Here is a 72,089-nt window from a genome sequence, read left to right on the forward strand (position 1 = left end):
TCATCCAAATGATGGTTAGTCCATCTCTTCAAGATGCATTTCATTCGTGAGACATAAACTTCTACTCTTTCTCCAGAGGACTGACATAGGTTCATGAACTCCTCTCGCATCCACTCTTCAAAACCTTCACGCCTGAATTTAGTGAGGAAAGCCAACTTCAGGTCGTCCCATGTGCCAAAAGTTCCTGCTGCTTGTCTCTCATACCATTGAAACACCGCGCCCTTGAAAGTGGCGGGGAATATCGCTAAACCAATGCTCACGGGTTCTGGCATTGTTAGCCACACATGCTAGCATAAACTCTGCCACATGAAGATTAGGGTCTTCATTATACTCTCCCTTAAAAATTGGCAATGGGACTATATTTGCTGGCCTATCATCAATATTTCCATGACGAATCTAACTAGGAGAGGGACCTTGAGTCGCCATGGGGACTTCTATAAAGAGTGCTTTTAGGGCGTCAAAGGAGACTTCTGGTGCGAGCTTGTTCTCAGCCTTGATTCTTGCCTTCTCTCTTCTCACATACCTCTAGACTCATTCTAATGCTTGCCTCTTGATTGTGTCATTCATCAAGGGCTTGGCTCCAACCAATTGTTCAATACTCAACAGAATAGAATCGGAGAGGGCTTCAATCTCTGAGGGATTCTCTGGCCAACATCTATTCTACTTCCTTCTTTTCAACATCTCTGAATTCGGCTTTCAAACCACTACAGAGGGGGAGATATTCCGTTTTGAAAGTATCAAAACTCATTCTTCTTAGGATCCTTTTTGTACCATCATTATAATAATGCCAACTTCTGAGGGTTTCAACAGTGTATGTTGTGAAAAACACTCTATCTACCAACTTCCAGTGGGTTGCTAATTGGACAAACAGAAGATTGTCAGTGCACCAAGCATCCCATGTATCTTCTGTTGAGCATCCATGAACAAATTCCAACACTTTTGCTTCTTGTTTTCGTGAACCTCCACAGACCACGACTCCTGAAGCTTCTTCATGATCTCCCACTTAATGATGTCTGGAAACTTCTCAATGAATGCCAAATCTTCCATGGATATTCATTCTCTCTGCTTCTGCCCTTCAGTTTGTTCCCAAACAATTTGCCACCAAGATGTTCTTTTGATGACCAAAACAAAGAAAACAACAAATCTTCACACAGCATCATAGTAGATATCTCCACAGATTTGATAGAATCAATCATAATCTTCAACATCTTCATAGAATCCATCAATAGAACAAGAAACATAAAATAATACAGCCTTTTTTAATGGAAATCATTCACATAGTATTCATCTTCAATGTCTTCATAGTTTTTTCTCTTAATCTCTCATAAAAAGATACATTGTTTTGATAGAATTGGCTCTCTCTCTCTCTCTCTCTCTCTCTCTCTCTCTCTCTCTCTCTCTCTCTCTCTCTCTCTCTCTCTCTCTCTCTCTCTCTCTCTCTCTCTCTCTCTCTCTCTCTCTCTCTCTCTCTCTCTCTCTCTCTCTCACACACACACAATAACACATCATCTCCTCACTACAATACTCAATAATGACTCTCAATAATCCTTCTTAGGTTGTGGATACACCTCCCAAGATGTATGACTGTGTCGAAGAGGCACCAGAGCCACTACAGTGTCTCTTCATAGCTCACTTCTATCTCTGTCACTTCAGTCTGCTATTTAGTCTCTTCATCAGCTGCTTCTTCCATTTGTTTTAGCTCTTTTGAACTTAGATTCATCCTTTCCAAAAGTTAGAAAACTTTTCCAAAGTCACACATACATTCTACAGAACACTTACAGAAGATCTACAAAATAGAACAGAAACAGAGCAGAGACAAAGGCTTTATAGAAGGTTTACAGAGGGTTACAGAAGGTCATCAGAGAACAGCAGAACCTCATAACTCATAATAAAACCATTCCAAACTATCAAAAACTATTCAATAAGCTTTCAAAATATTTCAACCTTCATCAACCATCAATCCATGCTTCATACAGAAGAAAATCAGAACAAAACAGAAGCTATACAGAAGGTATCAGAACCAATCATAACCTCAAAAGAACCTATCAGAACATCACAGAGCTTCATATTTCTACTAAGAATCATCATGAAATTCCAAAACATAATCAATATCATCCAAAGCACTCTCAAAAACTTCAATTAACAACCATACATCACTCAAAATCCATCAAAAATCAACCATTCAGACCTAAAAAATAACAAAAATCAACCAAAATTTCAGTCTTTTTCCACTCTCAACCTGAGTACCCCAACCTGAAGCACCAACTTGAGGCCATCGAAAAGGTCAAGGTGTGGGTAAAAGAAGCCCAGGAGCACTTGAAGCATGCTGAGCCCATATTGGAATATGAGATCGATGATCTCTTAAGCATAAGCACATAGTCTCACCTCCATGAACAAAGTTGAGGGACACGGCCATACCACAAGCAGTGGCACTTAAACAGAGCCTACATGCTACAAGCGAACAAACCAGTTAGGGCCATTGGCCAAGAAATGCAGAGTTAGGAGAGGCAAGTAGCTAATGACCTCCTCACCACGCTAGCGACCACCCTAGTGACTCTAAGCCTAGGAGATCTGCTTAGGCAGCATCCAACACTATGGCAAGAACTGAAGCAGTGGGTTGAAGGAGCAATGAAGCAAGGGGCAACTGATCTACACAATCATGATGCGGTAACTTAGATACCCAATCTGATGCTGCACTTGATGCCCAAGTCCTTGCATATCTTTTTTTTTTTGGAAGGCACTGAAATGCATGCAGTCTTACCAGTCCTAGCTCTAGGAGACACCACGAGGAAGGAAACTGTGGATACATGAGTAGGAGTTAGTGTGCTGAGCCATGCAGTACTCCAAGCCTAGGGTAACCTACCTATTGAGAATGCTCGGTTCAATGTCACCCTAGCCAATGGAATGAAAGTGCTGCCATTTGGAGTATTAAAGAACTGGCCATTGAAGATCGCAAGGATCCAATTCTCTGTTGACTTTATAGTCATGAAGGGAGTGGACTATGACATCCTATTAGACTGGCATTGGATGGGCAATGCACAGGTCATAAAAGGCTAGGGTAATGATCTAATCTTCTTAGGCAATCGAATGAACAGAGTAAAAGTAGAGATGGACACATGGAAGACCACTCCAGTCAACCTGGATGCCATCTCCACCATGCTGAAGGGTGATACCAAATTAGAAAATCATACTATGGGCCACTCACCAAGTACATCCCCTTGTCTAGAGGATGAGCGAGATTGGATGCATGTGCTAGCCACAATCAATATGCCATTCTTGGATAGTGAGAAGTATGAACAAGCTGCTAAGGAAATTGGTGAGCCTAGTGACATGCCCCTAGTACCAATCTACATGAAGGCAAGGAGCTCTCATAAACAATCCAACCCTGTCAAGGTACAAATGGCCACCATCACGAAAATTGAAGATGAAGATGAGAAAGTGGTGGCACTTGCCTACCTACACTTGTCAGTAACTACCCAAAAGACACACATCTTTGATGCACTCCTTGACAAGGAAGTTGACTATAACATCCTTACACACAATCATTGGACCCTCATTGGTCAACCAAAACTGCAGCCCACCAATACCAAACTCAATCCATTTGGAGGATAGTCCTACTCACTCGTTAGGAAGTGCAGAATAACAGTCTCTATCAAGATTGAAAGCCTACCTATGATCTTCTATGTGATGCCTAACACTAAGACCGCTAGTAACAAATCATTGCTAGGACATACTTTCAAGAAACAAGCACACTTGAATGTCGACTATTACTTGCAGTGCATTCACCTTGCCATTGGCAATGTTTGGATAGTTACGGCTTTCAGCAAAGGGCTACGCGGCTCCATCACAGTCCGCAAAGCCACCGGTAGAGAAACCCACCATCGAGCCTAAGGAGGGGGGTTGTGATTCATCACCACCTGACCAAACCCCAGCACCCGCAAAAAGCTAACCACAAAGCTAAAACCCTTGAATACCAGTTCAAATGGGTGCCAAAACATCCACGACCATCGCCTAGGAGAACCCAAACACGAACCCGCAAGGCTAGGAAACCCCCCTCGAGACCTAGGAGGCCTAGAAGAAATTACATGCATCGATGAATGGCCAAACCACGATGGATTCCCAAGATCTTATTGCAAGCACAATGCTACTACGAGAGTAACACCTTGATTTGGGTACCTAAGGCCAAGATGGCTAAGGACACTACTCCAATGCCGCCCCCAACCTTAACCCCACCAAGCCATGGGATAGAAAGGGCACCAATGCCACAAATGACTCAAACTGTGAAACACATAGAGCCTCAAATGCATAAGTTGGTAGAGACTAAACAAGTCTATCGACCAAAGCCGCACCCTGCTACTCACACACTCCCTCAACCCTGGGCCCACTAGTGCCCCTAAGACCTCACTAGCGTCTAGTAGCACAACACCCCCAACTCTAATCTAGCCCATCATGCAAGAAGCCTAACCACACTCTCAAGAGCAACCAAAGCCGCAACCATCAGTTGCCAAATTATCTAGTTCAGTGAAACCTTATTAGTCAAACCTTACCGGCCAGCAGGTCTTAAGCCGTCCCCCTACAAATGACAATTGATCCTCACATTGGCTAAAGACCTAGCTAATAACACATGAGATGACTTGATCACCTGCATCAAGCGCTTGGATGCCACGTTCAACCTACTAGCTAAGAGCTATGAGTGCTTGGATGACCTAAGTCTACTTGATCCATCCTTAGTGTCGAATGTCTGCTCCATAACGGTAAAAACCCCCACATTCGAGGAGGAATTGATCACCAATTCCAAGATATCTCGAGACCAAGTCCTTAAATAATGACTAATCACCTCCTATAGCAAGAGTAGAGTCACTACCACAAGCCAAAAGTTGAACGAGCTCCATAGGCTAGCCGATAATGACTCATCTTTCTTGAGAAAGTGGTATGCTCTCTGACTCTAGTGGGAACAAGAAGACTTCCAAATCATGACCAATGCTGAGCAGTGACATGCCATTAAGACCTCCAAATATGATCCCACTTATGTAGCTCCAACTTCCTATAGAGTGTTGACCACCATTCGTAACCAACCCCTAGAAGAGCACATTGTGACCCACTCATATTTAGACCGAATTTTGACCGAGGAAAAGTTGCACATTGCTAGCAGGATCGACTCCAGTGACTTCCTCACTAATGTTCTCACCTACATCACTCAAGTCAGCATCAATCCCTTTGACATGGACCGCTATGCCAATCTAGAATACAATCCGAACTTCTATGATTAGCTCATGCAAAAGTGAAATACTACAAGCCAGTGCTAAATGCCCTTGACCTCTTAACCCTTAATCCTAAGAAGGATTCTGGGGAAAGATGAAATTAGACATGTAAACAATAGTGAATGAAATGCACAGATAAACCATCCATCAATGTCCAAGAGCAGAAGAGCATGCATAAAAATCAACTCGTTGACTAAGGAACAAGTTGTAAAATTTTTGAAATGAATGGACTGCTTGAACGAACAAAAAAAAGCTCTTTTGGTATTTAAGCATGTTATTCATCCCAAGAAAGCATAATCAATTTCTGCTTACCCTTCAGGAAGAAATTACCTTAAGGACACTAATGGTGAACTATGGCATTATGACAAGTACCCACAATGGCAGGTCAAGATAAAAGCAGCAAACTTCCATTCTCGGAGGAGGAGCAGGCGAAGTACGGCCTCTCCTTGGAAACAAGGGCTTACAATCAATTCAATTTTAGGCATATCATGAATTTAGAAGACTTAGTCATGGAGGAGCCAGCCGTCGAGCAATTGGTGAAGCAGGCAAGCTGCAAAAATACATGGAGAAGGTGAGCCAAGCCATCGACTATGAGAAGTGCGCCGAATTCCTTCGGACCTTCAACAGAAACCAAGGCACTGTCACGCTACACCTAGAGAATGAAGCCCGCCCCAAGTAGAAATTGAGTCGAGCCTGAGACTGGTATGGAAAGCACTAGGCCTACCAAACAAAGTGGAAAGATGGCCAAAAAGGGATATGTACAACATGTTGGGAATGGACCAAGCAATAGTCCTCACCAACGACAACATCAACCTAGCTAACATCCCCGACCCTGAGGTCCAAATCCAGGCCAAAATGGTGCATGCCCTATTCTCCAGTCAACGATCTAACGCATTGATGAACAAAATCAACATACCAATGTTGGAGAGTATCACTGCCCGGTCCTTCAACAAGGTAAACCTAAATGGCTTCAAGAGGAAGACAATAGAGATGTCGGTAAAAGCATTAGTCATCGGTAAAAGACTCGTGGGGGGAGACTCCCCGGCCTCCAAAGCCAAGAAATCATCATCCTCAAAGGTCTCCACCATTGGCTTCAGAGGAATCTTGATAGCCATCATAAGAGAGGCACTAGGAAAAGCACAAGACGACGAGGTAGTTTGTGAGATGCCATACATGTCCCCTTTGCACCAAGAACAAGAGTTGTCCAACGAAAGGACTGTGAGTGAGGGTGAAGGAGAGCGAGAAGCACAATCTGGCCAAGGAAGGGCCAAGAAATCAAAGAAAGACACTCCGTAGAAGAAGGCCAAAGAAGAGATGAGGAAGAAAGAGAAAACTGGTATACACGGAGCACGGAGTGAGTCCAAAACCACGAAAGAACAAAGAAAAAAAGAAGAAAGGCACAAGGCAAAGAGAATAAAAGAGGAATTCAGAAAAGCTAAGGAGGAGAGGAAGAGAAGAGTTGAGGAGGAAGATGCAAAGCTCAGGAAGAAAGAGGAAGAAGACATAGCCCTCGCTATTCGCCTCTTAGTGGAGCAACCCTCAAGACAAGAAGAGTTGGCAACCATGAGCCCACCTCAACATAAAGGTCCAAGCACTAGCTCCAGGACACCCAAAAGCCTACCACCCCCTGTGCTTGAGGAAAAGGGCAAGGGTTTAATCAACCCCATTCCACCCATCATACTACTTGCCACCCCAGTCATTGCACCCACCCAAGACTCCTCTACCATGATGGATGCTAGTAATCTTGTGGCTTGGGTGCAGATCCTGGTCAACAAAGAGGCAATTCAAGGTGCAAGCATAGGAACCCCTGTGACAGGAGTAAAAAGATAGGCAGCTGAGATGCAAAATCCAGACGGGACCTCAAAAGGTGAAAGATAGAGGCATCTACAACCACTAGTCCCACTGCATTACTGTTGTCCACATTACGATGCTTACGTGTAGGAACTTCTATCACAGTTGAAACAGGCAAAGGAAGATAAGAAAATAGCCGTAAGCTAAGCTTGAGGCCGAAAGGGAGACTATGGTGACCTCTCAATTAGAGAGAACCCGTCAAGTGGCCCTGTATCAAAGAGAGATCAAGGAACTAAAGGAGAAGCTCGAGGTAAAGGGAGGAGAAGATGAGAGGTGTTAAGCAAAACTTACGGCGAAAACACACAGCCTCATGAGCCTACAACACAATTTTAATGAGCTGGTGGCATTGTACAAAGATCTGCAAAAAGAAAATGAAAAGATTCGAGATGCCGCAGAGCAGCTAGCAGTAGTGGAAGAAGAGAGAAACCACAGCACCAAAAGCATATAGAAGTTTTGGAACAAAGCCTAGCCTCGGAGCTTGGAGAGCAACAATGCTTGGAAAGAGAAATCAAGGAACGAGAGAGGAGGCTAAGGGCATTAGCCTGTAGGCACAACAAAAGCCTGGAAGAAATGAAGAAAAAAGCAGATGAATGGGTGAACAGGAGTGAAGAAAAAGTGAGCGCCTTAGCACGCTAACTAGCCCTTGCAGAAGGCAATAGGGTGTTAGCAGAAAGTAGGGTAGAGGCCGCACAAGTGATTTTGGAAGCCCAACAATGTGCCTTCCTCCGCACTCTCTTGGATGCCACGCAATCTAAGGAAGAGGAGGCCATTGAGTCCTTAAGGAAAAAGTTGGAGATCACCCATAGAGCTCTAAGGCATGGGCTACACGCCCAAACGCAAATTGCACTATCCACATACGTAGAGCAAGAGAGGCGAATGCCAACTAAAGATGTAGGGCCAAGTTTTGAAAAGGGGCAACAAGCCACGGCTTCTTAGTGGGAGATTTTGACAACAGCATAAGAAAAATGTTAATATCAGCACAAGAAAAAGTGGAAAAAATGTGAAAAAAGTGAAAAGAGGCAAGCTAGGAGCCAAAAGAGGCAGCTCAAAAGGAAATCGGACACAACAGAAGAAGCACGAAGGAAAGCAACCGAAAGCGCAAGGGTTGCCTCAAAAGCTAAGACAAAGCCAAAAGCGCATTTTTAAATGTGAGGCGCCCCCAAGACATTTGTAAAAGAGTGCCAAGCTCCCTCCTGTGCAAATTGTAAAAGTAGATGGGCAATAGGAATGAAGCTAGAAAAATAGGAGAACAATGAAAAGAGGGCCTAGGCCACGATCGGCCATGTAAAAAAAGGGATAAGGGGATGACCACCTAAAAAAGATTTAGGGTTTTATATATAAAGTCAAAAAGTGAATGAGAAGCTCATTCTTTGATGTGTTGCAAAGTGGACTCATCTTCTTCTCTTCCCTTCTTGCTTGCTTGTGTGTACTTGAGAGAGGGAGTGTGAGGGAGTGAGTGTGTGAGGGTGAGGGATCTTGGAGGTGAAGCTCTCCATCATCTCCTCTCTTCTTCTCTTATCTTCTCTTCTCTTGTCTCACATGCAGCTATGGAAGATGGAGCTTAAGGGTGGAGGTTTGAGGATGCTTGAGCTCGCATCTCGAATCGTGGAGCTACCGGTGTGCTTGAGGGAGGAGGCAACTCATTTGGGCATCAAGGTAAGCTCACCACACCGCGGCAGTAGGATCGAAGGTGCATCGGTTAGGTGAGAGATAGCCATAGGTGTTCGCTTGAAATGCTTGAACAATAAGTGGTTTGTGGGTCTTGGGGGCGGTTGAGCGTGAGCCCCCGCCTCTATAGAGGAGAAGAAGAGAGAATATAAATATAAAGTAAGAGAATTATATATAGGGAAAAGATAAAATTTACATACTTTAAGAGAGACTATGGGGGGAAAAGAAAGTGAAAGAAGAAGAAGAAGAGAGGGACGGAGCATGTAGAGAGAATTATAGAGAGATGAAAGATAAAATTTAAAAAGAGAAAGAGAGAATAAAAATAGAGGAGAGAGAGAGAAAAGAAAATTTTTAAAAAGAGAATGAAGGAGAGAGAAGAAGAAGAATAAAAGGGAAAAAAAGGGGAGGGAGAGAGAAGGAAAAGAGAGGAGAGAGGGGTAAGAATATAAGGAGAGAGAAAGAACTGGGCAAGGAGAAAAAATAAACTAAAATAGAAGGCAGAGAAAGAGAGAGAGAGAGAGAGAGAGAATAAAGAAAAAAAATTAGAAACAGAGAGGGAAAAGAGGAGAGAGAAAGATGAGAAATGGATTGTTGAGTGAAGTTGCTATACAATAGCACGACAACTTCACTTGTCGCTTCGAGGCAGTGAAAATGCCACAAAGCGGCCTAGCGTTTTGTGTGCATGAAGAACGTGTGGAACGCTAGTAATAATATAAAGAGAGGAGAATTGCATGTGAAAAGTGTGTGCTTGTGACATTTGTGTGTGTGTGTGTGTGTGTGTGTGTGTGTGTGTGTGTGTGTGTGTGTTAAAAGAAGGCTTTTTACTAACTTAAAACATATAAGTTCCTTTTTTAAGCCACACCATGTCCATATTGTGTGTGTGTGTGTGTGTGTTACGAGAAGGCTTTTTATTAATTTAAAACATATAAGTTCCTTGTTCAAGCCACACCATCTCAATATTAGCAACACTTGCTCATATAATTCAACACACCAAATATCAAAGTAAAGTATAAAGAAGGAATCTGATCGTATTTGGCTTACTTGATGCCAAGAAGGAGTCCCCCTTACTCGTGCGTGTATGTGCATTGTGTGTATATATGTGTGTATCTTAGTTTGATCAAAGTTTATATAGTTCATGCAAGTGAATAAATGTATAATATGTATTGGTTAGGAAAGGGTAAGTTTGCAACATGTGAGTGAGTGTGTGTGCTTTTTTAGCGCAGTGGGGGATGGGGGATGTACAAATAGAACTAGGCTATATATAAGGGGAGAGAGAGAGAGAGAGAGAGAGAGAGAGAGAGAGAGAGAGAGAGAGAGAGAGAGAGAGAGAGAGAGAGAGAGAGAGAGAGAGAGAGTGTGTGTGTGTGTGTGTGTGTGTGTGTGTGAGCTAACTAAGTTCTTGAAGTAGGTGTGTGTGCATGGGTGTTAAAATTAAATGTACAAGCTTAGTTCCCAATATGGAGATTAGTAATAGAAATAAAGCTTCAAAGTGATCACTCTCACCTCAAGTGAGCATGCCCACATGCACACACATAATTGTCATCACTATCACCATCATCATCATTGAATAGTTACTTTTGCAATACTACACTTGCATGAGGTCTTACCTATTGTAAGATTCCTCCCTATATAATATCAAATTATGGTAAATCCTAGCTAATGTTCTTATGACTGTTATGAGGTAAATTTACCATTATATATGCACTATTATTACATCAAGATAGATTTATTATCTACACACTATTATTACAATGTGATTGCAATAAGGTAATGAAGTTTTGAGTACCAAAGCATGTGCACACATGCGCAGGTGCACACACACACACACACACACTCTCTCTCTCTCTCTCTCTCTCTCTCTCTCTCTCTCTCTCTCTCTCTCTCTCTCTCTCTCTCTCTCTCTCTCTCTCTCTCTCTCTCTCTCTCTCTCTCTCTCTCTCTCTCTCTCTCTCAAGCAATGCCTAAGTTTTTTTCCTTGTATAGACTCCCTTGTTTTTAAGATACATTAGACCTGATTGAATGGTTGCACATGTACTTGTAGTGATTCAATATTAAATGCTAGTAAGTAGAAAGACCATAGCCCACTTCTCAAAGGTGGACAATAGACTCCACCTCTTTATGATGCTCTTGGTGGTTTGTGCATTAGGTAGGGCCACCTTTGATTTGCCCATAATTGATCATATTTTTCCTCTCTAATCACCTATTTGAGATGCATTCCTACCATACTTCATAACTTTCCCATCTTTCAAGGAAAGGAGACATAAAAATGGGTTGTTCAATTACTCTTTAGAACTTGCTAGAATGCTTGCAATCCTTTATGGTACATTTGACATTCCACGCCTTAAACTCGAGTGGATTCAAGCTTAGTGCACTAACCATTCTACCATGATATGATTATTGACATGTAATGCTTCGTACACTTATGTTTGGCTTTTTGGTATGAAAAGATGTTTAAGTTCACATATGCACTCATTGTGGAAGAGGTTTTTTACATGGTAAGAACAATCTAAAGGTGCTATCATTGACTACTTTAATAAATATTTTCTATTCTTCTAAAGCTACAGATAGAAGCTGCAATGCCTAGCCACAAGCTTTATGCGTAAAAAGTGAAAAGTACCTCATAGTCAACTTGAACACAAGTCTATATGGAAAATTAGGGTGAGATCATAAGAGAATGTGGCTATGAGGTGATTGGGATGTGCCTTGGAATTTATAAAAGTGACATCACAAAAGCCTCTCCATTATTTCTTTTCATGGAGTGCAAAAATATGGGACCATAATTCATGTAATAAGTTTTTTTATGTCATTTCAACACCTACATTGCTTTAATGGGAAGAAAGTGCCACTTGTGTAGCAAGCTTACAATTGAACAAGCAATTCAACATGATTGGAAAAGCACTTCAAAGGTCCATTCTTAAATCCAACCCAAAGTTTCATAAGTGTGTTCTATGCATAGAAACTTGATTATGACTTTGATTCATAGTTAGGTGACTCACAATTGACCTAGAGGCAGTATAGGGTGCATGATCTGACCCTTAGTGTACTTGGGAAAATATATCACAATATATGTGTAATGTAGATAATCCTTAAATAGAATTTATAAAACTGGTGTCACAATAGCCCCCTCCATGTGTTCCTTTTCATGGAAAGTAGGCCTTAATCACACAAGGATGTGGAAACATGAGACTATAGTTCATAAGTTGGAATTTTCTAAGAGAGAGCCACAACTTTATTGCCTAATAAGTTTAGTGATGTCATTTTAGTATGTATTTTGCTCAATTCCATTTCATGGAATGTAGGCCTTACACACATGGGAATGTGGAAACATGGGACTGTCGTTCATACCTTGGAATTTTCAAGTTAGAGAGAGCCACGACTTTATTGGGTAATAAGATTTATGATGTCATTTTAGTGTGTGCATTGCTTAATGGTAAGAGATTAATACCTTTTTGAGCGAGCTATTCAACATGATTGAGGAAGAACTTTAGAGGTCCATTATTCAATGCAACCCTTTCAAAGAAAGGTTCATCAACGTGTCCTAGTAGGTTGAAATTGAGTGCATTGACTATAAACATAAAGTGTTGTTCAAAGCTATAAAGGGGTTTTCTCTATATAGGTTCTTAAAAAATACTAAGGAAACCTCTTTGCTTAGATACATGGCTTAAGGCTTTATGATTGTGAGATGGAAGAACTAATTCATAAAAGAACCTCGGAGGTTCCATCATATTGAAATACAAGTAATGGGTCTTATTAAGTTCTTTTGATAATATTCATTGCTTACACTTTGTATTTGAGTGGAACTAATTCATCTCTCTCATGTTTTTTAGTTAATTTGTTCCAAGAACACACATTTTGTAGATGATCCATAAGCTAGAGACTCTTATGACTTAGTGCTCAAATTGATCAACCTTGTACTTTTTCACTAGACTAAGAAAGTTATGTAGGAGTGATTTACAAAGTAAAACAACTAGAAACTTGGATGATGGGTGTTAAAGAGTGTCCACCTTGGTAACTAATTTCCTCTTGCTATTATTATCCTAACATTTGGCACACGTATGGGTTTGCTTGCCTATCATGATTTTATTGGATGGTGATGTTCAACATACCTTTGGTATTGGGCTTTTGGGTGTGAAGGTGACCTTAGGTTGGGGCAATACTAGTTCGTGAAAATATTTTAGAGGATCGAATAAAACTGTGGACCTAAAAAATTTGCAAGAAGGGTCCAAACGATATTTCATGGAAATAAAATGAAAAGGGATTCCTATCTCAAGCGTGAAAAGTTTGCTTGACACTAGAGTAAAAGGGCCAATAAAGTGACGCCACCAAAAAGCAAAACACGCACTATCCCAATTTAGTGACTTTTTGCACAAAAGATGCACCATTTTTAGCTACTTAAAGCTGTGATATAAATTCATATGTATTACATAAAGCTTAGTGAGAGTCAAAACATTGAGTTGTGTAAAATTCTTCTTTTTCTTTGTTTTAAAAAAAACCTTTAAAAATGGAAAAAATGCATCTGAGAGCTTTTAATTTAGAGGTCATACGGTCATATGATGTATATAGTTTAACTATTGACAAATTTTTATGTACCTCACTTGAAGGAAAATATATAAGGGGAGACCTTTAGCATTCTATGGGCCCTTTACTTTGGTGTCTCATAAAATTGTTATTTACCATTCTATTGTCCCCTTTATCTTAAAGCTTAATGTTTCATAAAATTGGTTGTGGGGGCCCAATTGGATCTCCTATTGAGATAGAGAAGAGAGAGAAAGGGAGGAATTTGAAGTGGACTATCCATTCAGTTTTTAACTTTTCACCCTTCCAAAGCATAATTATTCGTCTCCTTCTAGAAGAGCAATTTTTAGCAACAATTAGAGGATGCATGAACACACACACACACACACACACACACACACACACACACATTAAAAAAGGTGCTCTTGTGTGGTCCATTCAAGGCCCTCTCAACTCTCTCTCTCTCTCTCTCTCTCTCTCTCTCTCTCTCTCTCTCTCTCTCTCTCTCTCTCTCTCTCTCTCTCTCTCTCTCTCTCTCTCTCTCTCTCTCTCTCTCTCTCTCTCTCTCTCTCTCTCTCTCTCGCCATGTGATGGACCTCTCCTAGGACCATAATAGATGCTTCACTTGGCACAATATGCATCAGGGCACTACCTAGCTGGCATTTAGGCTTGATAGGTGTTATTTCAATGGCTCCAGGTGGTGGGCTGCTCTTGGTGTTGAAACTGAAACCTTGTTTGATGTAGTTGGCTCGGACCACTCCCCTTTCAAGTAGTCTTCTTTATAACCAAATGACCCAAGAATAGGGGCTCTCCACCACACTTCAAACTCAATCTATCCTTCCTACAAGATAATTGTCATTGCTCAGCAATTCAATGCATATGGAAGCAGTCCTCCAACTTTAACTTGTCTCCCCAAGATAATTGGGAGCATTGCATGAAAAAAGTTATTTCTTGCTCCAAAGGGTTTGGAAAGAATAGAGCTATGAGAAGGAGAAGGAGCACTGGTATAGCAGTGGAGTTCAAGAAGAGCTTGATTCTATGCCTCGCATCTCATGCAAATGATCCTGTGGTGCAAAGCCTATTACCCAGCATTGAGATTTTTTTGGAAGCCCAAGAGAGATTTAGAGTTGAGACTGCCTTGAGGTTGAAGTGGGATGCATTTGGGGAGGCTCAAAACAAGTTCTATTTTGATGCTCTAAGAAGCAAGTAGAAGAGGGACACCCTAGGCTGCATTAAGGATGAGCAAGGCAACGTAGTCACTGCTGATGATGATATTGCACAGGCCTTTGACAAGTATCTATCCAAGATCGTGGGGCACCCTCCTGAGGATGATGAATTAGTCTGCTGTGGGACTAGTAGTCTACTTGTGTCAATGCACAACAAAAAGATACAAGACCCAATCCTCAATCCAATCACACTCATTAACTGGCCTTTAAACAATGAGCAAGGCAAGTACGTGCTCATCAACATGGACTTTGAAAAAGCTTACGACCGAATGTCATGAACATTCATGATGCAGGTGTTGGAGAGGATGGGATTCGGAGCTGGCTTTCACACAATGGTCAATGCCCTCTTCCAGAATGCCATAGCCAAGGTCTCAGTGAATGGTTACCTTTCTAATGGCTTTCATTTGTAATGCTTAGTCTGACATGGGTGCCCACTCGCTCCTTTGCTCTTCGCCATGGCTATGTAGTCGCTCATTTGTGCTTTACATGATATGATGGAAAAAGGATTGATTCAGGGTATGCAACTCCTAGAGCTGGTGATCAATTCGTCATGCAAATGTTTGCCAATGACAACTCCAATTTGGTGCTTTTGCAGAAAAGGAGACAATTAAGGAACTCCAAGAGGTCTATCACTTTTGGGTCCAAAACTAACCCTGGTAAAACTGAGTTATTATACCTAGGTTGGGAGGACCCACCTTCCTAGATCAGCTCCTTGGGCTTCAAGGTTATTAGCCACCAAGGCTCAGTCCTCCATTACGTAGGGTGCCCAATTGGTGTGGGTGTTTCCATTATGTAGAATTTTGAGTGGTTTTTTGCCAAAGTGCAAGCCAAGTTAAGCCATTGGGCCAATTAGTCCTAGGGGTTAGCTAGAAGGTTGGTGGTCCTTCAAAGTATACTAATGTCGTATACCTTTTATGTAGGTGCAATGTATACCTTCCCTCAGTACTCTTGTTGGTTGAGAAACTTCTACATGAATACCTATGGAGCTACAAGGATGGAAAGAGACACCCCTCCATTAGTTGGGAGCAAGTCAACTTTCCCAAAAAAGATGGTAGGTTGGGTCTGGAGCCTTTGGTTTACCACATCTAATCGGTTGTTGTTTAGGCTACTCAAGAGGGTGGAAGAGAATCAACCATGGTTCTTAATCACTCATCACCTAATAGCATTGAGCTCCATTGTCCCTAAGTTCTCTACCCCATTGTCATGGGAGGATAAATTGTTCTCTACAAAGGTCAAAATAGTGATTAAAGGCTTAGATTTTCTCAAGTCACTAGTGGGTAGCTAGAGGAGGAATCTCGAACCTAGCTAAGTGGTGTGGTGACAATCAATGTGACATTTCTTTATTACAATCCATTTGGCTCAACCATTGTGTCTTTGAGGGATGACTTCATCCCTTTGTGAGATCACTCGAAGCTGAATAATTAATTGGTTGCTAAGGGCATTGTACACAGGCTTGACGTCTAGGACCTTGGTGATTTGCAGTGGAAAGATACTGATTTATGTGCTGAAGACTACATGCTAAGCCAAGAAGAGGCAAGATGGCTAAGGGATGTCTTGGTAAGAAGAAAAGAGCTTTGGCCAACCTCGGCCACTATCAAACTCTCTCCACTACTCCATTTTTGGGTGTCAACAAGAGGGGTAAAGCTCAACAAGCTTAGAAGAGGAATGATAAATTTTAATGAAGCTACAGGTCAAATGGGAGGATAGGTTCCCAAACGATTCCTCTCTAGCATGGGCACATAGGACCCACAAGGTTTGGATTGCCTTATCGTCAAATAGGCTCAATGTCTTACCGTGGCGGGTGTTCCATCAAACGCTTCCAACCAAGAAGCAACTAGGTAAATTTATGCAGATTAATCCTTATTGCCTATTCTATGGGAAGAAAGAATAATATATTTTTCATCTCTTCTGGGAGTGCCCCCATGTTAGGCAAGTTTGGCACACATTCGAAAAGAAGATGGAGCACGGTGATCTACATTCAACAATTTGTTGTAAACAAGCATTTCTTGGTGACTTGGCAATTTGAATCACGAGAGTTGGAGAATATGGGTAGTGATGGGGGGGTTGTGATCAAGAATGTATGGACTACCATGAACTCCAGGTGGAAAGGTGGGTCCAAGTTCTATAGAAATGGCATAGATGACATGCCTGTTAAGTGCTTAAATGAGGCCAAAGGTATATTTAAAGCCTTCTAGGGTAAGTGCAAATGCTTTAAGATAGCAACCAAAGTCTTTGCTTACTAGGCTTCAATCTATAGTTTCCCTTTGTAACAAAAGTCCCTTTCGGTCTTCAAGATTGATCCATTTAGATGCTGGAACTATCATTTTTTACTTCAATTAATGCATATTTATTTGTCAGCATTTTTATAAAAAACTCTCTCTCTCTCTCTCTCTCTCTCTCTCTCTCTCTCTCTCTCTCTCTCTCTCTCTCTCTCTCTCTCTCTCTCTCTCTCTCTCTCTCTCTCTCTCTCTCTCACACACACACACACACAATTGTAGTGCAGTTGTGCCATTCTTGTTTTCCTAGGCTATGGATGAAGGTGGCTTCCTCCACAACTAGCACGCAGGCTGCTCGAAGAAAGCGCCGGAGAAGAGAGTGAAATAGCAGCGTCATCTTTCCTTCTTGTGCTCCTTCTCCTGAATGATTGCCGTTCCTAGGTTTCCCGTCCCCATCGGCTACCTTCTCATACAAGGTATGTAACAGGAAACAAATTCTGACTCTTCTGCTCCGCCAACAGAAGTTGCACCTCCTCTTTAATAAGCTCGACAATTTTCTTGCCAAGCACCTCTCCGATTGCTGCCTCGAGTCACCAGCTCCCTCCTCGCCGGCCCCATCCGCAAATTCTGTCACTCATGGTGCATCACCAAGCCCCCTTGATCTTCTCCGCCGCGCCCAGCTTCTCTCTGCATGTCCCCATCAATCACCTTCTCGTTGTGCAACTCCGTAGGGGCAGCCTGGTGATTGCCATCACCATTTGCGTCACCGACTTTGCACTCATGACGTTCTTCTACTGTACGTCCGATCCAGGGGGATGTTGCACAAGGTGATAGCAATGGTACTGTCGCATCAGCTGTAGCTCAAGTGGCTTGTGCATGGATTGTAGCAGCGTTGTATCAGCTGCCGTATCGGGCGGTGGGTCGAGATGGTGCACCTCAACAAAGTGGAATGGTGCCAGTTGCTTGCGGTCCTGTCATCTCTGATGAAGTGCGTTGCGTTTCATGACGGTGCTGTACGTCCGATCCAGGGGGATGTTGCACAAGGTGATAGCAATGGTAGTACTGTCGCATCAGCTGTAGCTCAAGTGGCTTGTGCATGGATTGTAGCAGCCTTGTATCAGCTGCCGTATCGGGCGGTGGGTCGAGATGGTGCACCTCAACAAAGTGGAATGGTGCCAGTTGCTTGCGGTCCTGTCATCTCTGATGAAGTGCATTGCGTTTCATGACGGCGCTGTACGTCCGATCCAGGGGGATGTTGCACAAGGTGATAGCAATGGTAGTACTGTCGCATCAGCTGTAGCTCAAGTGGCTTGTGCATGGATTGTAGCAGCCTTGTATCAGCTGCCGTATCGGGCGGTGGGTCGAGATGGTGCACCTCAACAAAGTGGAATGGTGCCAGTTGCTTGCGGTCCTGTCATCTCTGATGAAGTGCATTGCGTTTCATGACGGCGCTGTACGTCCGATCCAGGGGGATGTTGCACAAGGTGATAGCAATGGTAGTACTGTCGCATCAGCTGTAGCTCAAGTGGCTTGTGCATGGATTGCAGCAGCCTTGTATCAGCTGCCGTATCGGGCGGTGGGTCGAGATGGTGCACCTCAACAAAGTGGAATGGTGCCAGTTGCTTGCGGTCCTGTCATCTCTGATGAAGTGCATTGCATTTCACGATGGTGAGATGATCAACATGTTGATAGCAGCTCTACAAGAAATCGAATCAGGATGTGAGCTACAATGAGGCTCGAGCGTAGTCATGATGGAGCGGAGCTTGGACAAGGCTTTGCGTGTGATGGTGGACCATTTGTGCTACAAGAACGTAGCATTAGGAATGTGGTGAATGTGGTGCACATCGTGCCACCGTTGATGGTTAGGGCACCACATGGCCATGGCCATTGCCAAATTCAAGATCATCGTGTAGGACTTTTGCAATCATGTATTGGAAGACGTTGGAGTGCGAACATGTGGTTAGACAGGTTGGTGGTTATCTTGCCAAACCAATGGGAGGAGCACCCCCAGCATGCCATGGTTGAAGAGCTAGTAGCCACGTGAACAAGGTTGCCATTGGATGATATGAAGTAGTTGCCCATGTGGTAGTGTTACTAGGAAAGCTGATAGAGGATGTGCCCACGTCAAAGTGCTAAGCGTGATGTTAGATCATGAGATCATTGAGCAATCTTAGATTCTAATCCATTTAGTGCAATCAAAAATGTCGATGGACATACAATTATGGTCATTCTTAGAAACTTTCTATTAATGTGGGAAAATTTTAATCATGTATAGAGATTAGATAGTGATTTTGAAGTTAGAATGACATCTCGAGTAGTTAAGTTACTTTTGCATCTCTCTCTCTCTCTCTCTCTCTCTCTCTCTCTCTCTCTCTCTCTCTCTCTATCTCTACACACACACACGTGTTACGTGTGTTTGTGTATCCACATTTATCATCTCTACATGAGTGTGTTTGCTTAATCTTTATGGAAATGTGGAAATGATGGTGCATGTGGTGAGACAGAGCATGAGTGTGTATGTTTAATCTTTATGTGGCGATATTGAAGTGGTGGTGCATATTGTAAGATAATGATGTGATAAAAGAGGCTCGGTTACTAACATGGCACAACATAGCTAACATGGGAAGATCTATAGCAAGAGTGAATGCCACAAGTGAATGTTAGACGTTCTTACTTAATTAATTAAATTCGAAACTTTGTGCTATCATTGCACTCTTGGTCTCTATCTCATTTTCTAGTTCTCCCATGTGCCCTTTAATATCTTTGACTCTTTCATTGTTGGTTAAATGGCATGAGTAAAAAAAAGTGGATTCGCCAAAGCTAAAAGGTATTACATGTGGTAGAGATGTAAAGGTTATACCTGTTATGAATTTACCATAGTAAAGTGGTATAAGTGATAAAGAAACACATGCATGTGCTTGCACATAGGTCCTTGGTGTATGGGCGCTTTCACTACTACGAACATTAGGCACATAAAGAAAGAGAGAGAGAGAGACATACACACATGCACATGCATGTGCACACACACACATAGAGTTCACACAATCAAGACACAAATGAACAAATTATAGCATGTAGACAAACACATGTTGACTATTGTAGACTACAAGTATATATAATTCCTTACATGATCATGTTAATAATCTCAATAAAATAGCCTTTTTGAAGTTATGGCATTTTACAGATTAGGTGCAGAGCACTTAGTGTATTGCATGTGAAGTGTGCTATTTCAGAATGATGGCCTCCCTTTGCCCACAAAAATGCAAAGCAAACAGGTGAAGCCTCATCAGTTTTGCTAGAAAACAAACCATGCAATATTTGGTAGCTAGGCCTAACCAACTAGTGCCATGTATTGAGGGAATTAGCCTACATTCTGCTTGGTCAATTGTGCACGTGCAATACTATTAGCATGCATTAAAGCTCTTGCATATGAAAAGTTTTCAAAACTATTACCACACGAGTCTTTATGTTTAGCTATACCAAAATCATCACCATGTGTTGATATGCACATTATATAACTACACTAAAAAATAATAAAAAGACAATTTGTTCAAGTGATCTTATTCCTTGAGTCTTATTCATCATCAAGAGTGTTGTGTTTATGCACAATTAGAGCTTTTATGCTAGTATCCCACTAACATGTCTAAAAAGATGTTGTGGGATGATAATGCATAGTAACATCGCTATGAAGCAATCTGTGCAAGAGCATGTAAAATATAATACTTGAATAGTTTTCATAATACTACTATACACATGTGTGGATGGATTGTTATACTCTATTATTAGTCCCTAACTATTATTAATCATGTGTGTGGAAAGCCTAACAATTTATGTGTATGCAAGGCGCCTCACTTTCATTTAGTAAACGAGAAGGTGTTAATAGAACAACTAAAAAAAGCATTGCAAGTATGCGTTATTTATGGTGAATGTCTTATCAACCATGCTATGAAAACCTGTCGATATGCTTTTATCTATGAGCAATAATGCAAAATGATAAGGCTATGATGTTGCCTACAAGTGGTCATAAGCTGAGAGGCAAATAGCAAGTCTTACCTATGAGATATTCGTATGTGTCATTCATCAATCTTAGAAGGCTAATGTATAAAATTTTGACTTGGATTAATGGCATAATGGGCGCAACCATTTGAGGTCTCCTTGTTTTGTGTAGCTAATGTTGATAATATGTGCAAGCTAGTAAAATCACATAATAACAATAATATTGACATTAATGGTGATAACATATGCAAGTTACTTTGATATATCCCAAGCCTATGATACCATCTAACATGCAAGTTTTTCATTACTACCAACTATCAATATGTAGCATATGACTTGTTGTTTGAGATCAAGAGTAGTTTTGGAACACCATTGTTGCATGGGGTCTTACCTGCTCTAAGTTTCCTCTCTAAAAATGATCAAATTATGGTAAAACATGGAATCAACCTCATCCTACCTAATGTTCCTATGACTACTATGAGGTGGAATTACTGTTATGTATGCACTATTCCTACATCAAGGTAGAATTATTAGTTGCACACTATTATTACAATGTGATTGCATATAAGGTAAAGAGGTTCCTATTACCAAAGTGCCTGTGCACGCGTGTGCGCACACACACACACACAAACACACACACACACACACACACACACACACACTCTCTCTCTCTCTCTCTCTCTCTCTCTCTCTCTCTCTCTCTCTCTCTCTCTCTCTCTCTCTCTCTCTCTCTCTCTCTCTCTCTCTCTCTCTCTCTCTCTCTCTCTCTCTCTCTCTCTCTCTCTCTCCCCCCAACATTGAAAAGCAAGGCCTAAGCTTTTTTCCTCAAATAGCCTCCCTTGTTTTTTAGATACACTAGACCTAATTGAATGGTTGAAGGTGTCCTTCTAATGTATCAATATTAAATGCTACTTAATAGAAAGAACATAGCCCACTTCTCAAAGGTGGACAATAGACTCCATTGCTTAATGGTGCTATTGGCGATTTGTGCATTAGGTAGGGCCACCTTTGATCTACCCCTAATTGATCATCTTTTTCCTCTCTAATTGCCTATTTGAGATGCATTCCTAGTGTTCTTCACAAGTTTCCCATGTTTCAAGAGAAAGCAAAAAAAAAAAAGGGTTGTTCAATTACCCTTTAAAATTCGATAGGAGCAATGTTCACTGTCCTTTATGGTACATTTGACATTCCATGCCTTAAGCTTGAGTGGATTCAAGCTTAGTGCACTAACCATTCTACCATGAAATGATTAGCGACAAGTTTAAATGTAATGCTTCATACATTTATGTTTGGTTTTTTGGTATCAAAATTCGTTTTCTTAAGTTCATACATGCACCCATTGCGGAAGAGGTCTTTTACATGGTAAGAACAATGTGAAGGGGCCTACCATTGACTACTTTAAGACATATTTGCTACTCTTCTAAAGCTACGAAAAGGAATTGCAATGTCTAGCCACACGCTTTATGCATGGAAAGTGAAAATGACCTCATAGTCACCTTGAACATGTGCCATATATAGTAAATGAGGGGGAGATAATAAGAGAATGTGACTATGAGGTGATTGGGATGTACCTTGGAATTTATAAAAGTGCCATCTTAAAAGCCCTTCCATTATTCTTTTTCATTGAAAACAACCTTACGCATAGGGAAACATGGGATCATAATTCAAAATTTGGAAATTTCAATTTAGAGAGAGCCACAACTTTATCAATTAATAAGTTTTGTGATGTCATTTTAGCACCTGTGTTGCTTAATGGTAAGAAACTGGCAATTGTTTAGCAAGCTTTCGATTGAGCAAGCAATTCAGCATGATTGGGGAAGCACTTCAGAGGTCCATACTAAAATACAACCCTTTCAAAGAAAGTTTCCTCAATGTGTTGTATACATAGAAACTTGGTGTACAATTTGATTTATAGGTAGGTGATTCAAAATTGGCCTAAAGGCTTTATAGGGCACATGATGTGACCCTTAGTTTACTTAGGAAAATATAAGAGAGATACATTTTTGAACAAGCAATTCCACACTATCTAGGAAGCATTTTAGAGGTCCATTATTCAATACAACGCTTTCAAAGAAAGGTTCCTCAATGTGTTTTGTAGGCAAAGACTTGATGGATGCTTTGATAGTTAGTTGTTGGTTGGATGAGTGCATTGACTATAAACATAAAGTGTTGTTCAAATGTATTTATAAAGAGCTTTCTCTATATAGGTTCTCAAAAAATACTAAGGAAATCAAGGATCTATGATTGTGAGATGGAAAAACTAATTCTTAAAAGGAGAACTTTGGCAAGTCCCATCCTATTGAAATCTATTGACAAGTAATAGGTTTTATTAAGTTTCTTTTGACAACGTTCCTTTCATATACTTTGTATTTGAGCAGAACTATTTCATCTCTCTCATGTGTTTTAGTTAATTTGTTCCAAGAACCCACATTTTGTAGATCACCCATTGACTAGAGACCCTTATGACTTAGTGTCCAAATTGATCAACCTTTTACTTTTTCACTAGGCTACAAAAGTTTTGTAGGAGTGATTTACAAAGTAAAACAACTAGAAACTTGGATGGTGGGTGTCATAGTGGGTCCACCTTGGTACGAAACTTTTTACTTTTTCACTAGGCTACGAAAGTTTTGTAGGAGTGATTTACAAAGTAAAACAACTAGAAACTTGAATGATGGGTGTCATAGTGGGTTTCACCTTGGTAACGAATCTCCTCTTGATATTATTATCCTAAGATTTGACACACATATGGGTTTGCCTCCTTGTCATGACTCTATTGTGGATGATGATGTTCATCATACCTTTGGCATTGGGCTTTTGGGTGTGAAGGTGACCTTGGTTTGGAGCAATACAAGTTCACAAAAACAATTTTAAGGATCGATAAAACTATGGACCTAAAAAATTTGTGTGAAGGGTCCAAATGACATTTCATGGAAATAGAATGAAAAGGATTCATATCTCAAGGGTGACAAGTTCGCTTAACACTAGGGTAAAAGGGCCAATAAAGTGGCACCGCCCAAAAGCAAAACACACCCCATCCTGAGTTAGTGGCATTTTTGCACAGAGAAGGTGCATCATTTTTGCTACTTAAAGCTACGATACAAATTCATATGTATCACAGACAAGCTTAGTGCGAGTCAAAACATTGAGCTGTGTAAAATTCTCCATTTTTTGGGGTTTAGTAAAGCCTTAAGAAACGAAATAGTGAGTTGTGGAGCTTTTAATTTGGAGTGTCATATGAGGTGTGTAGTTTGACTATTGAAAAACATTTATGCAACTCACTTGAAGAAAAAGAAATAAGGGGAGACCTTTATCATTCTATGGGCCCCTTTATCTTAAACCTTGGTGTTTCATAAACATGGTATTTAGCATTCTAGTGGTCCCTTTACCCTTAAACCTTGATGCTTCATAAAATTGGTTGGGGCCCCTTGGGCCCCCGGGGCCCAACCGGATCTCCTTTTGGGATAGAGAAGAGAGACAAAGGAAGGAATCTGAAGTGGACTATCCATTCCTTTTTAACTTTTCAACAATCAAAAGCATAATTATTCGTCTCTCTTTCGCAAAGCAAATTTTTAGCGGAATTAGAGGACGCACTGACACAGACATAGACACAGAGAGAGAGAGAGAGAGAGAGAGAGAGAGAGTGTGTGTGTGTGTGTTCTCTGTTTCTGTCTGTCTGGTTTTAGCCTCATCGTGACCGGCCAATCTGCTACATATCAGGTAAGCTTCCATCTCTCCTTTGATCGATCTTTCTCTGCTTGCCTTTTCCTCGTTTGGTTGTTCCTCTGAAGGACAACAAACAGACGCGGTTTCAGCTCCCTTTCTTGTTTCTTTTGCCTTGGAAATCACCTGGCAAACTTGTTCTCGTTCTAATGAGTGCAACAAATTCATCTCTCCCAAATGTTTCCTATCCTTGACTGTTTGATCACAGGAACCATCTGTTAAGGCTCATTTGATACTCTGATCGCTCCAATTAAACCTGCAACACAAAAGGAAAAAAAGGGAGAAAACGAATGGATCAATTATGCGTAATATTTGATCGTATGGCCGCACATGCACTCGCACTCTCTCCTTTTTTGGCAAATAAAAATTTTGCTTTAGAATACAAACAGTTGACAGAAGAATTGAAGACCAAGCTGATACAATGATCGGCCGTCAAAGAGTGCATATACACACCCCCCAAGTTTATGCCTTTACTGGACTTTGGAAGATTATGCATGACTGTTAAGCTGTCTTGTGATGCTGGAGATTTATTCACTTAGACCGCAGAGTACAATAATATTTGCGAGTGTTAGTTGTAAAATGCTTCGTAATCATGCAGTTGCAGTATTCGTGATAACATGATTTTTGAGATGAATTTGCATTCGATGCAGGTGCCATTTATACCACATAACTCTTTATTTTATATCATTGATTTGAGAGGATTTATATTAGCTTGTTCGATCAAACATTTGGCCGTTAGCACTTCAATGTGTACTCATTGTTTAGCCATTGTTTATTTTAGGCTGGCATTAGTTTGTTGGTGCCTTGATATTCTTTGAGGAGTGCAGTGCAATACAGCCTTGGATGTACTGTAACTTGCTTTGCTGCATGTGGGCTCCCTTATAATGGATCGCATCAGGTTGCCAGTTGCAGCCGATAGTACTGGGGACATGGACACAAAAAGTATATTGCCTATAAATTGCCTCATTATTACTGTCATGCCTTCATACAGATTCCAGTCGATGTATCATTTTCAGGTTCCCTGACGTGCATGTGTGATCATTAACAGGTGAAGTTGCGTCTCCACGGTATTTTACAAACTCACCTCATGGTGTTCGTCCCAGAAAATCAAGTATTGCTCCAGGGTCATTAGGGTGCCTTTCATTGCTCGACAAAGGTGATAAAAAGCAGGCCTCTTATATTGAGGCTTTCAAGTTTCTGATCTTTTAACCTAACATTTACATGTAGCAATATGAGCTTATACCTGGTTTTTAATGGACAGGAGACAAAGTAGCAAGACCTCGTGCAGTGCCAAGTCCAGGTCTTCCTTACATTACCTCTTGGTGTGATGTTTAAATGATTGTTCTTCAATCTCCAACTAGAGGATTCCTGCCTTGAGCTCTAACAAATTGAGACAAAACTAACACAGTCCATGCGAAATGAACCCCATGAAATGTAAGCTTTTTAAAACCAATTATGTATTAAACATGTGAGGCACTTCACAGCAGTTACTTCATTTTCAGTGTGTTTGTTTCTTCTTTTTAGCTGGGTCAGTTTCCAGAACCCCTTTTGTGCTTATAGAAGTAAGGATTCCAGTGGGTCCTCAAGTTGCAGATTACTTTTTTCTAGAATCACAGTTTGTATCTAGGACTATGCATCGATGTGTTAGTGAGGAGCTCAAGTATCTTTAACATGCTATGCAATACCTTAGTTTTGAAGTTAGTAACCATCAGTGAGCTAGGTTTGAATGTGTAGTGCACTTGTGCACATTGTGGGCAGCTGTGCTGGTGAACAGCAGGATGGCGAGCAGCAGCCATCCAGTGAGCAGCAACAAGTCTCAATGTCACATGAAAAAGCATGATCGTCCTTTTTTTGGGCATCAAGGCAGTCAGGCAGCAAAAGCAAAATTAATACGTCAATGATGTGGCAAGATTACAAATGTGAGTCAGACTGTCTTCATATCAATTGATGTGTCACATTAGAAGGGGCTTGGCTGGTTCAATCTAGAAGGCTATTTAAGGCGACTACTAGCAGGCTGCAAGGGATCACCATCAAGGTTGTAAAGGGATTGTGGTGGTGAGGATCACCATCGTTGCCTCTTTTGTTGTAGAGATTGTGATCTAGAGAGATCAAGATCTCCTCTTGGTGGGTTTCGATTGAGATCATGAGTGTTTGAAGGTGCGAGTGTGAGCAAGTGGTACAATGATCATGGATGTGTCTGTAACCATGCAAGGTCCACAAAAGCGACTGCAGCCAGGAGATTGGAGTTGTGCTGCCAATGGAGGCAGCACATGTGGCGGTGGTAGTGACAGTGGCATTCTTGGAGGTGGTATCACTTTTGCCAAGAGCATACTATCCTTTCAAACCAAGTGACTGCTTCTTCTAGAGTAGCAATCTCCTAGCTTTGAGGGGAGGTCATTGACTTGGGGTGACTTGTCTTGATATCAAGCCACCTAGTAGCAAGAGGGCTAGCACTATTGGAATGTCCCCACCACTCAGTACTCATGGAGGATCAAAATAGCTTTGCCTCTCTACTTATGTTTCAACTTCTCTTAATCTTTCTCCACGGGGTGTCTCAGGCCACTTTGAGCATCCCATAAGCCCTCTTACAACCACCCTCACCTTGGGGGAGGGGGTTGTTTCCCGAGCACTTGTCCTTGGTCCTACTCGTTTAGTGTAGCTTCTAGCTCATTGTTAGAGAGAAGGAACAAGCAGCCATGGCAAAGAAACTTATCATCTCGAGGTGCAATGGCAAGTGAGATGGGAAGTTTCTTTACACTAGGATGAAGGAGGTGGACAACACCCTTGCCTTTGTGTGGAAAATAGAGAATTTTAAGGTCTTTCATGTGCAAAAGTTTTACAAATGGTGTAGTTCTATGGTGGGAGAGATTTGCTTGACTATTCTTCAACGTTTTATTGTGACATACTACAAGTTGTAGCAAACAAGGAGGATGCAGACAAGTGCTACTATCGCTTCATGAAATTCCGAATCAATCCTTCCTCTCTTTGTAACAATGAGGTTGCCCCAAAGTTTGTGGACAGCTTGCATACTTCTATTTCAACTAATGCGGAGGCGCAATGTTTGGATTCCTTAAAGTGGGCCATGCACTTAGCTATGACCTTTGAGAGGTGCAAGAAGTGTAGGAAGGCTAGACAACCTAATGAGTCTACTACTATAGAGGCCAAAGTGAAGGGCAAGTCCTAGAGTAGTGAATGAGACTTTGACTAAGGTAACTGCGCACGATGTGACACAATGGATAGGTCACAAGCATCATGAGTCTCCTCATTGGAGGTTGTGAAATGCGTTCACGGATGGGTCGGTTTACGAAAGCGAGACTGACTTGCATTAGTTTGAGTCCAGGACATTGCATGAGTTGTGTTGGACATAGGTAGATCCATTGATGTTCAAGGTTTTGTGAATGAACAATTAATTTATTAATATATAATTGTGTGTGCATATTTAAGTGATTTGATATAAATGTAACATAATGTGAAAGTTTCATTTGTTTTCTTAAATTTGGTGTGGGCCAAAGATTCAAAATGGGACAATCAAAATTACTTAATTACTGGGCAAATACTTATGTTTAATTATCAAACCCAAAAGTAGGCAAAAAGTAGGAAAATCAAGAGAAATGCATGAAATATAGAAGAACATTGCTTTCCTACCACGTGCACTTTAACAAGCAAATTGTGGTTGCTACTAGGAAGTTGGTTGCCTATGATTGTTGAACATGTTGTTCCTGGAGCTGATTTTACATTTTTTGTAGTGCCAATCGAGTGGTGATGTTTTTAGTACTGGCAATATTGTTATTGGTGCTGGTGGTATTGTTTCAATGCTGATGATGTCTTTTTTAGGCCAGGCAATGGTAGATCTGAGTAGGGCCAAGGTTGTCTTGGTGGTAGTAATACTATCCTAGGTTGGGCGATGTAGTTTTGAGCTTGTTCACTTTGCCTAGAGGCTAGTTTGAGTACTTTTGTCGGGTCTTGTGTTCTTCTTGTTGTGTCTTTTGGCACTTAGGAGAGATCTATTGCAATAGATTTGGGAAAGGTTGTGATCCTATACACGAAGACGAGAGTGTTGGTGTGTGTAAAAGTGAAGACCTTGGCAACTTGGTCTTCCTGTGCTTTTGGGGATTCATTCTTAGATCTAGTGTTCTTGGTCTTGGCTGGCTAGAGCTATTGGAGATAGGTTCTTGAACATTGTAGATCCCATGTATTGAGCAAGATTTTCGAAATAGTTGTACCAACAATTTGAAAATGATAATGAAATACCACAAGGGGCGCTAGGTTTTTGGGGCCAATCTTTCTTTGTGTCGTGGTGTAGGAGCATTCTAGCTCATTGTTCTATTTTCTTTTCTCTTGTTGAATTCCACTTTTTATGATCAAGTGCAACAAAGTCTACTGCCCTTTGGTTTATTGAAGATGAGTTCCAATTGTGCTTTAGGTTGGGATCCAACATTTCACAGCTCAAGAGTGACAGCTTGGAACTTTGGTCCAATATGTTTCTTACACAAGCATTTGCAAGAGGTGGGAGAACAATGGCATGTTGTTGACATGGGCTTGGGAGGTGTGGTAGCATGGCTCTTGCTCAACTGAGATTGCCATTGAGATGGATTTCTGGGAGGTATTTGTTAGAAGTAGGTGCAGCGATGGAAGCGTGTGAAACTATTGTAATAGATTGCATAACATAAGAGAGAAGAAAGATTGCAAAGAAAAAAAAGAACATGGTAAAAAAACTCAAAGAAGATATGCTTGTGAAACGGAATCCGTATACCAAGACAAGTTAGATACAACAATGAATCACTACTAAATGGGCACTGGCATTGGCGTCCTCTCTCCAACAGGACTTGTTGTAGGAATATGCACTGAGACAACTAAGGAAGAGGAAGCTTCAGTCTATAAATAGGTTATAACCATGAAAAATTAGCCAACCTAGAAGATAATAAAATAATCAGGCTGGTTGGCTAGCAATAAATGCCAATAAATGAGGCACTTGAAATATAGGCTAAATCACGATGGGAAAACATTGTGATTAGCCCTCTAATTACTTAGACTCACACATGAATTGACTAATTTACTAATATCCTCTCTTTGATCATGGGTGATCTAGTATAATACAATATACAATAAAAGTGACTCATCATAGTATATACAACAATGACCATTAGAATGGACCATGGATATCCAAATAATGGGTGATTAAACCACCACCAAGGTGCCTTGAAGAGAACTTGAAGGCAATGTCGATTGTCCCAACTTGTGAAAACAAAGAACTAATTATAGTAGCTCTTTGTGTTTGTCAAGAATGCATCTATAGTAGCATTCGTGATGCATCCAAGCAACAATGCCTCTAAGCATAAGTGACCATGGATTCCTTGTCTTCAGCCAAATTGCCAAAGTGTCCTCTCATGTGCTTGGACTAGAAGCCAATCCCGCACTCTAGTAATGGCCCATTTTGAACTTGGATATCAATTTTATCTCCAAGATTTCAAAATTTGCCAAATTGCAATCAATGTTGAAGAGAAGCCCCTCTTTGGGTCCTTTGCACTTATATACACGAGGTGCAATTGCTACACCTTACCACCCTTTCACATGCTCTTTGGCATTGGAGAGTTGTGACTCATGAGGGATGTCAATAACACCAACACTAGAAAGTAGCAGAGGGAGGCTTTTTAAAAAACTATGAACCCTTTTGCCTTGGCCGTTGCCTTTGTTAGAGGATTTGAATTGGAGTTGAGGTATGTCCATAATACCAACATTAGAAAGTAGTAGAGGGAGGCTTTTTTAAAGAAGATGAACCCTTTTGTGCATTGGCTATTGCCTTTGCTAGAGGATTTGAATTGAAGTTGGAGTTGGAAAAGGATGACAACTCATTGGACAAGTTCGTATCCTACTTCTTATTTTCCTTCTTCCGCGATACTCCTACCTCCCTGTAGTCTATACGCAGGTGTCCCTTCACACCATGGTGATAGCATTGGGCCTTTGTCGTCTTCTTCTTGGCACCCCTTTCTAAAGTTGCACATGCCTCCTCATGGCCACCATATCGAGACGGAAGCCTCCCTTGTAACCTCAAGGATGCCTCATTCTCAAGAAGCATAGAGCATATATGTGTAAAGCTCATTGGTGTTGATGATGTTTGGGCCCATAGAGCATTGGCTACTCCATCAAACTCTAGAGGGAGCTTATTGAGTACAGTTCCCACAAGATGAGCCTCTAGAGGGGTGATTGCATGTGCCGAAGTTGATCTTGCCCTTGTGTAGCACAGAGTAGAAAAGACTGACTTAGTATCCTTCGGCTTGAACTTCATTTGTTGGAGTTGACCATAGAGAGTCATAGCTCGCATAGTCGATGGACTTCTCATGGCCACCATATCGAGACGGAAGCTTCCCTTGTAACCTCAAGGATGCCTCATGCTCAAGAAGCATAGAGGACATATGTGTAAAGCTCAGTGGTGTTGATGATGTTTGGGCCCATAGAGCATTGGCTACTCCATCAAACTCTGGAGGAAGCTTATTGAGTACAGTCCCCACAAGATGAGCCTCTATAATGGTGATTGCATGTGCCGAAGTTGATCTTGCACTCGTATAACCCAAAGTAGAAAAGATTGAATAGCACCCTTCGGCTTGAACTTTATTTGCTGGAGTTGACCACAAAGAGTCACAACTTGTGCAGTCGATGGAACCTTGTACATCATGTGTAACTTCTCCACGTCTAAAGTTGTCCTATAGGAGGTAATTTCTAGAAGGACCTCTTTACAGATGCACTTGAAAAGAGTAGAGTAAGCATGGGGATTATCTGACTCCCATGTAAAAATTGCTTCCTCATGGTTGTCGTAGTCCCAATCATTTGGAAGAGGAGCTGAACTTGGGGAGGCACAATAGCTCAAGAAACCATGTATTGTAGGCACTCCTGCACAAATCAACCTTTCACGATGGCACTCCAAGTTGGGTAATCATTACCAATTATAGTTGAGCAGCAGGGAGTTGCCATTGGAGAGGATAAGAAGTGAAGATGAAGAAAAGAAGAGATGTAGAGAGAGAGAGAGAGAGAGAGAGAGAGAGAGAGAGAGAGAGAGAGAGAGTATTTACGAGCTCCCTCGGGAGGATTTGCATTCCTGGCATTTGGCAATTGCCTCTGGGTCCTTGCCATGATTGATGTAGCTTTTCTAGTATACTAGTTTGGGGATTTCCCACACGTTGGCCTACGGCCCTCGTGTCTCTTGTACTCGTGTAATCATGTAATCTTGTACTTTTCGTAATTAATACAATTACCTTTTACGAAAAAAAAGAGAGTATTTACGAAAAAAGAGAGAGAGAGAGAGAGAGAGAGAGTACAACCAAAACACAACATAATCTGTACTTGTCATGAGTTGACATTATGTGCACTAAGTTTAGCATTAACATCCAAAGGCATAGAAATAGGCTTGCAATCAACCATACCATACTTTAACATATCCAATGTATGTTGTCTCTATGATAACCATATACCCTCTAGAGTTGTGATTATCTCTATGCTAGAAAATAGCGTAGCTCTCCCAAATCTTTCATCTTAAATTTAGTCTTGACAAGACCCTTCACATGGTCAATCTTTGCCTCACTATCATCCACAATGATCAAATTATCTACATATATAGTAATGATCACAATATCCGTATCACATACATGGAGTGAGTGATTAGCTTGTGCTCTGTGAAATCAAATGTTGACAATGTATTTTGTAATCTTGCTATGCCATGCTTTGGGTGCTTGCTTCAGCCCACACAAGGCTTTATGAAGCCTATATACACAATCTTGATGACTCTCATTCATATAAAAAGGTGGCTGCTCCAGATAAACTTCCTCTTGTAACTTTCCTTACAAGAAGGCATTTTTAACATCCATTTGATACATGATTCAACCTTTTGATGCAGCCACTATTGTGACAATCCTTACAATGGCCATTTTAGCCACTAGAGCAAAAGGCTCCTTATAATTAATACCATGATTCTATGTATATCCTTTGGCAACTAGTTATGCCTTATAGCGCACAATAGGTCTATCTTACTTATGCTTGACCTTGTAAATCCATTTGCAGCCAATAGCTTTCTTGCCTTCAAGTAAAGGCATAACTCCCATGTGTCATTCTCCTTAAGTGCAGCCATTTTTTCATCCATAGTATGATTCCAATATTATTATCCACTGCATCCTTAAAACAAGTGGGCTCCATATCTTGCATAACCTTAGTTATGTATGCATAGTGATGAGCTACATAGCTATCATATGTCAATCGCTGCGTTGGCTTTTTTACTCTACTTGACTCACGTGGACTTGGATCACTACTAGGTGCTTTAGAATCCTCTTGTGCCTTTCGCACACCAAGTGTTTTAATAGAAAGAATCCCAAACTCCTTATCTTTTGCTCAGAGGCATCTGAATTAACATCAACATGAGAGAAGCGTGATGATACATCTTTTATAATAGGCGAGTCCCCGATTTTCTCTTTACCTTTTCTTGACATTTGTAATGTACTTGGTGTTGAGCTAAAATATGCATTACTTGCTGATTAGCCTCTTAAACAGCCCCAAAACACAAGCCCTAAAATGGGGAGCGGTTCAAGAGAGTTTAGTGGAAATCCTAAAACAGGGAGTGGTTCGAAAGAGTTCAGTGGAAACCCTAATTTGGGAGGCTCCAATCCACATCTATAAATAGACAGGCTGCCCACCATTCAGCTATCATCCTTGCGTTCACACCATTGCACGCCGTGACACTCTCCGACGCACCTTCTCCAGCTGTCGCCTTGCTGTTTACAGCACTTGTGCATAGTTTCCAGCTTCTGATCGGTGGTACACTGTTGTGTTTACTAGTTTCCAGTCTCCAGACTGCTGCATTTTGGTGACCAGCTTGCTGCCATTCACTATTCAGTACTTTTATACTTCGATGGGTGGTCACAGACTTGGGATCCGTCTTTGGTGGATGTCACACTCTGACATTGCTCTGCCCTTGAGCACACTGTACACTCTTACATTCATTTATAGCATTCATTCACTTCTGAGTTGTGTTCTCTCTTTCCCTTCTTCTGTTTGTGTTTGAGTTTTGAGTTTTGTGTTTAGGGTTTGAGTTTTGAGTTTTGCGTTTAGGGTTTGAGTTTTGCCCCTTGTATCTATGTCTGTCTCTTTGCGTTTCTATCGTGGTTGTACACTCTGTGTGTCCTCAGTGCAAACCGTAGCAGTTTTCTTCACATGGTATCAGAGCCAGTGCTCTTGTAAAGAGTATCGTGCGGATATTGTGGAGAGCTAGTCTTTGTGCAAGGCACACAATACAACTCGTAACCGAATCACAATGTCCCAGACACCTTCTTTTCTAGTTCCTATGATGTCTTATCAGGCTTCTCCATCATTGGAGGCCTTGAGACAACATTATGGACTCGGCGAAGAGGACGACACTCCACTTTCACCTTTACCTTCACCTTCTTCTACTCCTATTCCAGATTTCACTAACATGACAGATGAGGACTTTGAGGAGTACTATCGCAACAAGTACGGTGATGTTTACACCCCTCCTATCAGTTTTGCTACCACATTCAGACCGGTTGGTAAGGCTAGCCACCTCTCCAATCATGGAGGACATATGGCATTTGGAACGTCTAGCGATCCATCTTCATCATCTCAGCGAGGTCCAATGTCAGGTTTGCACAATTCTTTTGTGTTGCATGAATCAAAACCCTCACCTGTTTCTTCTTTTGAGGTACAGGATCCGGATGGCTTTGCGTATGTGAACTTCAATGGAGGGGGACTTACGAAGCAGACAGAATTCAGGTACATCTATAACTCTGTTTCATTTGAGCATATATAATACACTTCTCACTTCCCTCCCATCCCACCCTCTTCTATATCACACCTTGATCACCTCTCATCATCTTTTCAAAACCTTGGATTATACTCCTCATTTGCATCATACATCCTAGGGGTTGGATCTTCCATCTCTGCTCCTAGTACCTTTTTTCTTCTCCATCCCATTCTCTACCTCTTTGCACCATGGTACTTCGTTAGGGGGAATGCCACCCTTTAACACAGTGCCTCTCACCTTTTAGGAAAGGAGCACACCCATAACTCTTGGGTCGAGTGTGATGGGCATCTCCCTCACTATCCCCAGCTTCACATCTCACATGACCACTTAAACGCAGGGGTTTCTATCCTCAGCTTATGGTGTGTTTTCACACTCTCCTTGGGTTACACCTATGCAGGGATTCCCATCTTCTGCTCCCCATGTTCCCATCCCATCTCCTTGGGTTCCTCATTTGGCTACCATTCCATGCCTAGTCAGCCCATCCCTACCTATGGATCCACCTTGCACACTACCCGCATACCTGGTGGGTACTCTGGGGCCCATTCCCAAGCGTACTCCACTCCCCATCCTACCCTCACTACACTTTTTCACACTTTCTATCTCGGAGCACTACCACTCCTATTGCAACGGCCAAGAATGCCTTCATGGATTCACCACTTGGTCTAATTTCATGGAATGAGTGCTTGAGTCTTAGGGTCTTTGGGACCTCGTTATTGATCTAGAGCCTATGCCAGACCCTCGACTAGCTCACCTTGACTACATCCGTCAATGGAGAGCGTGCAATGCCACAATCAATGTTGAGTTGATGCAGGGGTTGCTTCTTGAGTTTCACTCTCAGTTGCAGCACTTTTCACTCGCATCAGAGCGTTGGAGTCACCTTTTGGACTACTATGCGGCTCGTGATCGTACTCGGCACATCAATCTCGACTTTAAGCTTCAAGAGTTCTCTATTAAGAAAGGGGATGATTTGAAAGTCAAGCTGACTGAATATAGATGGTTACTTGTCGAGTTCGCCACTATTGGCTCTCCAAAGTCAGATGACGATCAGGTTACATTCTTCTTGAATAAGTTGTCCGAAAAATGCTTCAATTTCATTCAACACATAATCTCCCAACCTCGATTGCCAACCTTCTACGAGTTTGGGTGCTATTTCTTGCGTTACGCAAGGCTACATGATCAAGTCCACAAGAAATCCTCATCATAGTCTTATTTAGAGCAGAGGGGGTTGGTTGCCTCTTCTTCGGGAGGAAAAACCACCAGTGGCAAGAACTTGCAAGATGCGAAGGCAAGCCAATCACAGGGTGACTCCTCTTCCTCAGATGGAACCGAAGAATCTAGACCTATTTGGCAGCAATTCCCTAAGAAAAACAGGTTTTGCACACACTGCCAGAGAGTAGGCCATGTGGACAATGAGTGTTGCTTCAAGGCTTAAGGTTTTTCACCTTAAAAGCCTTTGCAGGCCGCTGTGACTGCACAGACCAGTGGAGCTATGCCTTCCGCTCTTGCTTCATGTGTTCCTTCAGCACCTGTCGTTGTTGCTGGAAATGTGACTCGAGTATAGCCTCATCAATCCATCTCTTTCACTACTCTTGAGGGATTGGCTGATTGGTCTGTAGGTTCCAATCCCATTGTACTTTATGCATCTATCTTACCTTCCTCCCCACCTCGTTAGGGGTTCCCTTGGTAGAGCCGTGCTATTGGACGTACAAGATGGTGGCCATCTTTTTAGACTAGCATGTCTCTAGGTCCTTTCGGATACCCTAGGTTGGTCTAGCATTCATTTTTCGCACTCTTAGAGTCGGGCCCATAGGATTCATTGTCCTTAGCTTTTTCATTCTTTTGTCTTCCGCTGCATTTACTCACACATACACATTCAGTGCATTTATTTTGAGTTAGATTTTCCTTCTGTTTTGTTTTGCTTTGGAGCATCTCACCACTAACCTCTGTGTTTGCACATTCTCATCTCTTTTGCAGGGTTTTGTCTTTTAGTGTAGGGCTAACTTGCAGATTGCATTGGTCCTAAGTGGGCTAGAGACGTGCCTTTCATGGTTTCATCATCCTAGGAGTGCTTGCTCTTCTTCCAGTATGGTGGTTTTCCCTCTTGAGGTGGATCGTGTAACATCTCTCTCGATGCTATCATGGCGGTGACTTCTACCTTGCTCTTTTAGCTAGGTGCTTCATTCACTTCATTCACTTCATTCACTTCATTCACTTCATTCACTTCATTCACTCTCTTCTTTCATTCCTTATGGTTCTCGATACCATAGGAAGACCAACATCAGGCTCCTCTTCCTTCCTTGGCATCTACATCTAGGTTGAGAGGGGGTTTCTACCCTTCTTGGTATTCTACAGGCTTCAGCACTTTGTCTTCGACATTGGTTTCTTCCCCTTGTTGTACCTTACCTTTTGCATTGTATAATTTCATCATCTTTGTACTAGGGCGCTTGGGCAAGTGAATAATCTCCCTACGAGGGACACTGTCCAAGTGGCACCTATTGCATGAGCATTCTTCAGCATGTAGCATACTTTGTATCTCATTGTGCAGAGCACCACTTGAGCGGATCCTAAGCTGTTTCCACTAGCGGTTGTTCTTACCACACCACCATCCTCCATTACATATATATCTTATCATCTATTTTTCCTTGTCATTGACACCTTGAGTGGTTGGGTTAGCTTGTTCTATTTTGTGATGTGTTGGGTGTACCCTCCCTACTCTCGTCTTCTGGGTCACTATTACTCAATCGGCCGTATCCCATAAAATTTAACTCCATTCTTAAAAAAAAAGAAGAGTTCAATGTGGTTCCATCTGCCTTTGTAGGACTTGGTAGGCCACTGGGCAGCCGACGTGCACCCTTTGTCCAATGCCTTGTCCTCTTTGGGGTGACTACTTGGATTCCCGTGGTAAGATAATCATCGCCTCTGTAGTCTTGGTAGGCCACTGGGCAGTCGATGTGTACCCTTTGTCCGATGCCCTGGCTGCTTTGGGACGCCTTGGGGTTAATAAACATCAGAGTGGTTGGCCTAATCTTTCGGCTCAGTTTTGGCCTTGAGAGGGGGTGTTGAGCTAAAATATGCATTACTTGCTGATTAGTCTCTTAATCAGCTTCAAAACACACTGAAAAATGCGCTTTTAGAGTAAAAACCCTAAAATAGGGAGCGGTTCGAGAGAGTTCAGTGGAAATTGTAAAACGGCGAGTGGTTCGAGAGAGTTCAGTGGAAACCCTAATTTGGAAGTCTCTAATCCACATCTATAAATAGACATGATAGCCACCATTCAGCTATCATCCTTGTTTGCAGGTTACACTATCTCACATATCCTTTGCTGCTGTTGGCGCCCAGTTTTCAGCCCGCGACTGGCCTCTCTCGCTGTCCTGCCATCATCGACTATGGCCACATGTCAAGATTATGGGAGAGAAGGAAGGAGTCTCACTTGTAGCTTTCTTGCTTGCACAATGGGGGAATACACACAAAGGTGGAGGTTGAAAACAGTTTTCCTCTTCTTAGTTGTGTAAGCCAAAAGAACTCTAGTACATAGAAATAGAAGAACCCTATATATGGGTCTCAAACCAAACTCAACTAACTAAGGTGGCATACTAACTGAGCCACGAACTAGAGTAGATAAGGATAGCTGTCATGTAGCTATTATTCATGGGCGGTGTATCAACCGCATCTGTAACTGACAAGTCGGTGACATAAATACACAACGGTCACCCTGGCATATTACGAGTGGAGCTCGATATCTCAACACTCCTCCTCGAGCTCAATCCCAATTCTTGCACACCAAGCAGGTCTCTGAACTTGCGCAGCTTCTCTGCGCCCAATGCCTTCGTAAATATGTCAGCTACCTGATCCTCTGTGCTGACATAAACTAGATCAATAAGACCTAGTAAAACCCTCTCCCGCACATAGTGATAATGCATCTCAATGTGCTTTGTTCTAGCATGATAGACTGGGTTATTTACCAAGTGTATACTGCTCATGTTGTCACAATAAATGACAACTGGCCCATCTGTAGGCTGATGCATATCATAAAGTAGCTTATGTAACCAAGCTACCTCATATGCAACCACTGCTGTACCCCTGTACTCAGCCTCTGTGCTCGACAAGGCAACTGTAGGCTGTTTCTTACTGCTCCAAGTGACTGCAGCACTCCCAAAAGAGAACACATATCCACTGGTAGATCGTCTATCAGAAATACTACCAGCCCAATCAGCATCAGTGTATCCATGCAACTGTATCTGAATCCCAGTCTCATAAAATAGTCCATACTGCAATGTGGACTTCACATACTTGAGTATGCGTCTAGCCGCATCCAAATGTGGTTTCCTTGGAGCTTGCATAAACTGACTTACCAATCCAACAGTATAGCTCAATCTGGCCTGGTAATAGTCATATAAATCAAACTTCCTACTATGCGTCTGTACATAGTAGGGTCTTCCAAAAGCTCACCTGCATCTGCGCTCAGCGTCACATTCTGTTCCAAAGGAACTGAAAGAGGCTTACAGCCTGTCATCCCATATTTGGATAGTATGTCCAATCCATACTGTCTCTGCAAGAGCTGTATCCCACTTGGTGATCTAATCACCTCAATGCCCAAGAAATAACGCAGCTCTCCCAAATCCTTCATCTCAAACTTCTGCTTCAATAGCATTTTCACATGAAGGATATCTTCATCACTATCACCTGTCATAATTAAATCAACATAAATGACAAGTAGCATGATACATTTCTCTGTTTTTCTCACATAAAGTGAGAAATCTACCTTGGAAATCTGAAAGCCAATAGTGACAAGATACTATCCTATCTTATCAGACCATGCTCTAGGTGCTTGCTTCAAGCCATACAATGCTTTTTTCAACCTGCAAACAAACTCAGGATGAACAGCATGCACATAACCTGGTGGCTGCTCCATATATATCTCTTCTTGTAAATCACCATGCAAGAAGGCATTCTTTACATCCATCTGATGTAAAGACCATTCCTTTGATGCAGCCATAGCAATGACTGCTCTTACGGTTGCCATCCTTGCAACCGGACTGAATGTTTCTTCATAATCAATGCCATATGTTTGTGCATACCCCTTGACTACTAATCTTGCCTTGTATCTGTTCACAGAACCATCTGCATTGTGCTTCACCTTATAAACCCACTTACAGTCAATTGCATTCTTACCTTTAGGCAAAGGTACTAATTCCCATGTAGCATTTGCTTCCAAGGCATCCATTTCTTCATCCATGGCTTTCTCCCATTTTTCTTTTTCCATGGCTTGCTCAAAAGAAGTGGGTTCTGGTTCCTGTATCACTTTGACCATATATGCATAGTGAATGGCTGTAAATCCATCATATTTCAGCCTATCCACAGGATACCTAGCTCTGGTAGACCTGCGCAAAGTAGGTTCACTCCCAGGTGCTCTCAAAACATCCCTGGTCTTCCTTACTCCAGGTGTAACAATAGAAGGAATACCCAACTCATCATCAATGCTCTGTTCTGAGCCACTGGATTCACCATCCACATAAGAGTGACCTGCATTCACATCAAACATGGGCTGATCTATCTTCTCTTTTCCTTTTCGTGATACCTGAATACCACTATCTGCATTGCTTTGAGAAGATTCTCCTGATCTTAATCTGCCTGTCCATGGCGAAGAATGTGAACCACTGTTAGAGGACTCTCCAGGTCCACTAATATTTTGTGACTGCTGCTGTGAATTTTGTGTAGCATTACCATTTTGTGCATCTACATCATCAATCACATTTACTGGTTTATACCAGCTACTCATCTCATCAAAAACAACATCTCTGCTCACTGTAAACTTACGAGTAGAAGGGTTATAGCATCTATACCCTTTTTGCTGCAGAGAGTAACCAATAAAGATACACTTCTCAGCTTTTGGATCCAACTTGGATCTCAACTCATCTGGCACATGTACATAGGCAATGCAACAAAAAATTTTTAAATGAGGAATATCTGGTTTTCTACCAGTATACCTCTCCTCTGGAGTCATCCCATGTATTGCTGCAGTGGGAGTCCTGTTCATTATATAGACTGCCGTAGCAACTGCTTCAGCCTAGTAAAAATCTGGCAAGTCTTTTTCGTTGAGCATGGCACAAGATACCTCTCCAATATGCCTGTTTTTCCTTTCTGCAATTCCATTTTGTTGTGGGGTATGACTGCATGAATATTGCTGCTTTATGCCATGCTTCTGCAGGAACCTTGCAAACTCATTTGAGAGGTATTCTCCCCCTCCATCTGATCTTAGGTATTTTATTTGCAGGCCTGTTTCTTTTTCAACCATAGCTTTAAGAGTTTTGAAATGCCCAAAAACTTCACTTTTCTTTTTCATAAAATACATCCAAACTTTTCTGCTATAGTCATCAATAAAAGTGACAAAATAATGACAGCCTCCAAGTGATGCAGCTTTAGTAGTCCACACATCAGAGTTGATTAATTCCAATGGCTTCTTACTTTCTTGAACATATCTAGGAAATGGTTTCCTTGTCTGTTTTTCAAATTGGCAGGCTTCACATACCTTATGCATTTCTGCAACCTTGAATTTAGGCAATCTTGCAACAATATTTTGGGCCTGCATTGATTTAAGTCGCTGTACATTAACATGACCAATGCGTTTATGTCAGATATCAATATCTGTAACTACACCGGTCCCATGTGCAAACATTGCTGCTCTCAATTCAGACATGTCTGCATCCAATGTAAACATTCTGCCCTTCTTCTTTCCTTTTGCTATCACGCGACCTTTATTTTTCATATCCTCAACAAAGCATCCATGAGGATTAAATCTGACCTGCAAGCCCTGTTCAACCATTTGACCAACAGAAACTAGATTCTTGGTGATATTCGGGATATGAAATACATCGGACAGGTATTTCTTTTTCCCATCTTGCATAGACAAAGGAATTTTTCCAATCTGCACAATAGGATGTGCAGCATCATCACCAGTCTCCATAAATCCTGGTTTTTCCATTTTCCTTGCATCCTCCATCCATTCTGCATGACCTGTCATGTGGTTTGATGCACCTGAGTCAACATACCATACATCGTTGCTTTCTTCTGTACTTGTCACAGAATTGTTCATGTGCTGCACCATAAACAAATGCTCATTTCTGTCATCACCCTGTCTATTAAAAGATGCATAATTCCCTTGTTGCAATTTACCATTCATGATGTCATTCTGCTTTTTATAGCAGTCCTTAGCCATATGACCCATTTTACCACAGTAGTAGCATTCAACATTGCTGTTTGCATTTTGGCCTCTTTGCCATCCACCACGACCTCTTTGGCTCCCCCTGCCTCTAGAGTTACCACGTCCTCCTCCATAGGACTGGTTTTCTTGAGTTTGCTGTATATTCTGATTTCTACCACGGCCTCCAGATCGGCCTCCTCTACCTCTGCCTCTATCTCTTCCAGCATTTGAGTAGAAGACAGCTTCTTTTGAAGTTCCTCCTGAAGAAGATGCACCACCATTTCTCTGCTCCTCAGAAATTAGAAGAGCAATCAACTCCTCAAAATCAAGAAATCTTTCACGGACGGAAATGGATGTTCGGAACTGTGCATAATCCTTTCCTAGACCATTCAAGGTTACAGAAACTAAATCATCATCTTCCACTGGCGACCCAATGGAAGCAAGTGCATCTGCAATCTTCTTCACCTTCATGTGGTAGTCATTGATGCTCATATTTTCTCTTTGCATATTATGCAACTCTTGCTTGAGCTGCATTTTCCTGGCTTGCGTATTTGTGCTATACATTTTTGACAAAGTATCCCATGCCTCCTTTGGCGTACTTGCATCTTGAATATGCACAATCATAGAGTCTGAAATACTGATAGACAACCAGTACATAACTTTCCTGGCTCTCTCATGCCATGCTTTAAATGCCTGCATTTGCTGTTGATTGGGAACATCAGGAAGAACTGGTTCTTCTTCATTTCCTGCAACAAATTCCCAATATCCTTTTTCCATAAGGAAATTCGTCATTCTAAACTTCCATGCTTGGAAGTTGTTCTTGTCAAGCTTTTCAGTGACAATCTATGAAAGAGAATCAGACGCCATTACAGAACACTGCAAAAAATTCTGTCACTGCAAAGAACACAGCTTCAGCCTCACAAGGGCAAATCTGCAAAACTGACGAAAGTGGTATTTGACCACACAGTCACTTCCAAGTGACGATTTTGCATCAACAGGCAACAAGGATGATTTTGTAACTCCCAGTGTCTCTGCGCACAAGCATACGATGCAATTTCTACAGTAACTTTTCACCGACCTGTAGAACAGTGGTCGCACAGCATAAAATAGGGTCTTTTTCTGAGTGCGTGCAGAAAACTTCCGCCTCCAAAACAGGCCCCAAAATGGCCTCAAATAAAAAAAACAGAGCAACCAAGGGCTAAAGCCATCTCCCGCAGCATATACTGCCCTCTTGCTTCACCGCGAAGGGCGTCTCAACCTGAGACAATGCACTCTTGCAATTTCCGGCTGTGCTACCTGCAGAGATCTGCTCCCAAAACAGAAAATGAAAGCAGCACTGCTCCTCTTACCAGAACACCGCGAACTTGGTTTGCTTTCTTGAGCTCCTTACCACGAACAAGGCTCTGATACCATGTCAAGATTATGGGAGAGAAGGAAGGAGTCTCACTTGTAGCTTTCTTGCTTGCACAATGGGGGAATACACACAAAGGTGGAGGCTGAAAACAGTTTTCCTCTTCTTAGTTGTGTAAGCCAAAATAACTCTAGTACATAGAAATAGAAGAACCCTATATATGAGTCTCAAACCAAACTCAACTAACTAAGGTGGCATACTAACTGAGCCACGAACTAGAGTAGATAAGGATAGCTGTCATGTAGCTATTATTCATGGGCGGTGTATCAACCGCATCTGCAACTGACAAGTCGGTGACATAAATGCACAATGGTCACCCTGGCATATCACGAGTGGAGCTCGATATCTCAACACCACATTATCCCTAGCCTGCGTTTATAGCATTGCATGCCGTGACACTCTCCGACACACCTTCTCCAGCTGTCTCCTTGCTGTTTACTGCACTTGTGCACAATTTTCAGCTTCCGATCGGTGGCACATTGTTGCGTTTACCGGTTTTCAGCCTCTAGATTGTTGCGTTTTGGTGACTAGCATGCTACCATTGACTATTCAGTACTCCTATACTCCGACTGGTGGTCGCAGACTTGGGATTCGTCTCCGGTGGACGTCACACTCCGACATTGCTTTGCCCTTGAGCACACTATACACTCTTACATTCATTTACAGCATTCATTCACTTTAGAGTTATGTTTTCTCTCTCTCTTTTTCTGTTTGTGTTTGAGTTTTGAGTTTTGCGTTTAGGGTTTGAGTTTTGCCCTCTATGTCTGTGTCTGTTTCTTTGTGTTTCTGTTGTGGTCATACACTCTATGTGTCCTCAGTGCAAACCCTAGCAGTTTTCTTCACACTTGGTGGAGTAACCTGTGATCTTAATCTACCACTCCAAGGTCTATCAACAGAACCATTACTAGGAGACTCTTGTGGTCCACTCAGTGTTTGTGACTATTGACTTGTTTTCTGTATAGCCACACACTCATACTTATCAACGCAACTACATTTTGCACATTACTATACTAGCTACTCATTTCATAAAAAATATCCTTGCTAACTCTTAGCTTACGTGTAGCAGGGCTATAATATCTATATTCCTTTTGCTCAAGAGAATGCTCCATAAATATATATTTTTCTGCTTTGGGATTCAATTTATTATGCAACTCATTAGGAATATGCACACAAGCAATATATTCAAATACTTTCAGATGGGACATATTTGGCTTTTTACTTGTAAACTTCTCTTGAAGTGTCATACTATATATAGTAGTAGTGGGTGTTGTTCATAATGTATACAACAGTAGCAAGTGCTTTAGCCTAATTGTAATGAGGCACTTTTTTTTTAACATCAATGCATGAGCTATCTTTGCAATATACCCATTTTTCTACTTAACAACTCCATTTTGTTGCGGAGTATATTTACATGAATATTGTCTCTGTATATCATTTTTCTATAAAAAATCAGAAAACTCATTAGAGAGATATTCTTTCACACCACCCGACCTTAGGCATTTAATATGCAACCTTGTTTCCTTCTTAATTAAAGCTTCAAAGCTTTTAAAGTGAGTGAACACTTTACTTTTTTTATACATAAAGTAAACCCATACTTTGTCACTATGATCATCAATGAAGGAAACATAATACTTGCAACCACTTAAAGTTGTAGTCTTTGTAGGATCCCACACATCAAATTGTATTAACTTAAGTGTGGAAATGCATGTCTTGCTTGCTTTTCAAATTGACATGCTTCACATACTTTGTTTTATTAACTCTAAACTTAAGCAAGCCATCCATAATATGTTTTGATTGCATGTGTCACAAGACTGTGACAACTATTATCTTTTTGTTGATTTCTTTATTACATATTTTATTTGGTTTTTCTTTTTGGAAGGATCCCTCTTGAAATCTAAATGCTTGAGTTGCATGGCCAGTATGTGAAACTGACAGGAATGTCTAGTGAGTCAAGACTGGACAGTTAAGGTCCAGTACAAGTCTGGAAGAGATTGATGGCACTGTAGATTGACAAGCCTGGAAGAGACTTGTGAAAGTGTATATGGACAAGTGTGTTGAAGAACTAGCCTGGAAGAGACTAGTTCAAAGTGAAGATGGACAAATCTGCAAGAGATTAGTCCATGTGGGGTCATCAGTGGAAATTCACTTTCAGTTGCAAATTTGAATGTAGCCATAGTCTGCAAAGATGGTCAGAAGACTAGTGGGGATGCAATGGAAGCAACTCCTAAAATTTAGGGAGTTACTATTTTTGGATCCTAGAATCTGTTCGCTTCATTATCTTCGTTTTTGCACGAGGATCAATCCTCTGGTCTGTGCCGAGGTCAAATTCTGCACCGAGGATGGAGAATTTTAGACCGGAAGGCTGGAATGGGAAATATCTTCCAGTGCTGCCACTTGGCACAAAGTTGTGCACTTACCTCTTTAAAGAGGGCTGACGTGCAGTTTTTTGATGGATAGGGGCTCATTTGTGGAAAACAACTGCAGATGGAGAGCTCTTGAGAGCTGGTCTACCTTGTCTATGATGCACAGAGGGCTGAGCTTGCTTCCTACTCTCTCTCTCTCTCTCCCTGACAGTATGGTTATGCTGCAGAATCAAGGGCCTTTCTTCTAATTCAGGTATAGCTGTGTGGAATATGCTGTTTTTGCATGAGGCAAGAGCCTCTTTTCTCCAGGAACAGGAGCAGTTGTTTGCTGCCCACAAGCAGGAATAGGTGAGGGTGGTAATCTCACCAAGAAGGTGTCTGAAATAGCACTAAATCAATACAGATTTTGGACTGTTCAGAGGTTAATTCAGAGCCCAAATGATGCCAGAATCAAGGGACACTTGGCCTAGATGATGCAAAACAGTACAGGGATCAATATAAGCTGAAAACAGGTTTCAGAACAGGTCTGAACCAGTAATTACAGTGGGCTGAACAGTACAGGGAACAATATGAGTTGTAAACAGGTCTCAGAACAGGTCTGAACTAGTAATTACAGCAGACTGAAATGGTCAATTCTGCACTCCAACTAGAAGTTTCAGACTTGGGAAGAGTTTCCCCTCCTGGTCAACTTGATTTGGGTCAGCAATTATACTGTTATGCTGTCAAATTTCACCTAGAATAGGTGAAAGACAGCCCATTGTACTTTCTCTTTTTAAAAATAAAGAAATACCGCAAGGGGCGCCTAACTTAGGGGCCAACAGGGTGTCTGTGTGGCAACAGGAGCATTCTAGCTTCCTGTATTTCTTCTTGATTCTCTGTCTTTAAGTTCAGGTAATGTGGGCGACTGTTAATTGGGTGAAAGCATTTATATATTTTGGTTGTACACTACCGCCCTTCCTAGTGAACAGGCCGGTCTCAGCATGTCTTTCAGTTGTTGTATATTTACATGACCAATTCTCTTACACCAAATTTCAATATCAACCACAACACTTGAACCTTGTGTAAACATGATAGCATTCATTTCAAGCATACTTATATCAAGAGTAAACAATTTACCAGCACATTTTTTTTTTTGCAATCAACTTGTTATCATTTTTAGGATCTTTTACATACCAACCATCAGATGTGAACCAAATTTACAATCCTTATTCTACCCTTTGACCAACCGAAACAATTTTTTTTTTGTAATATTTGGTACATGCAGCGCATCAGCTAAGTACTTAGTTTTACCATCCTACATACTCAAAGAAACATTTTGAACATGAGTAATGGGGTGAGCTGTATTATCCCTTGTTTCCACATAGCCTCGAGACTCTGGATTATGCATCTATTTAAACCACTTTTCATGAGAAGTCACGTGGTTAGAGGCACATGAGTCTACATACAATGCATCATTCTTTGATGACCCATCAACAATCATAGTATTCATAAAGTGTTGCACAATAAACAACTGTTTACTTCTGTCATCATTGTTTTTGCGGCTAGATGTATAATTGCCTTGCTATTTTTTTCCATTTCTAATCCTGCAGCTTTGTCTTTTTGATTCCCCCTCCTTGCGATTGTCCTCCTCTATTTTGCTGTGCATCATAACTTTGACCACGACCATCACCTTGGCTTTTGCCATGACCTTTACCTTTGTTAGTAGAGTAAAACACCTGTTCAGACTTGTTCTTGCTTTGAGAAAAAGAGGAATCCAAGCCAAGGTTCGTCTCCTCGGACCTCAAGTATTAACATAGAAATCAAGGATATCATCCCTTGTATTCATAGATGACCTAAAGCTCTTGTTTCATCTCTAAGTCCATCTAAGCATGTACGCACATCATCATCATCATCATCATCATCATCATTAACTACCACACTAATAGATCCAAGAGCTTTCACACTACTCTTGATCTTCAAGGCATAATCATTAATAGATAGGTTCCTTCTTTTTACTTGGTTTAGCTTGACTTGAGTTATCACTTTTTAGCCTTTGTGTTTACTTTGAATAGCCTTGCAATTAGAAGGTTGAAAATGGTTGGAAAATGCAATTAGAAGGCTGCCACTTGGCAAAGCTTTCCCATGCAAGTGAAGGAAAGGCTATTAGAAGCTGGTGGAGGGTCATTCCATCCATTCAGTGGATTTTGGAGGTTGAAAGAGAATGAGAGAGTGTGTCCAAGTGGGTACCAGCAGGTTTTGGCCATTTTCAGCTAGCCAAGAAGGCCCCTACTCCAAGAAACAGCTCCAACAAGGAGGTCAGTAGCTGGAGATTCCATTTGGGGCTAGGGGACATCCATTTGAGGCTTCCAACCTGCTGGACAACAGCATTTAATGCTGTTTCACAGCAGACAGCAGCTTGTTATAGCACCTTTTCGTGATAGAAATCAGAAATTTCTCTCCCCCAACATTCTCACTCATCATGTAGCCATCTCTCAAGTTATCTCAGCCAATTTCAGCCATTTCAGCTGTTAGAGGCGAAGAATCTAGAGTTTCTCTGCTTTAAATCCCAATTTACAATAGAAATTAGGGTCTTACAGCAACCTCCAGAAGCGTGCTCAAAATTTAGGGCTTTTCACTTAGAATTCAACAATTGAAATTTGGGGATTTCGAAGAATTTCAAGAGGCCAGCTAGGCAACATTAAGTTTGGGGCATAATTAGTCTTCCAAGGAGCAAATTGAAGGTCTATCCCCAAGCAAACCAAGGGGCAAATTGGTTTGAAGGCTTGCTAGTCATTTATGAAAGCAATAGGCATTGTAGAGCGAAAGAGATTTACTCCATCCAATTGCATTAAAAGATAAAAGTAATATTGCAAGGGCCGCTAGCTTTGGGGCCAATCAAGAGTCCATGTGCAAAATTTAGTGGTAAAATTGGTATTTCAATTTATGTGTATTTAGTGCTTGCTTTAATTTGAGTTAAACTAGGTTTATACCTCCCTTGCCAAGAATGAAAGCTGGTTTCACTCTGCGTTTCTTGCTTTCTTACTGCATGCTCAACACCTACAGCTCCTCTACACTTCTATCTGTTTATTGTGTGTCTGACTATTTCCTACTGATGATTGTAGGATTGGGAGATGAGAATTCAGTAGCTTATGCTAGGATTCAAGCACAACCTACAGTTCATGTTCATAGGCCACGGGCTGTTTTATCGAGTCCAGGTATAAATCCATCTTAATCTCCAATTCTTTCTTTCCTACATGGCTTGCATTCTTGTAAGTTTTTGCAAACATGATCATCATCTTGGTAGGAAAAGATACTGGTCCATGTGAATCATGGAAATGACAAATTGAATTAATGGATTTGTTGGGGACTAGTTTGTGTTATTTACAAGGTGTATATTTCTGGAGACACTATGCCTCAGTATTAACCTTTCTTGTTTAGACTTTCATTGTTGGAGGTGTAAAGAGGTGGTAACTATTTGACTGTACTACAGAATTTTTGTGAAACAACAGTGAGTACAGTTTTTCTTTTTTGGTGGGTTCTTTTCTGTTTTTGTACTTTGTTGGCACGATCATCACAAAAGAGGCAGATGCTAGGCAAAGTGGTCAAATAAATAGAGTGTTTGAATTTTAGAGCCATGAATGAAATCCTTTGTGCCTGTCACTCAAGTGATTGTGTGATCAAATTTCCCTTTCTAAAACCTGTTTGATTGGATGTTTTCTCACTTCAGCTGTAATGTTGTAAATTGCTCTATGGTAGAGAATGATGAGCTTAGTGCTGAGATTCAAGGTCCAGATAAACACACGAATGCGGAGAACAATGTTCCTAAAGCTCCTTTGTCACCACTTGAGGAACTCCACAAAGTGGCTGAATCACCAGTGGTAGAACTTCCAAAAGCTCCATTATCAACTGATGAGACACTAGTACCTCACGGTGAAAGCACATCTCTAGGTTTGAGTGAAATTTCAGCAGTGATTGAACTTCCAAAAGCTCCATTATCAAGTGAAACTTCAGCAGTGGTTGAACTTCCAAAAGCTCCATTATCATCTGATGAAAGCATGTCTGTGAGTTCAAGTGAAATTTCTTCAAGCATGACTGAGAACATTGAACAGGATTTTAATGTTTCAAAGTTGGAGAATCTTGTGCACAACACCACTAGTGAAGAAACAAAGCTTCAGCCATGCCAAGATGGTGTTCCGGACCCTACTTTGGCAAAAAGGAATAGCAGTGATAATCATCATCATCATCATCATTCAAAGACAAATGGGACAAGTCGGATTGCCAAGAAACACAGCTGCTTACCTTCAAATACTTCAAATGCGGGAGTCAAACAGGTTAGCTCCTCTAACTGAACCTTCCATCGTTGTGGAGATTGAATTCTTACAGCAGATTAGTAAATCATGTGGACAAGTGTGTTTTTGACTCAAACTTTCTGCTGTTCTGTCAGAAGCCAATCAAATCAACCACCAAGGGCAACAATGGACGAGTGATTAGGCCTTGGTACTAATGTGGCCTCGGTTGAGGGTTTTGTAAATTATCATCTGAAAGTAGTAAAAAGGTTCCCATATCCAATGACGTCAAACTACAACCAGACTGGGAAGGATTATACTCAGGGAGATTGTAAAGCAAGCGGTGTTTGATAGCATTACGTTCTTGAATCATGCCAAGGAGTTTGTCCATACAGTTTTTGCACAAGATTTATCAACTCTTGTTTGAATCGTAAAAGAGAATCAGAATAGAGGCCCAATGAATTTGACAAGGGCAATACATTGTATAGCTTCTTTCTTCAGGTTTGTAGTGCTGGGTAGTTATATTCTGGACCAGATTTCTAGTGCAGGGTAGTTATATTCTGGATGGTTGTGTTGCACTCATGTAGATGTGTTTGAAGAGAAGGCAAATGCATGTGCTCAGATATGTGCAAAGGTTGAACATAGGTTGTGAACATTATCCAAGTCAAAGTTCACAAAGGTTGAACATAGGTTGTGAACATTATCCAAGTCAAAGTTCACAAGATAAGGATGAGAGGATCATTAGAGCATTTTCTTTTGGAAGCAAACATTACGGGGATTGATGTTTGAAGTCAAGAGTGTTGTTGAGGTGTAAATGTTACTTTGCGGACACATTATGTTGTCATTGAGGTGTAAATGTTACTTTGTGGATAAATTATGCTGTAAAGTAAAGTCCAATGAAATTTTGGTGTGTGTTTAGGAAGAGTGTTATCTTGAAGACGGGTTTATGAGAACACAGGAAAGTGCTTGGTGAGGTGGGAAAAGGAGACCAAAGAAAGTGGAATGTTTTGAGATAGCTAATTACTTTGGAGTAGTGCTGTCAATGGAGGTTCCAAATGCTTTTGCCTTGGCTAATGTTTGTGGGTATTGTATATTCTAGTTGAGGAACTGTAGTGCAGGGTGGCTATATTCTGGATGACTGTGTTGCACTCATTTATGAGAACAAGGGAAAGTGTTTGGTGAGGTGGGAAAAGGAGACGAGAGAAAGTAGAATGTTTTGAGATGGCTTATTGGTTTGTAGTGGTGCTTTCAATGGAGGTTCAAAATTCTTTTGCCTCGGCTGATGTATGTTGCTTATTACATGGCTTTCTGGCCTAACTGTATTGAAATTTCATTTTAGTTGCAAGCTGGCTGCAAAAGGTATTGTATGATCAAGTTGAGGAATTGTAGTGCAAGGTGATTATATTTTGGATGATTGTGTTGCACTCATGTTGAAGTGTTTGAAAAGAAGACAAATGCATGTGCTCGGACATGTGTTAAGAGTTGAACATTATCCAAGTCAAAGTTACAAAATAAGGATGAGGAGGATCATTAGAGCATTTTCTTTTGGAAGCAAACATGATGGGGACTGATGTTTGAAGTAACTATGTTATTGAGGTGTAAATGTTACTTTGTTACGTTGTGGACAAGTTATGTTGTAAAGTAAGTCCAATGAAATTTTGGTGTTTGTTTAGGTAGTGTTACTGTGAACGAGGGTTTATGAGAACGAGGGAAAGTGTTTGGTGAGGTGGGAAAAGGAGACTAGAGACAGTGGAATGTGTTGTAGTGGTGCTTTCAATGGAGGCTCAAAATGCTCTTGCCTTGGCTAATGTTTGTGAATATTGAATAATCAAGTGGAGGAATTTGCATTCGCATGCATGGCATTTTGGGCTTATCATAACTGTGGATGATCTAGATGGGCCTTAAATAGGTTGGTCGATACATGTATATTTTATATTACAATTCATAGATCTCCTAAACTTGAAATCAAGACTACATTGCATTTTAAAGAATACTTGTGAACCCTCACACAAAGCTGTTTACTCTCCCTCTCTCTCTCTATATGGAGAGACCCTTTGTATTGATGATTTCATGGATGATTCAAAGTAGGTCTTTGTACCACATTAGATTATCAGAGCAAAGATGGGACCACTACCCATTGTGGTAGATGCTCTCTTCTAGACAATGACTTTCTTGTGTAGGCTTGGGACCTTGTTAAGACAGAGATTGTCAGCTCGCACTAGAGTTGCCTAGAGAGTTGGCATTATAGGGGGATACTGAGTGCTAGTATGCTTGGATAGAGGCATGGCTATGACTACATGGATTACACATGGATTACCTCTCACCACTATTGTACAACTTAGATTGTCCTCACTTGGAGTTTAGTCAAGAGGAGTTGAATTGCATAATTAGGATGGACATTATTAAGATACACACAGCTAAGATGCGTGATACCTACCAAGGATTTGGGGACAAAGATGACTCTCTATTGAAAGCATTCTTTTGCACATATTCCTTGATGGCTTTGTTGTTGGGTTGAGATGTATGGATGTACACCTGTCTTATGGTATAGTATGGGCCATTGGATAGCTTTGTATGTCCTCACACCAACTCTAGATTGAGACAAGTAAATATGACGTAGACTCCCTTCCTTAGGAGGACAAGATTTGCTAGCTCTATTAGCTTGAGCCAAAGGAGCACTACTTATGTAAATGGCTAGTGCACTATGAGATCCAAGGGCACTTTCATTGTCTACTCAAAGAGGGATTTGGGCTATTATCTAGGGTAATGGATTTCCTTGGATCAGAGATGTTTAGAGCTCTTCTTATTGGAGCTATGTTGCCACAGAGTCTCTCTTATGGAAACAAGAGCAGACACGTGGGGCTACACATCAATGCACACTCATGATGTTCTATAGAGCATCAACTATTCCCCCCCCACTAGAGAGCCCTCATCAAATAGACTAGTGGCCCTACCATGGGGAACTATCCTAGACATAGTCGTAGAGAGATGCTGAGCAATAGGAGCATTTGTAGCAGCAACTTGTGGTTGTGGTTGCAATTGATGTACATGGTGTTAGGGGGCTTGATGGTGCTCAACAACTCATGGAGGTGGTTCCACTTGCCCATATCAATGAGTTTGTTGGTGTGCTCTAGCTAATTGGCTAGCAATCAACTTGCTTTTCATGTGCATGGTGATCAAGATGGTGTAGGTGAAATATGGTGTTGCGATGGGGCTCACTTAATATTTTCCAAACTATCACTTGCAATTAGCAAATATTAGCACTCTCTCACCCATCGTGATTGATTTCTCTATGACTTCTCACCCTTCTATCATGACAAACTAGTTCTAATTTAATTTGGATTGCTTTTCACCACATGCTAGTAACAATTCTTCTTATTGCCTAATGTGATGCTTATGTGCATAAGTCCCAATACAACAAAATAACATCACATTGGTGAATAAGGTGTATTGTTACTTGCATGTGGTGATAATTAGTGTAGATTGAATTAGTAGGATAGGTGTCGTCGCGAAATAAGGCATTAGCTACTTGGGCAATGAAGGCTTCTCATTCTTCTTCTTTGTCTTGAGATGGAGCTCTCTCTCTCTCTCTCTCTCTCTCTCTCTCTCTCTCTCTACACACACACACACACACACACACACACACACACACACACACACACACACACCACATTTTATTTGTTATCCCCAACTTCTCTTCGATTTGTGGAGGGAGAAGCACTTGCAACATTAGCATTAGCTATGTTTGGCCATTTTGTTGTAAGTAAATCATGAGCATCATCCTTGAAAAATGAGAGAGAGAGAGAGAGAGAGAGAGAGAGAGAGAGAGAGAGAGAGAGAGAGAGAGAATCTAAGTAGGATCTTTATCAACCTTCGAAGATCAAACTACCCCAATTTTCATTATGGAAGGGGGGACTAGAAAATTTAGTTTAATGTAACATTCTCAATTCTATACATCAATGTTATACTATGAGATGAAATATAAAAGGGGACATGAATAGATACATCTCAAGGAGTGTGTGCATTTTGCATCAATGTACAATATAGGCATATATTAAACAAGAGACTAGGAAATGCACAATAGATACATCTCAAGGAGTGTTTGCATTTTGCATCAATGCACAACGTAGGCATAAATTAAACAAGAGATTAGGAAATGCAACATTGTCATTATATTACTGTTAGAATGTCACATGAAATCGAAAAGGTAACTCAAATGCTCACATTACAAGGATTTTTTGCAATTTGCGTCAAATCAGAACGTAGAGAGCATCAATTTTTACAAGGGATGTGCAAATACAACATTTTTCAAAAGAGTATGTCCTAAAGGCTAAGGAAGGCATACATAGGTTATATTTGAGTCTTTAACTTGACTAAGGTGTTCATGAGTATCATGAAGGTTTTAACTTGACATATTGGGTCTTTGTTATAGTCAACACCTTCATCAAGTAAGTGCCACTTGGACAGTGCCTTCCCAGGGGAATTGTGCACTTGCCTAAGCACCCTTTTACAATCAACAATCATAATCATCCTAATGTATGGATAAAGATACATCATTATAGCTTGGTACATATGGACTGCGAGATGTAGCCAGGTCATTGATCTTCAGGATATACCCACTGGGGAGTCTTTATCGAGGATTTGGATAGAGATAGTCGGCACTCCGTGTGGGAGATGGGAGAGGTTGCAGGGTAGCTCTGAGAGGATGAGAAATTTTAATAAAATCTTTGGATAATTTTACTAACATGTTTTATTTTCTTTTAAGGATGACATGCTCAAGGATTATAAATCATTTACCGACCTTCTTATACAGGCTACATAGGTTAGTTATCTTCAATGCTTTGTAAAAATTAAATATTAATATATATCATATTATAATTTAATAATATTTTTTAAAATTATAGATTGAGGAGAACACTATGTTGGCAAATAATGTTATAGCTGTAAATCGAAAAAGCAAGCGAATCCCAAAGGTACTAAGATATTTCTCATTCTTTTTATCTCCAAGAGAGTTAATTACACGCTTTTGTGCACAAAGCATGGTTGATAATGAGGGGCACTCAAGCATAACATAAAAATATTACCAAACATAAAAATGGAAAGGCATCATAGAAATTTAGTAATATGTAAATGCTAGGACTTGCATAAGGATAATATGTCTCATTGTTATGAATCATAGTTTGGTCATATCCTTTGCTTGCCTTCTTGCTCAGCTGTGTGCAATATCGTCTCTCGTCTCATCTTAAAATTGTAAATTTCCTTGAGAATTACCAGGCTCCAAAACAATGCACTTGCCATTTGGGATTGTTTGTAGTTATATAGTTGTCATGCAATGTGTGTAGATATAGCATGTTGGTAAAATGTATTATATTGGGTGCACTTGCATACCACTCTTAACCTATGGGTAAGAACTAGCTTGGATCATAAAATAGGAAGTGCCACACTTACCACAAATACGAGGAATGCCTTCACACTAGTTAGATTAAATTGCATCCCCAACCTCTTAGTTTTGTCCTCTACTGAGTTTTACCACTTTTAAGATTTGATCCATTTGCAATGTAAAAAATGTGTGATATAGAAAGTATAAATCTTGTTAATGGTAAAAAATTAATTGTATTTAGCTCAATTTATGTGAAATATTGTAACTTGATGTTGTAGTCAAATCGCTACATTTGCAAAATGGTAAATAGCTCTTATTATTAATAGCACAATGTATCAAAAGTTGAACATACTTATTGTAATTAAGTATATGCTTGGAAGTATAGAACTTGTAGAGGCAAAAAACTATTTTTTTTCACTCCAACTCAATTGAGATACTGTAACTAGATTTTACTTGGACAATTTATCATCATCAAGTATACCATGTTTTCCATTCGAGTCTTCAATTTTCTATCCACCACCATATAGTGTCATGTATAATGAGTCCTTTTGAGTCAATTTTAAAATCAACCACATGTAGAGTTTCATGTATAAGGAGACCCTTTTCCAAGGATGATCTATAATACTTAATGTATTTCCTTGAAAATGTAATACATCAATTCATGTGTTGGATTTTTAAGCCCCAATACCAAATGGTTAGGCCTTTCCTTCCCTTTTTTTGTACAAGTTTATTTTGGTTTCTTGTTGCAGGCTTAATTGATAAATTAGAAGAATTTAAGATCATTTTAGTACTAGTTACGAAGAAATACGATAGCATATCCTCTTTTTCATAGTTCCACATCACACGTGGAATCTTACACCTTAGCATGCATTGACGTTTTGAGGGGAAGGCTCAATGAACAAACTTGAATTCAAGGAACCTATTTGCCTATCCATTTGATTTATAGATATTTAATAATATCCTTATGCAACTCATAAACAACCCAATAAAGTGGAGGTTTACACAATCATGCAACTCACTTGAGGTAGTAGGCCCAAAATGGTGGTAGCAAACACCAAGATATAATCATATGATACATGTTTGGTTGTCAAAGGTCAAGAAACAAGAAAATAGGCACACCACATTATCAAACACCAATAAAATTAGTATTACAAACTTGCACATCAATTTTGGTACCTTACTATTTCCATGTTTTTGTGGATTCTTTCCTAAGCCTAGGTGGTGATTCACATAACAATGTAAAGTCAATTTGAGGTAATAGGGCCAAAGCGACGGTAGTCAGTGAAATGTTGTAATGCACTTTTGTCAAAGGTTTAGGAACAAGGTAGGTGCACACTAGTAAGGAAGAGCACATGATCAATACCAATTTGATTAGCATTACAAGCTTATGCACCTAGTGTGTCCAATTTTCCGAGTGCATGGTATGAACCATGATTATGATGTCTTACCTATGTTGAGTTTCCAAATGAAAAGGCAAAATCTTTTAGAGCTTTTATTCCAACAACTATGTCATGGTCACATGCAGTGATGAGTTGATCAAGCAAGGCAAAGAAACACCTATTCATGTGACATATGATTGTGCTTTGCAAGTGCAGTCTAGGTTTCTTTTACATTGCAAAAAGAGTACCCCAATACCCTTCATACCAATAATTTTCATCTTATGTTGTATAAGGGTACCTCCATTTTACACTAGAAACAAATCTTTTGGCTATCTTACAAGTACTATATTGCACAAATCAAACCCGTAAGATAAGGTAGTCCCATATTAATCCCATGTCTTACCATCTTGATTTCAATGCTAACAATGCAAAAACGCCTGCAATAGTTGAATAGGGTTTCCAAAAGAAATACAAGCAAAGGTGAAAATGGGCTTACAACTGCACATGCAAATGTGTGATTATTTATTATGTACAAGAGTAGCTCAAAATTGCAGTTTCTACATCACTGCAGAGCACTCTGTGGTTGATATGTGACATGTTAATAGGAGCACTCCATGGCTTATGACAGTAGAAGCCGGGCCTTCTCGAGAACATTTTCGGAAGTGAATCCGAACCTTTCTAGCACACTTGTGTATGCACCACTCAACCCAAATGTTTCTACTGCCATTATGTACCCTTTTGGGCCTACATACTCCCTCCATCCAAGAGGGGATCCAGCTTCCACAGACAGCCTTCTTTCTACACTTTCTGGGAGAACACCATTTCTATACTCCTTGCTTTGCTGATCAAACAACCTCCAACATACCAATGAAACCACCCGAACTTTCCTCCCCTCTTTTCTTAATTCTGCTGCAGCACTCTCACATAAGCAGAGTTCAGAACCAGTTCCAATCAGTATTAGCTCTGGCTCGCCATCAGAATTATCACTTACCACATAGCCTCCTCTCTCTACTCCCACAGCAGACGATCTAGCAATGTTTGCCCATACCTTTTGCCTTGATAGTGCAATCACTGAAGGATTTTGACGGTTCTGAATGGCCACTTTGTATGCCCCAGCAGTTTCATTTCCATCAGCCGGCCTGAACACCAGCATGTTTGGAATGGCTCTCAAACCAGTTAGCTGCTCTACTGGTTGGTGAGTAGGACCATCTTCACCTAAACCAATGGAATCATGAGTACAAATGTAAAGGACTCCAGCCTCACTGAGAGCAGAGAGTCGCATTGCATGCTTCATGTAGTCAGAGAAAACAAGGAATGTTGCTGCAAATGGGATAAGGCCACTGCCATGCAAACACAGGCCATTTGAGATTGCTGCCATGGCATGCTCTCGAACTCCATACCGGATGTTTCGTCCCCAGTAACTGCCAGGACTGAAGTCCCCAAAGTCTTTCAGGTAAGCTTTATTAGAGCTTGCCAAATCTGCACTTCCACCAATAAGTTCAGGCAGAACCTTGGCCAGTGCATTTAAGCATTTTTCAGAGTAACCACGCGTCGCATCCAGTGGGTCATTTTCAGACCAAGTCTGCAACATGTTGACAGCAACATTATAAAACATTTTCTTCAAATTGGTATTATAAAATGCAAACTCAAATCAATGAAGAGGAGAGCATAGAGAAGCTCATAGATGGTTGTAAATCACACACAGGCAGAGCTTTTTCCCAGTTAGCAGGAAGTGTCCTATCGATCAGCTGCATGAATGCCTCGCCCTCAGATGGATATTTCTCCTTGTATTTTTTGAGCATAGCATTCCACTGCTCCTCCAACCTCTGGCCATGTTCTGCCTGCTTTTCAAATTCCCTGTCAAAATACATAATTGCATCAATGATAACCTAGTTAATATATAAACAGCATCCAAACACCCTGCAACAGGAAGATTACATGTAAACCATAGGAATCACATGGAATGGTTTTCTGCTGTCCCAGTTAACTGCCTGTCTCATGTGCTGGACATCTTCCTCATCAAAAGTTCCATGATGAGCCTTATGAGTACCCTCCTTTTTGGACATTTTACCAATGATTGATTTGACCTGAAAAAAAAGCCATCTGTTTAATGTGATGAGATGCGTAATTCATCACTTGAACTACATAACACCAAGTTTGCAGCATAATTTAACGTCAAGGATATTCTAGAGATGAGAAGACCCATACACTCACTTGGCTTAAATCATATTGGACTTTAAACATTCTCACAAAAAAACAATACCCGAATGAATGTTGGTCTCTCTGCTTCCTGATAAGCCTGGTCTAATGCTGATTCCAAAACACCCAGATCCTCATACTGTCCTTCAACATTGATAGTGTTCCACCCAAGTGCTCGAAAGCGGCTTGTGACATCTTCAGAGAATGTAAGAGAGGTATCTCCATCGATTGTGTTATGATTGTCATCATAGATAACTATCAACTTGTTTAACTTCAGGTGACCTGCTAGTGATGCTGCTTCATTTGATACACCTTCCATGGCACATCCATCACCCATGATACAAAATCTGATGGCAATATATTCACTTAGAAATACAAATTTTAATGACTACCAAAAGCAGTTTCAATTAGATAGACAACCCAAATTACAAAAAGGACAAAACAAGTAACTAGAACTTGCAAATACCTTCGTACTTTGATCAATGAAACAGACATTAATATAACTGCGCTTCCATTTGATGGTCGTACGTACTTACACTCTATGATCGACAATGGTACAGTCATCCTTGTTAAAGCGTGCAGCCAAATGTTTCTCAGCAATCGCCAGACCAACAGCATTTGCTACACCTTGTCCTAAAGGTCCTGAAGGTTTCAACATCAAAAAACACAATAAACCCCATGTATCAAAGTGAAGCTTTTTTACAATGATCTTTTGGAAAGGTATCAGAGTATTTGAATAATGCTTCATGAATGCAATCCTAAAAGGAACTCGTATTGTACAATTTCCTTCATGCATGCAGAAGAAAGCATCACAAAGAGATTCAAGGAATGAAAGAAAAGTACAGACACAATAGTATACGGCAGTGGTAGCCTAGTACAGAAATTATAAAAAAGGAGAGGATGAAACCAGTCTAGGACTCACATAAAGCGGTAGTTCCTTCAATTAACACCTGGTCTTTTCTCTCTCACACACACACACACAGAGGCCTCACTCCCTCGCTCAACACCAGATTGGCCCCGAAGACCGGCGCCCCTCTTGGTATTTCTTTATCAATTAAAAGATGGAAAATTACAAAAATGAAATGTTCCAAAATACATAACCTGTGAACAGTTGCTTTTCATTTTTTCTGAGTAAATCCCAGCTGCATAAGAACAGTTCAGCATGACTAGATCAACATCCCTTTTAGGAAAGCATTTTCTGTAACCATAACTCAATGATTCATGTGCAGAATTGTAGTCTGCAGATCTCTGAATTCACTATTCTTACTATCTAGCATGTCCAGAACAACATCAAAGCATTTTCTGTGACCAAAACTCAATGATTCGTCTGCAGATTTGCAGTCTGCAGATCTCTGAATTCACTGTTCTTATTGTTCAGATATCTGAATTCATTGTTCTTACTATCTAACATGTCCAGAACAACATTCCTTTTAGGAAAGCATCATTCCAGCATTAAATAGTCCCACAAACAGCACTAAATCGGAGCTGAAAAACCCTTCGATGGAATCAGCCCATCATGCAAAGCATTTCCTCTGAGAAAAGAGAAAGAGTTGACCAGCGGGTGCAAGCTCTACCTCCATACATGAGTCAGAGTCGAAGAAGTACTCTCCATAGCTGATGTTCTTGCAGCCATATGCCTTCACCTCCTCCAAAACTTCCTTCTCAGATCTGCCCCTTATGCCTACTACCTTTTTTTAAAAAATGCTCTCTCTCTTTTGGGAATTTGTGCCACATGATACATGTAACAATATTCCCGTGCTCCTTATGCCTATTACATTTTTTTAAAATGCTCTCTCTCTCTCTCTCTCTTTTGGGAATTTATGCCACATGGCATACATGTAACAATTTTCCCGTCTAAACCTTTCGGTCTAAAATTCTCCATGTTCGGTGCAAAATTTGACCTTGGCACAGACCAGAGAATTAATCCTCCTGCAAAAACAAAGATAATGACGTGAATAGATGAATAGATTTTTGGGGTCCAAAAATAGTAACTCCCTAAATTTTAGGGATGGTGACCCTTATATTTCTCAAGTTGTTCTGAGCAACTTTTATCATTACAACCACATCAAAAAGTGCAATGTGGCTCAGTTACGGTGACTTTTTATTCCATGAGCATTCTCACATGTGCATCTTCTGTCTTGGCTAGGCTCATTGTCCTGCACCATCTCTAGTGGCTAAGCACACAGTCCCAAACCACTGACATTCTATTCTTCAGTGCCCATTCAATATGGAATTGGTCCTAAGGCTCAGACAAACCATTATTCCAATTTGTCCCAATGTTTGCCTTTTTTGGCCATGCAAAGATCCCGGCTTAATTCAAGAGACCTTTGGGGATAAAAAGTATCACCACCTGGTGACAGAGGAGCACAATGCATGGTAGCAGGAAGAAGCACGGATTAACATGAGGTCACTTAAAAGTAAAGGCAGAAGCATGGCACAAGCAATGATTGTCATAGCAGCAGGAGCAGAAGTAAAAACAGTTGAAGGATATGAAGGAGAAAGATGTGCTGCTGCAAAACAATTCCAGACTTGCTCTCAATTTCCCTGGCCTTGCAGTTTTGTATCTCAAGTTTATGGAACTCGTGCTGCATAACTGGAACATCTTTGCCAAAACACATTCATGGTCCATCACAATGGCAGATGAGGAACTTTGCATTGCAAGGTCAATGCGAACAAAATCAAGACGTTGATGAAACAATTGATGTTTTCATCCTAAATATGACCCATTCTTAGACATTGAAATAACAGATCCATCCATCATTTTCTCTCCCAATCCAACCTAGCCCCCAACATACATGTGCCCTCAAACATTACAAGCTCAAGGTAGCCTCATCCAGAACAGAAATCCTGCCCACAAAACATATGCAGTTCCGACTGCCCAAACTTTCTAGTATGCTTCCAAAGACATTCAAGTTGTAATTCCTTTGTTAAGAGCTGATAAAATATACAAACATCAGCAAAGAGAGCATACCAGTTGTCACCTCAATTCCCCCAGTAGTGATATTTTCTGGGTGGCCTGGTGTATGGCTGTCTAATTTGCAAAGTCTCTTGAGGTCCTCGATCTACAAAAACCAGCAACCAGCAATCATCAGTCTTGCATCTTGAAACCAAAAACTGTGCCATTGATCATAGTTAACAGCTTGAAAAGCTTGTATTTCTCATTTTAAAATGGCACATGACAGGATCTTGTCTGATTCACCAAACCAATGACATAGTGGCCCATAGTTTAGTAGACTAATGGATAGCTTCTGAAAAGTGAGAGGTGTTAAATTACACATCCTGTCACATAAGGAACCTATATTGCTTCAGTCTGTGTTTGCAGGAAGCAGTCTTGGACATTACCAATGATCAACTCAGTGGCTATTATTATCATTATTTTGACCTAGATCCTCTTGGATCTGGCAATGGCACATTGACACATGAGCATCACTAAAATGTGCAGTTGATGTGATAAACTTCCAGAGGGTCAAATTGTCAAATACAACCTCCTTGACAAAGTGCCTGGCATTGGGTTCAACTGTAACCATTGATGCAATGTTATAGGTCCCACCTATTTCTGTGAATTTGCAAGTGGGACTATCACCTCCTAGTCCCTACTGATGCTAATACTACCAATTAAGAGGAGGAGGATGCACCCACCTAATTTTTCATCACCATTGCTCGAGCTGTTAGCAACAGTTTGACATTTTCTTAAAAGCATCTAAGCTCCTTTTTTTTGTTTTTTGGGCGGGGGGGGGGGGGGGCGGGGGGGGGGGGGGGCGGGGGGGGTTTTGTGCGTGCATGCGTGCGCGTTTTCTAGAAAGTCGATGGTTGTATCAAGCATCGAGGACTACTTAACCAGCATATTGGATGCGTTAAGTTCATAGAAGATAATGTTTGTGCTGTAAAAATGGTATTTTAAAAATCCCCTATGTTGAACCCACATGATACATACATATATTTATGACTGACCTCCCCGGGAGCTGGTGCAAATCAAGACTGCACAGTCCTCATGCACATCATCATATCAGTTCATAACTCTATGGACCTCCTTACTTGAACACAAAACAGAGCTCTCAACCCATCTGTCATCTTTGTTATTGGAAATGCCCATGTGCTTTAATCTGCTATCCCTCTTTACTTTCAATGTTAAAGATTCCCAAACTCTCAAATGAAAACTTCATTACCTGTACACACTTATAGCCTGCTAGGTGGAGGCAAACATACTGAAGCAAGCAGCCATGACCAGCACTTAGCACGAAGCGATCCCGATTGAACCAGCCAGGATTCTGAGGGTTGTGTCTCATAGCCTTCCTGTAGAGCGTGTACCCTACCTCAGCCATACCAAGAGGTAATCCAGGATGGCCAGCCTGTGCCTTCTGTACAGAATCCACAATCAACATTCTCATGTTGTCCACACATCTCTTGTCAATTTGTGCCTGTATCCAAGAGGGATTGCTCCAATCCCCCTTTTGATTTACCGAATTCTCTAGTTCCTCTTTCCATGCCTCCACATAGGTATCGTCGGCACCCTGTATCACAGATGAAAAAGTCTGCGCCAAACCATCATTCTGATGCTTCAAGTGGCCGTTCTTCAACAGATTTTCTGCGCCTTCCCCTTGTCTCTGTTGGTGCAATCCTTCTTTCAGGTTCGTGTAATCGGCACGAACAGGCAAACATCTGCTTGATTTGGAGGTCGGAGAAGAACTGATAGGAAGGGTAGGATAAATGAGATGTCTTCTTTGAAGTCCCAGAATCCTGCACCGACTCCATGGATGAGGCTGAGCTATGTGGGACAAGCTAGGGTTAAAATCGGCAGCCATGAAGCTACTGCGTCCTGGACAAAGGGCCGGCATGGCGAGGTCCGAAGGGATGATGGATTGGACTGGATTAGGGGAAAGAGGCGGCAGAAGAGAGGACATGAGAGAGGTAATGGGGCAGGAAACAGAGACAGAGACAGAGACAGAGAGAGAGAGAGAGAGAGAGAGAGAGAGAGAGAGAGAGAGTCTAATTCCACCTGAGAAAGGTGGCCAAATGGAGAGTGCGTTACGTGGCTGCATGAGCAAGTGAGCTGCTGACACGTGGCTTCGCATGCTGCGCCCAGCTGTCCGCTCGAAAATCGAAGCATGGTGATTCCCAGCTTGACTCAGAAGGAGAAGCAAATTCTATCAAATAGATTAATTAATGATATTTTTGAACCTTCAAGAATTGTTTGACATTGTCAATAATACACTAATTTCATAATTCGAATAGTAGATTAATTAATTAATGATATTCTTGAACCTTCAAGAATCTTTTGACTTTGAGAATAACACATAGATTAATTGATGATATTCTTGAACCTTCAAGAATTGTTTGACATTGTGAATAATACACTAATTTCGTAATTTCATAGACACTTGCAACTTAGAGCGAAAATAAAGTGTACATTGTTTTAAATTTAGCCTAGCTAAGCCAGTTGTTCAATATCAAGATTTCTATTTCACTTGCTGGAGTTCATCGTTCGAAGAGACATGTGATTTTGAAGGAAACATTGACGATTCATGAAAAATGTTATTGCCTTATAATACTCACAATATTATCCAATTTGCATAATGTTTAATATTTAATAATTAATTATGAGCAAAACTAAGACAAATAATAGTAAACTTACCTAGATATTTAATATTTAAGTTGTCGATATATTGGTTATTCGTATATTGGTCTTTTAGTAAAAAAATAAAAACTTGTTAATGTGCACTGACTAAACCAACATTGACATAATATTTAAAAATATAGATTAATAATTTAAATTTATTGTAAAAAGTAATTTTATGATTAAATCAAATATCCAGAATACACTATCGTTTACATTAAATTGAATATCAATAATACCCTATTATGCTCATCATTAACCATGCAGTAAAAACCATCCCTATCCCACAAACATTGAAAATGAATTTTCTCCTTTTTTGTTTTTCATAGCACTTTAGGATTTTGCTTAATGTATGAGAGTCTTGAGATTTAGATTTCCCTTTCAAGGTCTATTGGATTTAGCTTTTTACTTGTTCTTGAAGGGCTAGGCATGGTCACTTCTATGTCCAAGGAACCTTCAAGAGCAATAAGTCATTAGCATCCTCAAATAACTTTATATACAACACAAGAGCAACACAAGAGGTTGGTTGTCACTTAATGTAGTTTTTGGACTAGACTTCCAAGAGGGCCCTAATTCATTCATTCATTGTAAAAGCCTTGCAAGCCCTTTAAAAATTCATTCCAGATATATTACAAGTCAAGGCAAAAGAAGTACCTCATCTAGGTGTTGATTTGCTTGATAGTTGAGAATTTGTATTGACTTGAAATTTTGAAGTAATCACCAAAGTAGAGCCTTGAGATGACTTATGTGTAGAAGGAAGAAGTTGACTTCCACATCTTGATTTTATCTTTGCCTTCTAGTTGAGTGTGCTTGGAGAGAAGAGTCAAGCCCTTCAAAGTGTTGTCGTTGAGGTGTGATGGCAATCATTAACAAAGCATTGATAGATGAAGGGCTAGGATCATGAATGTCTATCAATAATTAGAACTTTATCAAGGTATTATTACTCTTGCACATTGAGCTATTAAAGATAAGGGGAAGTCTTAGTTAATTAATTATCATCTTGAGATGTAGTTAACATAGACCTTAACTTTTTAGACTAGAACAACTAGGATAATATTCAAGGAAAAGATAGGGAGAGAAAAGTGGAGTCTTTTCGCCAACCTTTTGGTGATATCCAACAAAAGGGCTTCTAAACGTGTATGTTAGGGAGCAGTTGATCTTTATGGACACCCGTGTATGCACATGGTCTGCTGCTATGTATTTTATAGAGCCTCTTACCTGGATGCTTTTACACAGATATTTGGGCTTTTATTGGAGCTTGATTCTTGGAGGTTTATTTGCTACCTGCCATTCTTGGCTAGACATGTATGCCAGTACATGGTATGAGACACTGCAAAGTTATGTATACTCCTATGTTTCGGGAATGCTTATGCATTTATGGCGCTGAGGCATGCTTATGCTTTTATGGATGCAAGCTACAGTGGTTGGATATGTCATGCTTTTGTCTGCTAGGCTTGTCCGTGTGGGAGCTTTTGCATCCGTGGTTGATGCCTTTGTGTTCTCCCCTTCTGGTTTGGATGAGTCCCCTTTTTGCAGTATACTATGACGACTTCCAGCTCTTCTAGTCATACATACAATCCTCTTGATGATCCTGTTCTCTCTGATGAGAGTTCCCCTGATTCTTTGAGCTCCTTGGATGTATTGGACATCCCTACTCATGCTATTATAGAGTAGTTGTCCTCTTCTACAAGTTTTACAGGTTCTTTTTGCTTTCATTATGGAAATATAGGGCATGTGAAACATAAATGCTTCAAGTGGATTAGAGAGCATAAAACAATGCACCGCACTAGATATGAGAGCAGAGTCAGTGATACAGTAGGTGAGACCACTGTTGATAGTGGTATGGTGCATGTAGTTACCCATGATGATGCAGTTGAGCCTAGACTCTTGGCATCGTGTTACCCTGCAGATTACTTGCTTAGTGATACGGCCTATACCTTTGATTGGCTTTTAGATAGTATGGCATCTTGTCATGTTACTCCGCATAGAGCTTGGTTCTCTTCTTACAGGGAGGTTGATGGATGTATTTCTTTGGGCCTTGAGCATGATTGTCATGTTATTGGTACATGGGATATACACTTGACTTTGCCAAATGGGTGCTCTCTTATGCTCCATGAAGTCTTGCATATACCTACGCTCAGTAAGAGCATGATCTCTATCAGTCAGTTGCATGGTGCAAGATATTATGTCTCTCTTGGGGATACTTCATGGAAAATCCATTGTGGTTACTTGGTATTGGCCAGAGGTGCTAGATATGGCAGTGATTATGCAGTGCATGTCTCTCATGTGGGAGATTCTATGGTTGCAGATATGAGATACCACACACATTGTTATGGCATTGTCGCCTAGGCCATGTACGACACATTGAGATGGATGCTTTATGCGATATGGGCTTATTGCTTGCTCTTCCCCATGCTACTTGTCCTCATTGTACTCATGGTCCGTGCAGAGCCTCTTGGCTTATGGCGATTGTGTGAGGCATGCTCCTCTAGATCTAGTCCATGTTGTAGTATATGGACCTATGCCTTCCCAGTCACTTGGGTGGAGCATCGTATTTTGTGACCTTCATGGATCACGCTACCCACCGTGTTTGGGCTTACCCTTTGGTACGGATTGAGGATGCTGTTACTATGCTTGACAGGTTTATGGATTCTGCTGGTAGCAAGCCTAGATGCTTGCAGATGTATTATGAGAATCATGCTATAACTCCTAGCTTATGGATCTCTTGTCAGCAATATGGCATTGATTTCTTATGCCCATGGCATTATGGGATTGCTCATGGCATGTGCCTGACTTTACAGGCAAAGGTTGCTTCTATGCTTACCATAGCTAGGCTGTCTTATGGCTTTTGGGTTGAGGCCCTTATGATGGCAGTCTACATGGTTAATCGAACGTCGTGTTTCTCTTTGGATGTTATTACTCCGCATGAGGCATGGAGTGGTATGAGACCTATGATCACTTGAGGATGTTTGGTTGCCAGGCATCTGTCAGTATGCCACATGAGCCTATGTCACGCAGATGCATACTCCTTGGTTATGGGGATGGTGACTTTACGGCTTACATATTTTGGGATTTAGATGCCCAGCAGGTTCTATATAGCCGTTATGCTGTCTTTTATGAGACGCAGACATCTCTCACGCCTCTTGATGTGTGTTCAGTGTGCTTGATGGCTGATTCTATAGCCGTATGTCAGTCTTTCGCTTTGTTGAGGCCGCATACTGTCTTGAGACCCCGTCTAACTTGTGTCCGGGATGCTGAGCCTATTTGAGTGATTTAATCTGGAGGGTTTGGATGCTCTCCGTTGTCTTGTATGCGCCATGTTGATGCTATGCACTACTTTGATGATGATGTACAACCTTGCACTCATGAGTTGTGCTGGATTGCTCCATTGTATGGAGCTGCGAGATCACTTGCCTCCTGGATTCCCTGGACTCGGAGATTCCTGACACTTATTGCACAGCTTGCTTTTTGATTGGGCGTTGGGTGAGATATCATGATTCCTCACCTTGTCTCTTTTCTTTTGTTTTATTTTTTCACTCCCTGGCCCATTGGACTTTTAGTGGGAGGTTGTTGGTGTAAAAGGCCCTTGGGCTTGCCTGTGTACAGTGACCGCCCATATTCTTTATTCATATATAAATGAAAGTGCAATAAGGCTGTCATAACATTGTTGATAGCACCTACATTGTGTGTGCTCTTCTCTCCTGTGTCTCCTGCATCCCTTCCAAAACTTCCTAGAGGAGTCTGGGTATTCTAAAATAGGAGCAGAAGTGAGGAGTTCGTTGAATTGATTGAAGCTTTTATTTGCAAGAGCATCCCAAAAGAAAACTTATCTTCTTCAACCTGTTAGTCAAAGGAGATGATGTAGTCACATAATGCTTTATAAACATGCGACAAAATGATGATAGGCCAATAATTCCTCTAAGAGATGTAGGAGTGGTAGATGTTGGCCAATCTTTGATACACCGTGTACCTTCTTTACACCTTCTTAAGGTCAGCCTATATCCCTTTCTCATCATTGAAAATGTGGCCTAAGTACTTCAGTACTTCACCTATGTCTACATGAATGAACACTTTTTCTCCTTAGCAAATAGTCTATGGTGTCTTAACACATCAAAGATCTTCCTCATATTTGATAAATGGTTCTCTAATGCTTTGTTGTAAATCAGGATGTCATTGAAAAACACTAGAAAAAACTTAAAGAGGAAAGGCTGCAAAATCTTATTCATCAGACTTTAATAGTTGGTTGAGGCATTGGTAAGCCTAAATGGCATCACTAGGAAATGGTATAACCCATGATCAATCTTAAAGGATATTTTAATCTCATCACCCTACCACATGAAAATTTGATGATATTTTGATCTCAAGTCAATCTTAGTAAAGAACTTAGCTCCCTTGAGCTCATCAAGAAAATCATCCACTTTAGGAATCAAATACTTGTTTTTCACAACCATCTTGTTTAGATCCATGTAGTCTATACACATCCTAAATGATCCATATTTCTTCTTTACTAACAAGATTGGTGAAGCATATAATGAAGAACTAGGCTCGATGAAACCCATCTCTAGAAGCTCCTTGATTTGCTTGGCCACTTCTTCACACTCATATTTGGACAATTTGTAGGGTGGCTTATTGACAGGCTTGGAGTGAGGTTCTAAGTCTATAGCATGATCCACTGCTCTCTTGGGAGGTAATGACGTAGACACCTCAAAAAAATCTCTATACTCCTCAAGTAGATATTTAAATGCTAGATTATTAGCTAATTCCTTGGAATAATCTTCAACCTCTTTATTTAGGTGTAAAACAAAAATTTGAGAGCACTTCTTATATTCCTTTTTGAGCTACTGAATGGGGATAAAACAAAAATAGCTTACTATGAATTCCCTATATATGGATAGGCTAGCCATCAATAGCCAACTCCATGTATAAATGCAAAAAATTCATAACAATCCTCCCTAAAGTCATCAGCTAATCATTTCCAAGTACTACATCTATGGGCCTATTTCCAACGCAATTAGGTTTACCTTTGTTGGACACATCTGGGTACCATTTTCCTCTTCACCATTGGCTATTTGAGCTCTTATGGGCTGTTGTGGGGAAGACAATTTGGCTTGTCAACCACTAACTTATTTAAAAAACTATGTATACTACCATTGTCTATCAAGATAAACACATCCTTTCTATGAATGATACCCTTTTTATACAAAGTGTATTAGGGCTCTTAGAACCTATTCAAGCATCCATGGAAATAAAAAGAAAGGTAATTATAGTAGTATGTAAATCTATCCGACTAGATCAAATGGAGCATGCATGCTGAGGTAAAATGGAAATCCATGTGCTAGGTAATAAGATTGATCTTGCTCAATATGCTCATCATGATCTTCAAATTCAGCTTGTGCATCCACAATTGGATCCTTAATACTTCCTCATCAATATGATCAAGTACAATCATGTTATAGTTCTTAGCTTTGGTATTCTTATAAGTGCACTTGGATGTATGGTCAACTGTGTACTTTTCACCGCACTTGAAACATAGACCATCCTCTTTGCACTCTTTAAAAAGATCCACAGATATAAAATTTCCACAATTTGCTGAATTATTTTTTGGGTCTATTATCAACCTGTTTAGGATCAATTTTATAGCTGGCTGTTGGCTTTGAAGCACTTTGTTGCCTTGAAGCATTAAATGTGGGATATTGGGGACTTTGTGGCTACCAAATAAAGTGCTAGAGCCACCATAATTGCCATCAAAGTTGCCTTGTTTATTAACAACTCTTTGCTGCCCAAAAGAAGCTTGTATAAGGATATCCTTCATGTACTTATGAGAATACATCTCAGCTAACTCCATAGCCTAGAATAGTATGGCATGTTTTTGGGCCATAACATCAACTAACAAATTAAGCTCCACACCATAGATGTACTTATGTAATTTTGCATCATCGCTCACACTCTCAACGTACATGGTAATGTTCAATAATTGGTTGGCATACTCTCCAACAACAAATAGGCTTATTTGGTCCGATTGATACCATCTCTTGGCTAGTTTCTCTCTCTCTCTCTCTCTGGAAGATACAAACACTTGAGCCATCCTTGCTTTGAAATCTTTCCGATTGTTAACCTGCTAGTTCTTTCTTTATATGTACCTCTACCATGTATGAGCATAGCTTTCAAGGTGAAGTGGATCTTCTGATCGTCAGACCTGGGAAAGATTGTTGAGAATAGCAAATGATGCTTGCCCATAAGTGGCTTTGTATGAGAGATATGACAAAGAGGTATGCTCTAGAAGCTCTAGGAAGAGATGTCCAAAATCCCACAAACGTAGAGAAGAAAAGTGGTACTATCCAAAAAGCTATAAATGCATGTACTTGACACTCATTTCAACGTAATGGTACAATCAATCGAGTCACTCAAGATTGTGTTTATGAGTCCAAGCTAATCTATCTTGAAACCTAATTCACTTGAGTTACAATTTCTCATTCTGATAATGTAACGTGTGTTTGACTTGCATCCACCATAGCTGGTCTAGCTCTAGATATGTGTTTCTTGACATGGTATCAAAGCCATGATGAGAGCTAGTTCTAGCGTCACTAGTGAATCGTACTCTAGCACAAATGGATAGTGGGAATTGAACCCACCTTAAGGCCCTCTGTCATATCCATACCTTAAGCCCATCCTTCTCCACTTAGCATCTCACTATCTTTTTAGCTCTTGTCATCATTGATTGGTAAGGTCAAAGGATTGATTAGTCTCTTCTCTAACTTCCTTCACCTCATCTTCTATCTCCTTCTTGCTGCCTTGCTCAACCTTTGCCTTGTATCTGAGAACTACTAGTGCAATCACTTTGATCTTGAACTCAACAACTGATGTAACCAGCTTTAGCTATCCATCATTGTGCTTTATTCTCTTTCATTGAGGTAGATCATATCTGCATATAGATAGAAGAACCATGAAGGAGGAGTGAATCAAGGTTACCACAGGTGAGGTCAAGACTACGCCTGAGGTGAAGACATAACCAAGTTTTGAGAAGCCTACAGAGGAGCTTAAAGCTGTCAAGACAGTAGCACCCTCAAAGGAAGTTGAGAAAGGGGGGGGGCCCGAATGTGCATTTGACTAAGAAAACGACAGAAAGAGAAAGTGAAGAAGAGATTGGCTACTGTTGGAAAAGGGGAAGAGTGCAGCCAAACCATTTGATCTACATCTGTGAATCGACAGTGAGACGCAGTTGATCCAGAAGAGAAAGAAAAAGATTGAGCAAGAGAGTAGGATCTTTGAATCTCTGAACACTCACTACTATCATAGCCTTCATTAATAGCCGCTGGATGTTCAAAGCCGTCCATGATGACTTTCATTATGCCCATCGATGGCCAACAATCTCCATCACACTAAGAGCCAACATCAATGTTGCATTTGAAGCTCATCGCCAAGTTGCCATCTCATTGAGCGTGCTATCATTGCCTCTGGAAAAGAAGAAAACTGACGCAGGTTGTATCTAAGCAGCTTGTCAAACAAGCAAAGCTGCACAGTTTAGCAGACTCAGGTAAAAGCAAGCAGTAGGTTTGAACCCAGGACTCCAACCAAAGGAGTAGATGATAGAGTACAATCAGGCAAGAAGATAGAACAACACTACCTACTGACATAGTATATGGAGGTGAATTCTGATTACTATGAGCCTGTGTTGAAAGCTGAGAAAGAACTTGCAGATGCTATGCTCAAGGAAGAACCCTCCCAGCCAATATTGTCCATGATTCGCTGCAATCGAAGAGCAAAGAAGGAATTGCACAGGACAAGAATGAAGATCTTCAACCAGTCCCATTTTCTTATGCAGTTCAACATTATCTTTATTTGTTTTTCCCTTAAAGGCTAATACTAAGGTTAAAGCCCTAGTTCTTGAAGGCCATTCACACTAGCTCATCCTCTCTCTCTCTCTCTCTCTCTCTCTCTCTCCCACACTTACTTGTTCACACCTACACTTCTCCAAAATCCAATGCCATGACAAGACCTTTCAGTGATTGTCTATCCATTGAA

At 40.8% G+C, this 72,089-nt stretch overlaps 2 protein-coding genes across 6 annotated transcripts; one reads left to right on the forward strand and one right to left on the reverse strand.

Moving 5' to 3' along the window:
• Positions 1–24,287: 24,287 nt before the first annotated feature.
• LOC148024971 (uncharacterized) lies at positions 24,288–49,991 on the forward strand. Of its 5 annotated transcripts, XM_087694654.1 has the most exons (8): positions 24,288–24,450; positions 24,662–24,771; positions 25,235–25,395; positions 25,502–25,609; positions 25,715–25,753; positions 48,332–48,424; positions 48,966–49,540; positions 49,654–49,991. In XM_087694654.1, the coding sequence occupies exons 3-8, from the start codon at positions 25,338–25,340 to the stop codon at positions 49,711–49,713; spliced, it is 933 nt and encodes a 310-aa protein (XP_087550780.1). In that variant the 5' UTR covers positions 24,288–24,450; positions 24,662–24,771; positions 25,235–25,337; the 3' UTR covers positions 49,714–49,991. The 5 variants fall into 5 exon arrangements, with proteins under 5 accessions (XP_087550780.1, XP_087550778.1, XP_087550779.1 ...); XM_087694652.1 differs by lacking the exon at positions 24,662–24,771; XM_087694653.1 differs by lacking the exon at positions 24,288–24,450 and having other exon boundaries at positions 24,457–25,103.
• A 6,647-nt stretch (positions 49,992–56,638) lies between these two features.
• On the reverse strand, positions 56,639–63,524 carry LOC148024972 (transketolase, chloroplastic-like). The gene is made up of 7 exons (XM_087694657.1): positions 62,620–63,524; positions 61,425–61,515; positions 58,990–59,095; positions 58,518–58,800; positions 58,193–58,341; positions 57,958–58,111; positions 56,639–57,836 (listed from the first exon to the last, which is right to left on the reverse strand). The coding sequence occupies exons 1-7, from the start codon at positions 63,490–63,492 to the stop codon at positions 56,874–56,876; spliced, it is 2,619 nt and encodes an 872-aa protein (XP_087550783.1). The 5' UTR covers positions 63,493–63,524; the 3' UTR covers positions 56,639–56,873.
• Positions 63,525–72,089: the final 8,565 nt, after the last annotated feature.

The sequence above is a fragment of the Lygodium microphyllum genome, chromosome 15 (assembly GCF_053477565.2).
Source record: "Lygodium microphyllum isolate KBCC chromosome 15, Lygodium_microphyllum_v1.1.10, whole genome shotgun sequence".
Classification (NCBI taxonomy): domain Eukaryota; kingdom Viridiplantae; phylum Streptophyta; class Polypodiopsida; order Schizaeales; family Lygodiaceae; genus Lygodium; species Lygodium microphyllum.

Bases quoted from the DNA above. Each gene is read 5' to 3' on its own strand.
- LOC148024971 (XM_087694654.1), top strand. From the start codon at position 25,338: ATGGATCGCATCAGGTTGCCAGTTGCAGCCGATAGTACTGGGGACATG. The intron at 25,396-25,501 runs GTATATTGCCTA...GATCATTAACAG, and splicing joins TGGGGACATGGACACAAAAA to GTGAAGTTGCGTCTCCACGG. The intron at 49,541-49,653 runs GTTAGCTCCTCT...CTGTTCTGTCAG, and splicing joins CAAATGCGGGAGTCAAACAG to AAGCCAATCAAATCAACCAC.
- LOC148024972 (XM_087694657.1), bottom strand. From the start codon at position 63,492: ATGCAGCCACGTAACGCACTCTCCATTTGGCCACCTTTCTCAGGTGGA. The intron at 61,516-62,619 runs GTAATGAAGTTT...TGGTTTTTGTAG, and splicing joins CAGGCTATAAGTGTGTACAG to ATCGAGGACCTCAAGAGACT. The intron at 58,342-58,517 runs GTATTGTTTTTT...CTTTTTTTTCAG, and splicing joins AGAGACCAACATTCATTCGG to GTCAAATCAATCATTGGTAA.